This window comes from Ovis aries, chromosome 1 (genome assembly GCF_016772045.2).
Source record: "Ovis aries strain OAR_USU_Benz2616 breed Rambouillet chromosome 1, ARS-UI_Ramb_v3.0, whole genome shotgun sequence".
Lineage (NCBI taxonomy): Eukaryota > Metazoa > Chordata > Mammalia > Artiodactyla > Bovidae > Ovis > Ovis aries.
Genome location: NC_056054.1, coordinates 209,737,875 through 209,809,963, shown reverse-complemented (window position 1 = coordinate 209,809,963; position 72,089 = coordinate 209,737,875). Strand labels below are relative to the sequence as shown.

The window sequence follows — 72,089 nt, the reverse complement described above, 5'->3', positions numbered from 1 at the left end:
ATAAACAAAAGACATAAAAAAGCAAGTATAGATCTTAAAAAATTCTATTCACTGAAGTAGAACTGGTTGATTTATATTCTATCCTTAACTCTATTTCCTAAAAATTGATGTCAGGAAAATATCCATGGGGAAGAAATAGATATCAGCTACCACAAACCACCAAAAAGTAGATCTCTTCAAAGTGAAAATTTTAAAATCCTTTTAGAAAAGAGTAAAATTCCCTTCATCATAGGTGACAGGAAGCCCAGAAGAGAAGTAGGAAATTTAGAGTCCAATACCTCTGGGTTCTAAACTCAGTACCATTACTTACTAGGCCTGTGACCTTGGCCAGGTTCTAGGTTAGGGAGCTTCAGCTTCTCTTAGTGGACCTGTATTAATTATTTTAAAAGATCATACATATTAAGTATTTGATATATTTCTTTAGCACAAAACCAATACTTAATTTTCAAACTGAGCTATTATTATTTTAAGTAAATATGGTAGGAGGAATAGATATTTATACCACCATGTGCTATGGGCCATTCTAAAGCAACTGTGCTGCTGACCATAAAACCTCCAGTTACAGTAGATTGTAGAACCATAAGCTTTCAGAGTCACTGTATTATACTATGTTAATCAAACAATCTAAAAAACTCAAGTCTTTTTTAGAGGCCACAGTTAGCTTCTGATGAATTTTCCTAAAACACCTCAAATTGCTTCTGCATCCTTGCCCATTAAAAAAATTCACTCCATGGAAACCTTTTGAAATATTCTTCTCCCCCAAAATGACAATAAAAGAGAAAATGGCCTTTAGTCATCTTAAACATAATTTTAAAATTTCTAGATATTTCTTTTCTGTTAAAAATTGAAAGGGAGGGAGGGAGGGAGGGAGGAGAGAGGGAAGGAATAAAGGAGAGTAGAAGCGAAGGGAAGAAGGAAAAAATTTATATTAGGATGATACTTGAGGGGAAATGTGCCTGCAGTAGAACTACTCTAAGATATACTTCCGCTGAGTGACTGAGAAGATCCTATCTGCCGTGGGGAATAATACTAATTAGTGCTCACCACTGCTGATTTCCTGAAGCCAATCCCCACCAGTACAGGCGGAGGGAGAAACAGCACCATACATCTCTGAGATTGTTCCATCCACTGCTACAGACGGACAACAACTAAGCAGAATATTTGCTCAAAATTGTTGTCAATTACTTGTAAGTAAGGATTTTAAAGAATAGCTTACTTAGTCCAAACTGTCATTAATGCTAAATTATGATATCATGCCACCAAAGTGAAAAAAATATTAATGTATCTGCTGACATATTACCATTATCCAAAATCTGTATCTATGAAGAATGCTATTGATGGTCCTCATTTCCTACAGGAAAACCATCTGTCAGAGTAATGTGACAGGATGTGGTTTTATTAGGCATAGTGCCGTTAATGCACTGATTAGAACTCGAAAAAGTGCCTTGCAGATAATATTTGAAGAGTAACTATTTATTGATGAATCAGATTCCAAGACATGTTACCAAGCCCAAGCTTGCTCTGGTTGCTGCGAAACATGCCAGGGAGACGAGTTGTTGGGGCAAGGAAGAACGACTGTAATCAGAAAGCCAGCAGAGAAGATGGCAGACTAGAGTCTCAAAAAAACCCTTCTTGTCCCAGACTGGGTTCAAGATCTTGTTATACAGAGGAGGGCAAGGGAAAGGGGCTCACTGCTATATGGACCAATAGCTTAGCAGGACCAATAACATCACCCCTTGACAGTTGCTTTCTTTGGAGTGGAGCTTGAGCAGGGACCCACTGCAGCATGTATAAATGGCTGCTGTAGGTGGCAACTGCCTCTGCCCCCCATTTTATTGTTGTTGTTTAGTCGCTAAGTCATGTCTGACTCTCTGTGACCTCACAGACTGTAGCCCGCCAGGCTCCTCTGTTCATGGGATTTTCCAGGCAAGAATGTGGAAATGGGTTGCCATTTCCTTTTCCAAGGTATCTTTCCAACCCAGGAATAGGACCTGAGCCTCCTGCATTGGGAGGCTGATCCTTTACCACTGAGCCACCAGAGAAACCTACATCATTACATACAGACACCCAAAAGAAACTGCAGTGGGGAGAATTTATTTTGGAGTTTCAGTAAAAATAATGAGAATAATTCATGCTTATTCATTATTTTACTTAGAGGTCTTTACTCTCCTGAATTGCAACAGAAATTCTTGCAGTTCTACCGAGTATTTTATTTTTGAAGTGATTACATTTCTTTCCACTTATAGTTTATTTAATCTTTGATTAAATAGAGCATCCCTGGCAGCACTCTACTTTTCTTTCTTTCTTTTCTTTTTTTTTTTTTTTTTGGTATAAGGATGCCTATAATGGAAATGTGAACTGAGTGTTGTTATAAAGAAGAAAATCTTTAAAGGGCTTCAGAGAAGAGGTGTAGTTTGAAGCAAGTCTTTAAGATGAATAATAGATTCTGAAGAGGCAAAATACAAGAAATCAGATCATGTACAGAGTCACGTTCAGAGAGTGGTGAGAAGTCCAATGGGATTTTAGTACAGAGGACAGACAGAAGTGGAGAGACATGGGAAAGTGGAGGAGAGGTGGAAAGATAGGCCTTAAAAGGTAAATTGGATATAGACTATGTTACTGAAACTAGCATGGCAATATCATTGACCAGTACCACCATTTACTTAGCACTTACTCTGCTAGGTGTGATAAACGTCATATATAATTTAATAATCTTAAGTGCTTCATAAGGACATTATTAAAATCTCCATTTGATGAGTGAAGAGGCTGAGCCATAGAAAAATTACTTCTCCAAGATCACACAGCTAGTAAGGGATGAAGCCATAATTCAGCCCAGTTCTGTGGGATTCCAAAGCCCATTTGCTTAACTGTTCAGTATATTGTTTCCCAGTATGCTGTGGCGATTCTTTTAGTCTATACCAAAATGTATGCACTTTATCCTTTAGGCATGAAAAAATCAATGGGAGGGCTTCAGGCAGGAAAGTGATGAGGTATAGAATACAGTGTGACAGTCAAAGAGACATGGGACTGTTTCCTAAGCTATCCGTATTGATATGTCTATATTCATAGGTATACATACATACATATATATATATCATATTCATATATATTCAGCTATAGCTCTATATCTATATTCACATCTAATGTTTGACAGTGAAGACCATAGAGTAGATCGAAATAAACCCTAAATTTCTATGTTTGGATACTGGTTGAATTATAGGCCATTAAACCAAGAAAATAATGTAAGCAAATCAAGATAAGAGATAACGAAATTCATTTTGTACATGTTGAATCGGAAATACTTATAAAGCACTAAGGGCAGTAAGCATTTGGATATCTTTCTTTAAGCACACTGTCTTTCAGGCTCACACTATGCAGAATAGAAAATGTTGTTAATTTCTTTTCCAGGATCTAAACTTGGGAGTCTGAAGTGAGATGAATGACGATGCCCTTAAACACTATGACTGTCCAACTCTGAAACACATTAACACCAGGGTTTATGACTGGTTACATAGGACATGACAAGGAATATGGCTCCCATCTCTTTCTGGCTCCAGGACTGGTATGAAAGAGAATAGAGTTCCCCAGCCATGTCCTTGTCACTCTGTTAGCCTACAGGTTCCTTGGGACATAGAAGGGGCATTTCAAAGACTTGCTTTAGAATCCACAGAGGAGCTTTTAAAACAATGACTCCTTGAACCTGAACTTAATGAGTCCTGAATATCAGAATCAGGAATATAAATTCTTAAAAAGCTCTACAAATAGTACGAGTAACTAGCATTTCTAATAACAAACATATATTGAGCATTTATGGCTGTCCTGTTCTAAGTGCTATAAATGAATTCATATAATTAATCCTCCCTACAACCCTGGGAGATTTTTCTGAGGATTTAGCCACTCATGAGCTGGTTTGATCTATCTCACTCATATCCACTTGCTTTTCTGCTATAGTATGCATGTTTAGTCACTTCAGTCATGTCTGAAATAATGGTAAAACAACCTTTGAATATTGTTTGCATGTTTTTCTCATATACTTAGATTACGATAACTGCTTAGTCACAATATAATTCTGATGGAAAGCAAGAACATACTGACACTAATCCATTGCAGATTTATGTTAATGCTGCTGCTCTATGTGAATCTTTACGAAAACATATTCTACAGAAACATTTGTTCATGCCTGGTATTAACTGAATAATGTGCTAAGTGAATACTAAGTGCTCAGGAACTAAACAAACAGATAATCTTCATTTCTCACCAGCTTTTATTCTCTTCCATAATTTTGTATCCCAAAGGGGTCTTTTTCTCCTGTGTCTCCCCTGTTCAGGCTTCCCTGGTGGCTCAGCTGGTAAAGAATCTGCCTGCAGTGTGGAAGAACTGGGTTCAATCCCTGGGTTGGGAAGACTCCCTAGAAAAGGGAATGGATACCCACTTCAGTTTTCTGGCCTGGAGAATAACATGGGCTGTGTAGTCCATGGGGTCACAAAGAGTTGGACACAACTCAATGACTTTCACTCCTATGTGACAATCCAGTCAGGAAAGGGTTTGAGGTACTTGAACATCTAAATTAATCTTTTAAAATATATATCATCTTCCCACCACTCACATCATTGCAATTATGGTTCCTTCTTGTCTCCTGTCACCAGTCTCAAACTCCAGGATACCCCAAAGGGAAATTAGAAATTAACAAGATATAATAAAATCAAATTGGAAAAGCCAGAACAAATAGAGTTCGAAAAGACAAATGCTGGTGTCAATCAAAGCCTTAAGCAGGCCAAATTAGCTAAATCAGTGTGAGCAATGTAAAAGCAGTAGGATTATATAAGGCAAAATTAAGAAAGTGAGACCTAGAGAGGCTCAGACTCACAGATACAGAACATAGGCAACTGTAATCACCTAATAGAGCCTGAGGATAGGGACTGATGGGCAGGGAAATGACAAGGTCCTGACTTTTTCTCTATTCATGGCTTAATGCAAATATTCAGCTTTCTTCAGATACAGACATTGGTAATAAAAGCCAAAATGCCAAATTATATGAAAAATATTTTGCAAAACTGGACATTCCAAATAAGACTGAAAAATGGCAACAATCCCAAGTTGCCTCTCAATGCAAGGCAATTTTTGGCTTTGTCCCTAGTTAATTCTCTGAAGGATCAAATTGTTTTTAACGTATCATGGTGATGAGTAACTAGATTTTCTCTTTATGTAAATGGGGATAGAATCCATAGAAGGGTGCCTTAGGAAAATAGATTTCATTTCCATATAATGATAATAATCCTAATAATATAGTTACATTTATTAATTTTAAATGTTTATTAAGTACTTATGATAGACCAGGTCCTGTTCTAGGTATTAGAGCTATACAACCAATTATGACAGACAAAATATCTTCTCTCATATAGTTCATATTACATTCTACACTATGCATTTAGGTGTTTTCCATGCTATGAATTCATAGAAACATTTATTTAATAAATAGGCACATGAATCCAAGGGGATATAGCAGTAAGCAAGACAGATATGGTCCATGAAGAGCCTACTGCAAGGGGTTCATTTTAGAATTCTTTCAAAACAGTAAATATGTAATTTAAAATGATGACTAATGCTCCCAAGAGAAATGCAAGATGTTATGAAAATGCATAAAACTTTAGTTTAGGTAGCAAAGTCAAGAAAGGAAAGGCTTTGCAATAAAAGTGACAATCAAGCTGAAACCTAAAGAAGATAAAGTAATTATTTGGGGAAAGAAGTGAGGGAAGATGGTTTCAGGCATATGCATGGAAAGAGCAAAGAGATTAAACTGTTCAGAAACTGAGGAAGGCTGGTGATGTGCAGAGGAGGGTAGAGTGGTAACAGATGAGGTGGGAACAGTAGGCAGAGGCCAGATTTTGCTGGGTCTGATTGGCCACAGTGTGGAGTTTGGAATTTCTCTTAAATACTCTGAGAAGTTCTGAGTATGTTTTCTACAGGAAGTGTTCTGATTTAATTTGGATTTTACACGATCATTTGTGATTTGTGGAAGGAGAGTTTCTTGCTCTTTAACATCCTCCTTTCCTTAGAACCATTTTTTTGAATCCTGGCTGACCCTGAAGCTAGAATAATAAATTCAAGATGAGGAAGAGACAGAGATAACTTTTAGGAACAGTAAGAGAAAGCCCAACTTGACAATGGAGACAATCTTCTCATTCATCTTCACTTGCCCACTCTACTCCCATCCCCCATGCCTATCAAGCAGGTTGGAACCCAGTGGAACCAAGTGAACATCACTTCAAATCAGGAAATGAGGAGAAAAAGATAGGAGACTAGGGGGTTGGAAGAAAAGAGGTTAAAGAGAAGAGAAGACACCCATAGAAGGCTTGTTTGGTAATGAATGGAAGGACGTGTCCCACTCTGCCCAGAACAGACATGAAAAATAGGCAACATAAGGACTGTAACTTCCTGAGGACCCATGGAAGAGGAAGAACTGAAAGAGGAGAGGGGCCATTCTGGTCTCCCCACCACTGTAGACCCTGCATGGATTGGAGATTGTAGAAAACTAAATTGAATTGGAAGCATCTCAAGGAAAGGACAACCACTATAAACAAACAAATAGGGCTTCCCAGGTGGTGCTAGTGGTAGAGTCTACTTGCTAATGCAGGAGAGGCAGAAGACACTGGTTCAATCCTTGGGTGAGAAAGATCCCTTGAAGTAGGAAGTGGCAACCCATTCCAGTATTCTTGCCTAGAAAATCCCATGGGCACAGGAGCCTGGCAGGCAACAGTCCATAGGGCCATAAAGAGTTGGACATGACTATGTGACTGAGCACATAATAAAAGCAGTACTTACTGATTGTTTCCATGCACCCAAAGTAATTTGCCAGTGTTAACACATTAGATCCTGCAACCACACTCAGAGGTAGGAACTATTACTATTCCCACTTTACAGAGGAATTAATGGAGGCACAGTGAGATTAGAGAACTTGCCCAAGTCATTAAATTAGAAAGTGGGATTTATGTAAAAGTCATATTTTCTATTCTCTGTACTGCATCCATTACTTGAACTATTTCAAATCCTAAAAGATGGTGCTGTTAAAGTGCTGCACTCATTATGCCAGCAAATTTGGAAAACTCAGCAGTGGCCACAAGACTGGAAAAGATCAGTTTTCATTCTAATCCCAAAGAAATGCAATGCCAAAAATGTTCAAACTACTGCACAATTGCACTAATCTCACACACTAGCAAAGGACTGCTCAAAATTCTCCAAGACAGGCTTCAACAGTATGTGAATTGTGAACTTCCAGATATTCAAGTTGGACTTACAAAAGGAAGAGGAACCAGAGATCAAATTGCCAATGATCCGTTGATGATCTGTTGGATCATTGAAAAAAGCAAGAGAGTTCCAGAAAAAACATCTATTCTGCTTTATTGACTATGCCAAAGTATTTGACTGTGAGGATCACACACAAAAAAATAAAAATGTGGAAAATTCTTAAAGAGGTGAGAATACCAGCCCACCTGACCTGCTTTCTGACAAATCTGTATGCATGTCAAGAAGCAACAGTTAGAACTGGACACGGAACAACAGACTGATTTCAAATCAGGAAAGGAGTACATCAAGGCTGTATATTGGCACCCTGCTTATTTAACTTATATAGAGTACATCATGTGAAATGCTGGGCTGGATGAAGCACAAGCTGGAATCAAGATTGCCAGGAGAAAAATCAATAACCTAACATATGCAGATGACACCACCCTTATGGCAGAAAGTGAAGAAGACCTCAAGAGCCTCTTAATGACAGTGAAAGAGGAGAGTGAAAAAGTTGGCTCAAAAGTCAACATTCAGAAAACTAAGATCATGGCATCTGGTCCCATCTCTTCATGGCAAATAAATGTGAAGACAATGGAATTGTCTTGGGCTCCAAAAATCACTGCAGATGATGACTGAAGCCATGAAATTAAAAGATGCTTGCTCCTTGGAAGAAAAGCTATGGTCAACCTAGACAGCATATTAAAAAGCAGAGACATCACTTTATCAACAAAGGTCTGTCTAGTCAAAGCTATGGTTTTTCCAGTAGACATGTATGGATGTGAGAGTTGGACCATAGATAAGGCTGAATGCGGAAGAATTGATGCTTTTGAACTGTGGTGTTGGAGGACACTCTTGAGAGTACCTTGGACTGCAAGGAGATCAAACCAGTCAATCCTAAATGAAATCAACCCTGAATATTCACTGGAAGGACTCATGCTGAAGCAGAAACTCTAATACTGTGGCCACCTGATACAAAGAACTGACTCACTGGAAAAGAACCTGATGCTGGGAATGATTGAAGGCAGGAGGAGAAGGGGATAACAGAGGATGAGATGGTTGAATGACATTACTGACTTGATGGACATGAGTTTGAGCAAGCTCCGGGAGTTGGTGATGGACAGGGAAACCTGGAGTGCTTCAGTCCATGGGGTCACCAAGAGTCAGACACGACTGAATGACTGAATTGAACTGAACCACATCCACTGCATTCCACCCACTGCCCCCCAACCTGACTTCATATTATTTTCAGGATTCATGTCCATTAGTGGGCTGGTTTTTCAAAGTGTCATGGCTTCATTCACAACAGAATCAGGATATAGCCAAACAATATAAAATTGCAGAAACTGTGTCCTTGACAGCCTTCTCTGATTTGCCTGTGCGCCACTTCAATCAGCTATGAGAACACTTGGGTAGGATTCCTCTGGGCTAACGATGAATAACTAATGTAACTGATCATTCCTTTCAGAGACCAGTGATAGTTCTAGTGCCAGGCACATGTTACAACTCTTATGGATGATTTAGTTTTGATTAATGTTTCATCATGTTGTCATAGTTTTCAGGAAATATATTTTAGTTCTTAGGTTTCCAAGGAACTGTATGCCTCAAGATGACATGATGAAACCATAGAAAACAGCTGCCATGAAGACAGTCATTATTGCTACTGGAAAATGTAGGGCATGGATCTGAAATGAAGATTAAGCTCTTTTCTCCCTCATTGAAGTAAGCTTTTCTGCATTAGTTGAATGCCTCCCTGTCACTACAAAATGTAGCCACTTAACCAGTGTTATGGAAATATTTGGAACATTAAAAAACAAAAGATGTTACAAGAGTCATCAGCGCTTGAAAAAAAGTACATATTTAATTTCTAGAATTGTAGTTTTTATTAATATAATTTCTTTGTAATGATTTCTAATATATTTATATGGATAACCAGCTAAATATTTTTTATTAGGAATCTGTATACTTTCATTATTGTTCAATCACTAAGTCTTACCCAACTCTTTATGACCCATAGACTGCAGCATGCCAGGCTCCCCTGTCCTTCACTAAGTCCTGAAGTTTGCTCCGATTCATGTCTACTGAGTCAGTGAGGCTATATAACCATATGTAACCATCTTTTCCTCTGTTGCCCCTTTCTCCTGCCCTCAATCTTTCCCAGCATCAGGGTCTTTTCCAACAAGTCAGTTGTTTGCATCAGGTGGTCAAAGTATTGGAGCTTCAGCTTCAGCAGTTCTTTCAATGAATATTCAGGACTGATTTCCTTTAGGATTGACAGTTTTTATCTCCTTGCTGTCCAAGCAACTCTCAAGAGTCTTCTCCCACACCACAGTTCAAAAGCATCAATTCTTTGGCATTCAGCCTTCTTTATGATCCAACTTTTATATTCATACACGACTACTGGAGAAACCATAGATTTAACTGCATACTTACTCATGCATTGTTTTGCTACTATGGATCTCTAATTGGTATAGTACTACAACCTAATGCAGTCTCTATTATATACAATATAAATTATGCTTGGCATGAGGTGAATAGAGACACAAATACCCCATCTTTAAACATGGGGTCAGGGAGCAGGTATACCAACAATTCAGTTAGAATTCAAAATAAATGAAGTAATCTTATAAAATAGGTTGAATGAAAGGTCTGAGGGGCTGCAAAGAAGGCAGAGTTAAGAGAGATGAAATTTCCTGAAGAAGGTGCTATTAAACAGACTCTTGAATAATGGTCTGGATCTCAAGTGTACAATAACTGCAAATATTAAGTCTTTAAGAAATATTGTCTGTATGAATGTGATTAAAAATCTAGTGGGTGGTACAGCCATTTTGAAAGACAGTTTGATCGTTTCTTATATTATAATACATATACTATATATTCTTGCCACACAAACAAGCAATTACACTGCTTGGCAATTGCCCAAAGAGTTGATAACTTATATGGACACAAGAATCTGCACATGAATGTTTATAGCAGATTTATTCGTAATTGCCAAAGTTTAGAATCGACCAAAATGTCTTAAAGTGGGAGGATAGATAAGTGAATGTTCATATATCAAAACATGCAATCTTATTCAACACTAAAAAGAAGTGAGCTATCATGTCAAAATGTATGGTACTAAGTGAAAGAAACAAATCTGAAAAGGCTACTTACTGCATGATTCCAATTATATGACAATGGGGAAAAGGTAAAACTATGGAGACAGGAGAAAGTTCAGTGGTTGCCAAGAGTGAGGGGAGGGATGAATAGGTGTAGCTCAGAGGGTTGTTAGGGCAGTGAAAATACTCTTTATGAGGCTATTACGTTGGATGCATTATATACTTGTCCAAACCCATAGACTCCATAACACCAAGAGTAAGTCATAGTGCACACTACAGACTTCTGGTGATTATGCTTTGTCAATACAATTTCATCAGTTGTAACATACATATCACTCTGGTAGGAAACACTGATAATGGGGGTAGTTTACATGTGTACCATTGGGAAATATATGGGAAATCTCTGTACCTGTCTCTCAATTTTATTGTGAACCTAAAACTGTTCTAAAAAAAAAAAAGTTTTGTTTTGTTTTGTTTTGTTTGTAAATAGGAAAAATCTAGTGGCAAAGAAAAGAAAGAGGAAGAGTTCAGGAAGGGACAAATGGGAACAGTATTCTAGACAGAGAGATCATTTCCCTGTATCCTTTTAGTAAGAATATAGACCTATAGTGAGACTAAAGAAGACATAACTGAATTACACACTGTGGCTGTCGGAAACTGGAGAAACGATTAGCTGTGGTTTGACACATATAAGAAGTGTGATATTAGGAAGGATGTGTGAACATAATTTCAAAGATGTGATTATTTTCTATCTTTCTGTGTCTCAGGCAATGGCTGTACCATCCATTCAGCTGAACAAGTCAGATTCCTAGAAATTGTCCTTGACATGCCGTGCGTTCTGTTGATATTATGTCCTGGTGCTGGGAAACAGTCCATTTCTCCATATCCCCACCACCTCTAGTCTTTGCACATTAGATTCTTAAAATTCCTTCTAAATGGTTTCTCTTCATCCACCCAGACTCTTCATTCTGTTCTCTACTTTGCAACTAAAGTGATCTTTTAAAAAAGCCTATCTTCTTTGGTAAAACTCTTACCTGGTTTGTCCTTAACATGGTACAAAAATTCTTCATGATGTGTTCCCTGCCTCCATATCCAGTCTTATTTCACACCATTCTCATATATCATTATAAACTGTCTTTCGATGGACTAACTTACAGTTAAATGTATGTGTGTGTGCTTAGCCAATCAGTCATGTCTGAGTCTTTGCAACCCCATGGACTGTAGCCTACCACAGTCCTCTGTCTGTAGAAATTTCCAGGTAAGAAAACTGAGATAGCTTGCTATTTCCTCCTCCAGTGGCTCTTCCTGACCCAGGGATCAAACCTGCATCTCCTGTGTCTCCTGCATTGGCAGATAGATTCTTTACCACAGAACCACGGGGAAACCCCTACATTTGTATGTTTGTGTAATTAATTTTTCTCTTTCTTACCAGGGGAATCCATACACTTATATGAACTCTGCCTCTAACTTTGCATCCCAGTTGTATGATTCTGAGAAGTTAAACTTTTAAACTTTATCATTCTGTTTCTTCATCTTAAAAGAAAATAGAATGAAAATATCTATTGAATGATTTTATAGATTAAATGGAACAATAGTCACAAGAGTTCTGAGAACAATGCCTGACATAGTACATGCTCAATAGGTCAGACCTGCTAGATACAGAATGTCAATGCATGTAACAAAATCTGGTTCTGCATTTCATTGATTTGCATGATGTCTGACCCAGTTGTATAATCCCTCAATGAATATTTTTAAATAAACAAATAGTAAATGATGTAATTTCAGGAGTGTACACTCAGTTACACAATGGAACACTGTTTCATACTTATGGAATTTAAAAGCTAATATACATATCTATGGGCTTCCCTGGTAGCTCAGCTGGTAAAGAATCTGCCTGCAATGCAGGAGACCCCAGTTTGATTCCTGGGTCAGAAAGATCTGCTGGAGAAGGGATAGGCTACCCATTCCAGTATTCTTGGGCTTCCCTGGTGGCTCAGCTGGTAAAGAATCCACCTGCAATTCAGGAAACCTGGGTTCGATCCCCGGGTTGGAAAGATCCCCTGGAAAAGAGAACAGTTACCCACTCCAGTATTCTGGCCTGGAGAATTCCATGGACTGTATAGTTCATGCAGTCACAAAGAGTCGGATGCAACTGAGTGACTTTCACTTTCATACATGTCTACAATATTGACAAGGAGTCCAACTGATTTCTGTATTTGAGTCTTAAAAGATGATAATTTGGGTGTAAATTCTTAGTCCACCTGCCAATACAGGAGACACAGGAGATGCAAGTTCAATCCCTGAGCAGGAAAGATCCCCTGGAAAAGGAAATGGCAACCCACTCCAGTATTCTTGCTTGAAAAATTCCATGGACAGAAGAGCCTGGTGGGCTATAGTCCATGGAGTCTCAATGAGTTGGACACTACTGAGCATGCACGCATATCTTAGGCCTGCAGGTCAAGAAAAACAAATTTTTGTGATATTTAAATTAAGTTCATTTGGGAATATTGGTTTTCCATAATTAGACTCACAAGACATGGCTATAAAAACAAGAGTCCTAATTTATTGGCTTAAAATGAGAGATTTAACTATACAATGTATATGACAGTTTCTATTTTTATTTGCACATCTTCCCTTTCTTAGGATAGTCTATCTGAAAAGCAAATTTTATAGAAAATGTATTTGTTAGTTATGAAGTCAGAGCAAAGGGCATAATTGGATAATGTTTGTAATTGGTGACAGTAGGCTAGTCATGGATATTATTATCCAGCCGTCTTCACATTATGAACAAAATGACAATAGACACATTACCTCCCCATTAATTGTCCTGACCCAGTCGTGATTTTGGTGATAGTGTATCTTTTGCTAGACGATACACAGGCAACTTATTTGTGTTTATTGTTTTCTTTTTTCAAATTTTTGCTTAGATTGACATTTCTATAACTATTAAGTCAGAAGAAAACAACTTGATCTTTCTTTATTAGACTGAGACATTTCCTAAATCTTCTCAGTCATAGTTCTACAGATTGATTTTAGGGTAGTGTTATTGTTGTTGTTGTTATTTGGCCTTTTAACTAAGTTAATTGCATTCTTTATGTTGAGGTTTTCTGTTCTCATTCTGGAGAAATTTGCTGATGTCTACAATATGCTGAATACTATCATAATATTAAATAGTTGACTTTTCCAGTATCTTTTCATTTCATGTTTGGGCTATTTTTTAATATATGGACAATTTCATTGTTATAGTTGTTGTTTTTTAATGCTTGCTTGTTGTGATAATCAGAAAGGAACCTTCCAAAATTCAACTGAGGAAGATTTGTAGAATAACAGAAAAGAAAAGAATGTGCAGATGTGATGGCAGTATTTTATTTTATTTTTAATTGAAGGATAATAGCTTTACAATATTGTGTTGTCTCTGTCACACATTAACATGAATCAGCCATAGGTATACAGTGTCCCCTCCCTCTTAAACCTCCTTCCCGCCTCCCACCCCATTCCACCCCTCTAGGTCATCACAGAGCACCAGGTTGAGCTCCCCGCATCATATGGCAACTTCCCACTGGTTATCTATTTTACACATGGTACTGTATATGTTTCCATGCTACTCTCCATTCATGCCGCACTCTCCTTACCCCACTGTGTCTACAACTCTGTTGTTTATGTCTGAGTCTCCATCGCTGGGTGGCAGCATTTTAGATGTACATGCCCTGGAGCTTTATTTGCACAGAAGCTAAGACTCAGACAAGGATGCTGATTTCTTAAGTTTACAGTTGTCATGGAATTGACTTTTATTTAAAAGGAAATAATTGTTCTCTCTTTATGAATAAATCCTCATGAATTATCTTGAAGCCTTTTAGTTTTCCTCATCATTGGATTACAGGAAGAAATGTCATTTTATAGTCTGAATGAGTATTTATGTGAAAGATGGCTTTAAAGTTACTAAAGATAGATATAGTACAATTTCCATATTTTTAGACTAATCAGGGAGAAGCTAAGCTAGTTTAAATGTAATGAAAGGTCTGAAATTATTTTTATTATTTTCAAGTGTAGCAGCAACTAAAACAGTCTAACTGCAGGCCTATTAGTGAGACATAGCAGACTGTTTGTAGTTAGCATACTGGTTGCTCTAAGATGCAATTAAATATCCAAATAATATTCTAAAGGACACTTGAAAGAACAAATGGGATTTTTACTACTGATTTTTCAAACCTGTTTTCCAAAATTGTACAAAATTGTATTTTGTCTAAAAATAAAAATTATATGTTACATAATGATATAAATCTATATCTTGTTTTAAAATTGTCACAAGCTTCAAATTTGTAAGGTATACCTAGGATGTAAACTATATTAAAACTTTGAGGGTGGAAAGTTGAAAGAGTTATTTTTTTTGAAATAGCAGCTTCATGTGTTTTATGGTCTTCTGTCTGCACAGCTCTAATTATGATTACAATTACTGGCTCAGTTAAAGTTGAATGCATGATTATGTGGGAGGATTTTAGGTAATAAGTTAGAAATTTTAACTCAGTAATTGCCAGTGATTAATTCTATTTTTTCAGACTGCTTTCTGTTTGAGTTTGAAAAGTTGGTTTATTATTTCCTTGAACTGTAATTGCCTCTAAATTATGTACAAGGCTCTAAGTTCTGAGTTAATTATATCCTAGTGAGCTTTTTTAAATCAAACCTAGAAGTTTCAAGGTGTACACATCTTAAGAACCCGTTAAATCCTTTAACATGTGTCTGGGTAAAGAACTGCCATACATGATTGATGACTGGTTTTTGAAGCTCTTTCAATTCTATGGTGCCAGTCATTAAAGGCATTGAAGTTTATCTCTATTGAAGAATTTATAGAGATTCAAAAAATTATAATTATGCTGTTGAATCTCTGGTCAACGCTTTTTATCCCAGCTTCTTTAGAAAACACAAGCTCCTGGTCTGAACTGTGGAAAAAAATGTAGGCATAGAAAGTGTCAGGTCGCAATCATTTTATTTAACCTGTACTCATTAAATTTCCAAAAATGGAAAACAAAGTAGCATAATGAAAACAATGAGAAATCCTGAAGGCTAAAGTTGACATATATCATGATGATATTACAATTAATTTGTGAAATAATGAAATGTCCTTTCATTTGCCTGCTCATTTATTCATACTAAAAGTGGTATGGAGTTCTGACTAAAGAGAGTACATGTATAATACTCATTCACTTTTCATTCTTCTGGCGATGTATAAAAATAAGAACTTAAAAAAATACATATAAACCTTAAACAATGACATGAATCACGAGATAGGGTTAATTAAGGAGTGGAAAAGGAGAGAGACAAATACATTTCTGGAAGACTAAAGACAGTTGAGGACACGATGACAAATAGAAAGATAAAAGAGAGCCAGAAGAGCCATTTTTCATAATATGCACAGGGAAATTTCAGTGGAGTCAGAAGCCTAGCTTCCTGAGTAAAGACAAGAAAGACTGAAAACTTGAAAATGTGGGACAAATTGATGTCCTTTTGAACAGCTGCCCCAGGTGGCCTTCACGCACATATCCTTAATTCACCTGTAATAACAAACAAAAATACTTGCTTGTTTCATACTGTCTGTCAGCAATGCTGGATGTTGATAACTTTTAAACAGAATTTTTGAGACTCAACTGAAGTATTGATCCAGGGTAAAAGCAAAAGTGATATTTTTAGACATGTAAGAATCTGTAAATTTTATTTTGTGTCCACCTTTTCTGAGGAAATTATTTGAGAATCTATATTAGAAAAATGGAATAAAACCAATAAATAAATAAATAAATAAAATAAACTAGCCTTGGGAGGAAACAATCATGATACTAAAACGAAAGCTTTAAAAGCAGATCTGAAGAAAAATAATTAGGGATCAAAAAATAAATATGATTAAAATAAATGACGAGGTGGAGAATTTGGGGCAGATATGCAGAAATAAAAAAAGAATCAAGTGGAAATTCTGAAATGGAAAATGACTGAATTTAATAATTAAATGAATCAGTTTAACACCAGAATAGAAACAGCAAATAGAAAATTAGTGACAGAATTAGTGGTCCTGATATATCAGAAGAAAATATCCAGACTAAAGAATAGGAAAATCAAAGGATGGAACATAAGGCACAACCAATATGATTTTTCATGTCTAACATATGTGTAAATGGAGACCAAGGAGAAGAGACAGAAAGAATGGGATTAAAAAATGTATTTGAAAAGATAATGGCTGAGAATTTTCCCCAAATTGTTCAAAGACATCAAATCACATATTCAAAAACTTTGTGACCCTAAACAAAGTTAAAAGACTAAACAAAATATTTTAGCTTATAAAAGCACAGTGCTGAAAAACAAATATTAAAAGAACCTTGAATCAGCCAGAAGAAAATGGTACATTGCATTTAAAGAACAGTAAAAACAGAAAATAACTTTGAACACAAAAGATAAAGTCAAAGTACAATGAAATGATATCTTCAAAGTACTGATGGGAGGGAATAAAGCCCTCTGGCCTAGAATCCTGTAATCATTGAAAATATTATTCAAAACTGAGAAAAAGTAAAGATTTAGATAATAGCAAAAGAAATATTGAGGTAATTTAGCAGCAGTAGAATTACATTAAAGAAAATACTGAAGGGCATTCTTCCTACAGAGAAGTCATTAAGATTCTGAAATAAAACAAGAGCAGTAGAAAATATGTGAGTGAATATAAATGTTAATTTTTAAAAACAAAAATAATTTTATGGGGATATATGGTGGCCCAGAGGTTAAAGCGTCTGCCTGTAATGCAGGAGACCTGGGTTCGATCCCTGGGTCGGGAAGTTCCCCTGGAGAAGGAAACGGAAATACACTCCAGTATTCGTGTCTGGAGAATCCCAAGGACGGAGGAGCCTGGTGGGCTACAGTTCACGGGGTCGCAAAGAGTCGGACACGACTAAGCGACTTCACTCCCTCACTCACTCATAGTCTATATAATATAATATATATAGTATATGCCTTTATATAATGTTGGATATACATATGTAATATCCAAGAATAAAATAAAAACGTTAGAAGAACGTAAAAGCAGTTGCCATATTCTAAAGTCTTTGAAAATCAACACTACTTAATTCTATATAGACTTAAATAATTTAAGAATATATGTGGGCATTTCCAGGAAAATAACAGGATACTAAAAACCCATAATTAACAAGCTAATATGTGCAGAGATATGAGCAAAAAGTTACTAGATATATTACAATGTGAGTTTAAAAAATAAACACTACAAAAGTAACAAGAACAGGAAAAAAATGAAAGCAAATATTACGATCAGAAAATTAATAACAAAATGGTACACATAATTCCAGCTGTTTCAAATATTATGTTACACATTAGTTTAACAAGCACTCTAATTAAAAGGCAAAGATTATCAGAGTCAGTAAAATGTGTGTGTGTGTGCTCAGTCGTGTCTGACTCTGCTACCCCATGGACTATAACCTGCCAGGCTCCTCTCTCCATGAAATTTTTCCATCAAGAATACTGAAGTGGGTTGCCATTTCCTACTCCAGGGGATCTTCCCGACCCAGGGATCAAGCCTTTCATGTCTCCTGCACTGACAAGCGGACTCTTTCTACTGCACCACCTGGGAAGCCCCAAAGATTTAATAGGTGTATTTAAGCTCGTTAATAGGTGTACTCCAACTGTGATGCTGGAGAAGACTCCTGAGAGTCCCTTGGAGAGCAAGGAGATCAAACCAGTCAATCTTAAAGGAAATTAACCCCAAATACTCTTTGGAAAGACTAATGCTGAGGCTGACGTTTCACTACTTTGGCCATATAATGGGAAGAGCTGACTCACTGGAAAATATCCTGATGCTGGGAAAGATTGAAGGCAGAAGGAGAAGAGGGTGACAGAGCATGTGATAGCTGAATGGCATCACTGATTCAGCAGACTTGAACTTGGGCAAACTCCGAGAGATGGTGAGACAGGGAAGCCTGGCATGCTACGGTCCATGAGGTTGTGAAAAGTCAGACACAACTTGGCGACTGAACAACAACAACAAAAATTTCAAATACCAAGTTCATCAAATTGCGTTTAATAGATGCAGGGTTTTTTTTTTTTTTTTTTTTTGCCCTAAATTATTCCCCAGTAAAAATGATTTTAAAAGCCCCACCAAAGTATACTCAGGGAATGTAGAAAGAAGATAAGAACAAATATCAGATAAAAAAATTAACCAAATAAAAGCCCAGTGTGTGACAGAAAAGCAATAAAGCTATCAGTTCAGTTCAGTTCAGTCGCTCAGTCGTGTCCGACTCTTTGCGACCCCATGAATCGCAGCATGCCACGCCTCCCTGTCCATCACCAACTCCCGGAGTTCACTCAGACTCATGTCCATCGAATCGGTGATGCCATCTAACCATCTCATCCTCTGTCGTCCCCTTCTCCTCCTGCCCCCAATCTCTCCCAGCATCAGGGTCTTTTCCAATGAGTCAACTCTTCGCATGAGGTGGCCAAAGTACTGGAGTTTCAGCTTCAGCGTCAGTCCTTCCAATGAACACCCAGGACTGATCTCCTTTAAAATGGACTGGTTGGATCGCCTTGCAGTCCAAGGGACTCTCAAGAGTCTTCTCAAACACCACAATTCTTCGGAGCTCAGCTTTCTTCACAGTCCAACTCACATCCATGCATGACCACTGGGAAAACCATAGCCTTGACTAGATGGAGCTTTGTTGGCAAAGTAATGTCTTTGCTTTTTAATATGCTATCTAGGTTGGTCACAACTTTCCTTCCAAGGAGTAAGCATCTTTTACTTTCATGGCTTCAATCACCATCTGCAGTGATTTTGGAGCCCCCCAAAACAAAGTCTGACACTGTTTCCACTATTTCCCCATCTATTTGCCATGAAGTGATGGGACCAGATGCTATGATATTACTTTCTGAATGTTGAACTTTAAGCCAACTTTTTCACTCTCCTCTTTCACTTTCATCAAGAGGCTTTGTAGTTCCTTTCCACTTTCTGCCATAAGGGTGGTGTCATCTGCACAGATGACCCTTTGTTAAAACAAATACAGTTGATAAACTTCTGGCAATAATGGTCAAGGAATGATGGGAAGGTACGAAAAACCAATATCAGGAATGAAAAAAGACATAATTTCCTATCATATAAATATTTAAGTCATTTTAAGAAATAATGGATATATTTGAAATTTTGGCTAACACAGACAATGTTTTTAGAAAAATACAGCTCATCAAAATGGACAGAATAAGAACCAAAACATCTGGATCATCTTATATTTACAAAAGAAATGAAATTTATAATAAAAAATGACCTATGAAGAAAATTCCAGTCACATATGGCTTGACCTGTTATATTTGCCAAACATCACAGATTAGGAAAAGAACATTTTCCAATTTCTTTTATGAGGCAAGTACAATCTTGATATTAAACCTGATAAGAACACCTCAATAAATGAAAATAATGAATTAATCTCCAAAGAACAGAAATGTTAAAAATCAAGTGAAATGTTAGCAGATCAAATCCAGAAAAATATAAGAGGATAAGGCAGTATGAGGAAGTTGGATTTATTTGATGAATTTAAGTTTGGTTTAACATTTGAGATTAGCCAACTTAATTAAATACATTAATAGAATAAAGAAAATACTTTAGCTAAACAGACTGAACAAATTTTATAAAATTCAATATAAGTTCAGTTCAGTTGCTCGGTCATGTCCAACTCTTTGTGACCCCATGGATTGCAGCTCGCTAGGCTTCTCTGTCCACCACCAACTTCTGGAACTTCCTCAAACTCATGTCCATCAAGTCAGTGAGCCATTCAACCATCTCATCCTCTGTCACCCCCTTCTCCTGCCTTCACTCTTTCCCAGCATCTGGGTCTTTTCCAATGAGTCAGTCCTTCTCATCAGGTGGCCAAAGTATTGGAGTTTCAGTTTCAGCATGTGTCCTTCCAATGAATATTCAGGACTGATTTCCTTTAGGATTGACTGGTTGGATCTTGTTGCAGTCCAAGGAACTCTCAAGAGTCTTCTCCAAGTTGAACCACAGTTCAAAGCATCAATTCTTCACCACTCAGTTTTCTTTTTAGTCCAACTCTCACATCCATACAAGACTATTGAAAAACCACAGCTTTGACTAGATGAACCTTTGTTGGCAAAGTAATATCTCTGCTTTTTAGTATGCTGTCTAGATTGGTCACAGCTTTTCTTCCAAGGAGCACGTGTCTTTTAATTTCATGGCTTCAGTCACTGTCTGCAGTGATTTGGGAGCCCCCCAAAATAGTCTGCCACTGTTTCCCTTGTTTCCACATCTATTTGCCATGAAGTGATGGGGCCAGATGCTATGATCTTAGTTTTCTGAATGTTGAGTTTTAAGCCAGATTTTTCTCTCTCTTCTTTCACTTTCTCAAGAGGCTCATTAGATCTTCTTTGCCTTCTGCCATAAAGATGGTGTCATCTGCATATCTGAAGTCATTGATATTTCTCCCAGCAATCATGATTCCAGCTTGTGCTTCATCCAGCCTAGCATTTCACATGATGTACTCTGCATATAAGTTAAATAAGCAGAGTGACAATATACAGCCTTGACATACTCCTTTTCCAATTTGGAACCAGTCTGTTGTTCCATGTCCAGTTCTAACTGTTGCTTCTTGTCCTGCATATAGGTTTCTCAAGAGGCAGGTCAGGTGGTCTGGTATTCCCATCTCTTGAAGAATTTTCCACAGTTTGTTGTGATCCATGCAGTCAAAGGTTTTGGCATAGTCAATAAAGCAGAAGTAGATGTTTTTGTGGAATTCTCTTGCTTTTTCCATGATCCAACAGATGTTTGTAGATATCAGTTCAGTTCAGTCACTCAGTCGTGTCCGACTCTTTGTGACCCCATGAGTCGCAGCACGCCAGGCCTCCCTGTCCATCACCAACTCCCGGAGTTCAGACTCACGTCCATTGAGTCAGTGATGCCATCCAGCCATCTCATCCTTTGTCATCCCCTTCTCCTCCTGCCCCCAATCCCTCCCAGCATCAGAGTCTTTTCCAATGAGTCAACTCTTCTCAAGAGGTGGCCAAAGTACTGGAGTTTCAGCTTTAGCACCATTCCTTCCAAAGAAATCCCAGGGCTGATCTCCTTCAGAATGGACTCGTTGGATCTCCTTGCAGTCCGAGGGACTCTCAAGAGTCTTCTCCAGCACCACAGTTCAAAAGCATCAATTCTTCGGCACTCAGCCTTCTTCACAGTCCAACTCTCACATCCATACATGACCACAGGAAAAACCATAGCCTTGACTAGATGGACCTTAGTGGGCAAAGTAACGTCTCTGCTTTTGAATATGCTATCTAGGTTGGTCATAACTTTTCTTCCAAGGAGTAAGCGTCTTTTCATTTCATGGCTGCAGTTTGTAGATGTAAACCATGACAAAACTCAAAATAGAAGTTCAGTTCCATAGTATGATACAGAAAATCTACCAAAACCAAACAAATGATAACTACATACTAAACTGTAGACTATTTAAAGTTTTCTTCCAGATGTTGTGGAGAAGATAAAAATTCCTGTTATCACTGCTTTATGCAGCATCACACAGGAAATCCTCAGCAATACTTAGTTTGGTCAAAAATACTTTCTAAAAGTAGACAAAGTAAAAAGTAAAGTTTGGGGCATTCTTTGTCCCATAGAGATGTCAGAAAATAATATAACTATAAAAAATTGTAGGTGTAGAGTGAGGTAAATCACTGTATTTCAAATTAGAGAGTCAATGATAATGTATTTAAATAAGTAAGACTATGGAGACTAATTGAGACTACCAGTCTTCCCTTGTAGTTCAGTCGATAAAGAATCTGCCTGCAATGCAGGAGACAGGGTTTGATATCCAGGTTGGAAAGAACCCCTGGAGAAGGAAATGGCAAACCACTCCAGTATCCTTGTCTGGAAAATCCCTTGGACAGAGGAGCCTGGTGGGTTATAGTCCATGGACTCACATAGAGTCGGGCACAACTGAGCCATTAACACTTTCACTTTTTCATTGAGACTAAGGGAATTTATATCATTAGTCTTAGAAGTAAAAACAGGAAATTCCCTAGTGGTCCAGTGGTTGACTCTGCACTTTTATTGGCCAAGAAAAAAAAGTAAAACCAGAAAGAATTAAGAGTTGACTTTAGGGTAGAAGACCAGAGTCAGGGGAAGGTGGAATGTAATACTGTAGTTTTCCTTAGAAGCTTTTTTTACTTTGTTCATTTTATAACATACTGAAGTTTTTATTGAAATTATTTTAAAATCACATATCATGGTACTGTTGAAAGTGTGCATGCCTTTGAAAGAGTTGGCTTTGGATCCAAATCCTGATTTACCACTTATTAATTGGTGACATTTACTATGTTACTTAAACTTCTACACAGAATGTTGTTTTTATAAAGATTATTTGCAATAAATATTCAGAAACTGTACATATACCTCTTATATATTTTATAATTTTTTCATTTAATAATATTTTATAAATTATTTCTTTGTCAATAAACATACTTTTACAACATTGTTTTTAAATGTCAAAGAAATAACCCATTATATACAAATTGGAATTTGTTAATTCAACACCTTAAGTTTAGCAGCATATTTAGTTTTCATATTATTTTGCAATGATAAAAAGTGCTGTAATAAACATTCTGGAAAATAATTTTAACTTATATCTTAGGAATGTTGCTTCAGGATTAAGCATTAGAAGTGGAACTCCTAAACCATATAATATGTGCCTTATTAAGGTGTTTATTTCAAATTGCCCTCAAGAAATATTGTAAAAATGTTCCCTTCACTGCTGTTGCATGAAATATAAGTACCTGCATTCCTGTTACATTAACACACTATTATATTTTAGTATATTTTGCCAATATCATGTGTTTAAAAATTTTTGTCTTTTGAAAATTATAAAGTACTGTAGAATTTAAAGAATCTTTCATTCAATAAAAAAAGTAAAACTTTAAAAATTTTATAAGCAAAATAAATTAAAAACATATTTCCTCCCATATTAATCTATGTTTGCATAGTTGTATATATCTGCATGTATACTTTAAAATTTTTATTTTACATTATGTTTTAATATATTGTTCTCATTTATCAATCTTATTTTTCAGTATATTCTTAGCTGTTCTCAATGACACACACAAAAATAGTATTAAATGTGCCAGGATTTCATTAATTCATTCATTTATTCCATCAGCCATGTGCTTTGACAAGATGTAGTGGCAATGTGAATGGTTGTAGTATTTCCCAAAAACAGATTAAATTTCTCTAATTACTGCAAGTATGCTTAGGAAAAGTTGAGCAGTTTAAATAGTAGAAATCTATAACAAAAAACATATTGGGGCATATTTTTCTAGATCTTGTATATTACAAAGTGTACTTCTATTACTTTTTTACTTGACAAATTTCTTGTTTATTATGAAATTTTGAGATTCCAAACATTTTCACCCAAACCTCGGTGGCACTGGTCCCTTATCTTCTAGCATTCAGTAAAAGGTTAGTTTATATACTCTGGAAAACAAATGATGACACAGAATGAAGGGAGGAAAAGGTTTATTGGTAGGTAAGCTTCTGAAGATAGAGGGAAGGAAGCAGAATTGGGCAGGGAAAGCATTCAGATCATGATATGGATCTGAAATTTGTAAAAGGAAACATTAGTGAGTAGGACGAGCCTCAGACTGAGATACAGCTGACATAGTCTTGGCCAGAGCTATGCGAAGCTGCAGAGCAAACAAGTTCCACTAAAAAGTCTTAAGTTGGGCAGAAATTCTTCTCATTCTCTTAACAAGGTCTTTTGCAGAGCAATAGGTTAATTTTGATAATGTCTCTTCCTTCCTTCCTTCTTTCCTTTCTCTGTGTTTCCTTTTTCTTTCTATTTTTTATCCTTTGTGCCATGCTTTTTGTGTCATATCTAAGAACTCTTTGCTTAACCCAAAGGCTGCAGATTTTCTACTATGTTTTCCAATAAAAATTTAATTTTTTTCTTTTACATTTAGATCTATGATTCATTTTAACTTAACTTTTATATAAGGTGTGAATTATGGGTCCAGGTTCTTTTTGTTGTTGCTGTTCCTTTTTAGCATATGGATGTTCTGTTGTTCCAGAAATTACCCAACTTTTCTCCAGTGAAATTTTCCTGTTGTATACCAAGTTACCATATGTAGGTCTGTTTCTAGACACTTAATTTCATCATGTCAATTAAACACTCTTTCAATTATCATAGCTTTATAATGTTTTGATATTGTAGGCAAACCCCCACCTCATATATTTTCCTTCAAAACTTTTTGATTCTTCGAGAGTCTTTATTATTCTCTGAGTTTTAAAACTACTTTGTCACATGCCATAAAAATATAGGAATTTTTGTCAGTCTTGACCTAAAAAGGTCACAATTTCTAGATATTTGTCATTATATAGTGTGCTGGTGTTGACTGAAAACTTTTCCTGAAATGGGACAGAACTGTATGGTTTTCTGCATGTAAATTAGCCACAGTATTATAAATAAATAGTTGGGGAAAATTAAATTTTAATTCAATTAACAGACAAATTAGTAGTGTGTGGGAATTAATATCACCATAATAATATTTTTCTATCCTTGAATTTTATATATTTTCCATTTATTCAGGTCTGTTTTATAACCCTTAAAAGTTTAATAATCTTCCCAATTGTCTTACACCTTTTGATAGGTTTATTTCTAGATATCTATAGTGTTTTTTTAATGTTAGTCAAATACTTTTTAAGTTTTGATTTTCTAAATGATTATTGCCAGTGTACAAGTTAACTTTTATATTCATCTTGTATTCAGCAATACTGGAAAATGTTCTAACTAGTTCTAATAATTCATTCTAGATTCCTATCGACTTTCTAAGTTGATAATCTTGTTTTCATGAATACTCACCTGTACCTCTCCTTTTATGTCTTATTTTTTTGTCTTTTTCTTGTTCTTCTTTTTCCTTCTGTCAAATATTCTAGTGAGATGTTGCTTAATAGTGACAGTATGAGTTACAGTTTGTCCTTGACATTAGTTGGAAAGTTTCTAAAATTTCAATAAAAATAAGGCACACTTTACTATATATTTGATTGACATCCTTTAATACATTAGGAAAATTCTCATCTATTATTTGTTAGGAGTTTGTTGGTTTATGATGAAAAAAATATTGCACGTGTGTGCTTAGTTGTGCCCAACTCTTTGCAACGCCATGGACCGTACCTGCCAGGCTTCTCTGTCCATGGAATTTCCCAGCCAAGAATACCGGAATGGGTTGCCATTTTGTCCTCCAGGGGATGTTCCTGACCCAGGAATTGAACCATCTCCTTTATTGGCAGGCAGATTCTTTCTTTATCACTGAGCCACCAGGGAAGCTGGAAAAAATATTACATAACATCAAATACTAAATCAACGTAGTAAAACAAACAATTATATTTTTCCTGATTACTGATAGACATTTCTATACTGTATTTTTTAAACTTTTCTTTTTACAGGATTTTTTTTTCCTCTGTAAATGATACATTCTAGAGCTCATTTTGGACTTACTGAATTGATAGCTGGTTAAAGGATAAGGCATGGAGAAGAAATCTGTGTTAAGAAAGAGAACATTTGCAGGTCAATTTGATGATAAGAGAGGTTCTAAAACAACATCTGCAGAACAGTGGCTTAGCTCCTTGCTCCTTAAAAAGAGAACAATCCATTCATGATGACTTTTGCTTATTTCTCCAAGCCTCATTGCTTGCCCCTCTATCCCATGTTTTGTGTTCATGCAAGGCTCGGACAGGACTGAGTGACTTTACTTACTTACTTAAGGCTGAATTGCTTTGGCATATGCTGTACTCTCAGTCTAAATGCTTTTCTTTTATCAGTGCTCCCAGATATGGCTGATATTTACAGATCTTCCTGCATTTATGATAGAATTATATTCTGAAAAACCCATCATACTATCTTAAGTTGAAAATGCATTTAAAACACCGAACCTATCTAAAATCATGGCTTAGCGTAGCCCACCTTAAATGCACTCAAAACATTTACATTAACCCACCATTGGCTAAAATCATCTAACACATAACCTTTTTAGAAATAAAGTATTGAATATCATTCAATTAATTAAATACTGTCCTGAAAGTGAAAAGCAGGTGGTTGCCTAGGTACAGAATCATTGTAAATGTGTCGAATCTTTCCCTTCCTGCCTGGGAACTACCACTCTCTGCCCTGCCCAGCATCACAAGAGAATGTCTACTGCATATTGCTTGCCAAGGAAAAGAACAAAATTCAAAACTGGAATTGCAGTTTCTACTGAATGTGCAGCACTTTCACACCACAGTGAAGTCAGAATATCATTAAGTTGAATCATCGTAAATCAGAGAGAGTCTTTACTCTTCATTTAATGGGCAACTTAGTTGAGTCAGCTTGGGTTAGGCTGAGGATGAATCTGTAGATTGTCTCTCCATCACACCACAGGACATCAGAAATCCCTGCTCAGGGACTCTGTCATTTCTTTGAGGGAGGGACTTACGCCTATTCTCCAATAAAATCCCAGCGCCTAGAGTAGTGTGGACACACGGTCACTGTGCGGTGAAAGCTTCTGAAATGGAACCAATTCCTTTAATACAGAATGCTCAGAATGGAACTCCCTTTTTCAGGGCCCTCATCTGTATTATTTGGGCATGCTCCAAACTCTGACTGTGACATTAGGTCTTCTCCATTGCTTTTCAGTAACGCCAAATGCTTGTTTGATGTACTAGCACTATTTTTCCTCAGAGGGAGTTTGAAACATATCTGTGAAGACAGTTGACTGTTTCACTGCAATAATATCTTTGAGTGGGAACACATTCATAGCCAACGCATAACCTTTCTGTGGAGGGTGTATGTGGAAGGACATGGGAGAATATATCTCTGTGTTTTTATAGATAGAAGCACTGAAATGCTGTGGATTTTAACTTTTCCCCATTATATCCCGTAACATCCATTGACAAGCATTTTGAAAAACAGTCACATATAAAAGAAGAGTGTGGGGAAAAGTTGTAATGTTTAAAAAAATTATCAATATTTGGTTACAGATGCCCAGTTTCTATTAGGAAGCAAAGTACATCTGTGCCCTTGTTATTTCCCAGTTCTCAGTTTGAGTTAGTGAACCTGGCTGGTTGCGCTTCCTGCTCCATTCCCACTATAGTGTGAAGTTCTGACAAGCAAGACATGCAGTTCACTTTGTCCTCATGAATAAGCTTTACTTAGATAGTCACCCACAACAGCATATGAATATGATAGTGATCAGTCATATTTAGTCATTGTGGTTCATTAAGTCCTAGCATGTCATTAAAATAGGAAAGCTGCTCTTTAAAAGCATTGATGTTATTTTGCTAAGCAATTTTTTAAAAAATACACAGAACTGAAGCTGTTAACTAACTGTTCTGACCGATGAAAAAGTGTTCCAAATCAGGACCAAGAAGGATTTCCAAATACTCACTGTCAGCCCTGCTATCTGGAGCAGCTTTGAGCTTTGCCTGCTCTTCAGTTCAGTTCAGTTCAGTTCAGTCGCTCAGTCGTGTCTGACTCCTTGCGACCCCATGAATCGCAGCACGCCAGGCCTCCCTGTCCATCACCAACTCCCAGAGTTCACTCAGACTCACGTCCATCGAGTCCGTGATGCCATCCAGCCATCTCATCCTCTGTCGTCTCCTTCTCCTCCTGCCCCCAATCCCTCCCAGCATCAGAGTCTCTTCCAATGAGTCAACTCTTCACATGAGATGGCCAAAGTACTGGAGTTTAAGCTTTAGCATCATTTCTTCCAAAGAAATCCCAGGGTTGATCTCCTTCAGAATGGACTGGTTGGATCTCCTTGCAGTCCAAGGGACTCTCAAGAGTCTTCTCCAACACCACAATTCAAAAGCATCAATTCTTCGGCGCTCAGCCTTCTTCACAGTCCAACTCTCACATCCATACATGACCACTGGAAAAACCATAGCCTTGATTAGACGGACTTTAGTGGGCAAAGTAATGTCTCTCCTTTTCAATATGCTCTCTAGGTTGGTCATAACTTTTCTTCCAAGGAGTAAGCATCTTTTAATTTCATGGCTACAGTCACCCTCTGCAGTGATTTTGGAGCCCAAAAAGATAAAGTCTGACACTGTTTCCATTGTTTCCCCATCTATTTCCCATGAAGTGATGGGACCGGATGCCATGATCTTCTTTTTCTGAATGTTGAGCTTTAAGCTAACTTTTTCACTCTCCTCTTTCACTTTCATTAAGAGGCTTTTTAGCTCCTCTTCACTTTCTGCCATAAGGGTGGTATCATCTGCATATCTGAGGTTATTGATATTTCTCCCAGCAATCTTGACTCCAGCTTGTGTTTCTTCCAGTCCAGCGTTTCTCATGATGTACTCTGCATAAAAAGTTAAATAAGCAGGGTGACAATATACAGCCTTGAAGCACTCCTTTTCCTATTTGGAACCAGTCTGTGCTCAAACTACCGAACAATTGCACTCATCTCACATGCTAGTAAAGTAACGCTCAAAATTCTCCAAGCCAGGCTTCAACAATATGTGAACCGTGAACTTCCTGATGTTCAAGCTGGTTTTAGAAAAGGCAGAGGAACCAGAGGTCAAATCGCCAACATCTGTTGGATCATTGAAAAACCAAGAGAATTCCAGAAAACATCTATTTCTGCTTTATTGACTATGCCAAAGCCTTTGACTGTGTGGATCACAATAAACTGTGGAAAATTCTGAGAGAGATGGGAATACCAGACCACCTAACCTGCCTCTTGAGAAGTCTGTATGCAGGTCAGGAAGCAACAGTTAGAACTGGACATGGATCAACAGATTACCCAACAATAAACATTCCTTAAAGTTTTATAGATCTCTGAAATTTACAGATTTCACTTATAACATGCATTTTCTTGTGTAATTCACTCAACACACTATTGATGAAGGACATTTTTGTTATTTCCATTTATGCAAATATATAGCTTGGCCAACTTGACTCAAAAGTATTAATGCTAAGGTACAAACTTGGGTCAGGTGAGCCCTGCACTGGGGTCCATTCATTGCATCACCACCAAACTCATTCAACTCATGCTGTGGTAGTGATAGTACATGCTAGGGTTTTAATTTTAGATACTGTGGTATGATACAGTCTAAACTACTGGTGAAAGGGTGGAAGCATGACTCTCCCAACTTTTTCTTGACCTGTAATTTATCTTGGAATTTTCACAGACTGTCATTGGTATAACAGTTGAAAACAAACAGCATGTTTCTATCAAAATCTATTCACAGGGAAAATGGTATGATACTTCCCCTAACAGAGTCTCAGAGACTAGGATGAGGATCTTATATGTACTCTGCACCATAACAAGGAAAATAGAGTCACTGTGAGTTTCTGATCTCACCTAAAAAAATAAATTATATAACATTCTCTCTGTGCACTAGTTCTATCTCACATTTATTTTATTGGCAATGCATGCAACTTCTGATGGGAACATTTGTTTCTGGAATTAGTTTGACCAAATTATAAATGCCTCCAATGGAACAGCTTGTGCTAATAAATAGATTTCCCTCTCACTTCAAAACCTACTGCTACAAGGTTTTTAAAGAGCATTTATCAGAAACCCCTAGACAATCCTCCAACTTCAATTGAACCAATTAATTTTATGCAATGAAAAATCTGAGGGAAGTCTCTTGACTGCCTTTCTGACACTTTATATTCTGTGATATTTTATTTTTAGCAATAAGTGATTGAGAGTAATAGACATGACTTTTTTAAAATGGTGTGTGGGACTCCAACCTACATTTTTTTTTGTTGTTAGCAGTATTCTCCTGCCTAACACCCACTTGCATTTTGAAGTCTTACCTCATTGTGTCATAACCATGGTATGTCACTCTTCATTTAAAAAATCTGAAAAAGAAATCAGGTTATGGAGAAAGATATTAAAAATACCTGTTACATAGTAGAGTTTTGGTATATTTTTATCACACCTTAGCCACAAGTATCTGATTCAACTGGGAAGAGAGACTTTAAAACTTAAGATAAAATGTATATCTTTTTTTACATTATGATGTTCATGCTCAAAGTATGTAAAACCATTTATTTTTCAATGTTTTTTAAAATTACAGAAATGTATTTGTCAGATAAATATTATATGTTTGGTTCTGATGGGTATCAGATGATATAAAGGGTCTCATCTCCTTAGATCTTTACCTTCTGAGAATAGAATTGCCTATCATTATTTTTTTTTATATTATTATGCAGTTGTTACCCAGTTGCTCCATTTTGTTTTCAGCTTTTCAGGACTTACTTTATAAAAGCTATAGAACATTTAAAATCAAAACTTTAAGGAGGCAGCAGGGTGCTATCTAAATATTCAGCCCTATAAAGTACACAGGCACAGTCATCTGTGTGCATATCCATGCTCACTGCCTTTGTTTCCCCAGAAGAGCTGTCCTTCCATCACTGACTAATTCTTCCACTATGGGTCTGAACCACATGTCTTCCAGCTAAAACTAGCCCCAGCACATTTTATCTCCCATCTTTAATTATTTTCTCTCACTAATATTTTCAACAACTGTCTTCAACATATTCAAATTTCTCCTCAACTAAGGCCGAAAAAAGACAATTGATTCCTTTCTCATTCTGATCCATCTACCTTTCTCCTTTCCTTTACAGCCAAGATTTTTGAAAGAGTACATTTTATACTTTCCCTAGTACCTTATATGTCATTTACTGTTTTTTAAAGCATACCACTCTATATGTAATTTTTTTCCAGATTTATTGAGATATGTTTGATATAAAACACTGTATAAGTTTAAGGTGTACATTGTGATGGTTTGATATGCTTTCTTATTGAGAAATGATTACCAGAGTAGAGTTAGTTAACACTTCTATTACCTCACATGATTACTTTTTTATAGCGAGAACATTTAAGGTCTACTCTTAGCAACTTTCAAGTATATAGTAAAATAGTATTAACTGCAATCTTCATGATCCATTCATCCATTGATGGACATTCAAGCTGTTTTGGTATCTTGGCTACTGTAAATAATATTTCATTGAACATGGAAGTGCAGATAGCTCTTTGAGATCCTGACTTTATTTCCACTGGATATTTACCCAGAAGTGGACTGCTGGATCATATCAAAGGTTCTATTTTTAATTTTTTGAAGAACCTTCATACTGTTTTCCACGTGGCTCTACCAGTTTGCATTCCCACAACAGTGCACAAGGGTTCCCTTTTCTCTGCATCCTCAGCAACACAAATCTTTTTTGTTTCTGATAAATGCTGTTCTAAAAAGTATGAGATAATATCTCATTAATTCACATTTCACTCTTAATTCACATTTCCCTGATAATTAGTGATTTTGGACATTTCTTCACATACTTGTTAATTTGTATATATTCTTTGGAAAAACATTTAGTTCCTCTGCCTGTTTAGTAACTGGATTATTGTTGTTTTGTTTGTTTGTTTACTATTTAGTTGTCTGAGTTTCCTGTATACTTTGGATATTAACCCTTTATCAGGTAGATGGTTTGTAGATATTATCTTTCATTTCTTAGTTTGTCTTTTTGTTTTTAATTGTTGATTGTTTCTTTTCTGTGCAGAAGCTTTTTAGTTTGATGTAGTCCCACATATTTATTTTTGCTTTTGTGGCTTGTGCTTTTTTGTAATATCAGAAAAATTTTTGCCCAAGATGTACTTTGAGAAGCATTTTTCCCTGTGTTTCCTTCTGGGAGTTTTAAGATTTCAGGTCTTATGTTTAAGTCTTTAACCTATTTCAAGTTAGTTTTTGTGAATGGTTTATGAAAGGGGTCCAATATCTGCATATGAATTACAGTAATAATTTCAAATTATTGTGCATGTGAATATAGTTTTCTCAGCACCATTTGTTTAAGATACTATCTTTTTCCCATTGAGTATTCTTGGCTACCTTGTCAGTTATCTCCAACTATCTTCTAAAGTGAGTAAGATAAAAAATGTTTTATATTTATACTCATTTTTACCATTTTTAGTATTCCATTTTACTTTGTGGGCTCCCCTTGTGGCTCAACTGGTAAAGAATCCGCCTGCAATGTAGGACACCTGGGTTTGATCGCTGGGTAGGGAAGATCCCCTGGAGAAGGGAATGGCTACCCATTCCAATATTCTGGCCTGGAGAATTCCATGAAATGTATAGTCCACGGGGTCACAAAGAGTCAGACACGACTGAGCAACTTTCACTTTCACTTTATTTTGTATAAATCTAGTTTTTACAGTACTAAAACTTCTGCCTAAAGAACTTCCTTTAATGCTTCTAGCACAGGTCTTCTGGTAAAGAATTCCCTCTGCAGTTGTTGGTATGAAAAGAAAAAACAAACTTGTTTTTACTTCAGAAAGATAACTTTATTTGGTATACAGTTTTGGGTTGACAATTTCTATATCTTTAAAGGCTTTTAAGATGTTACTCCATTGCCTTCTTCTTTGCTGTATTCTTATCTTTGTTTCTTTACATGTAATGTTTCTCTTTTCTCTGCCTTCAAGGTATTTTCTTTTCTTTATGGGGAGGTTTAAGCACTTAAACTATAATATATATGTGTGTGTGTGTGTATATATATATATATATATATATATATATATATGCTGCTAAGTCACTTCAGTTGTGTCCAACTCTGTGCGACCCCATAGGTGGCAGTCCACCAGGCTCCGCTGTCCCTGGGATCCTCCAGGCAAGAGTGTATATACACACACATACAGACACACACGCACACACGTGACACCTCTGAATCTTAGATCTGTGGTTTGTTTACTTCCTTTAGTTCTGAAAAGTTCCCAACCATTACCTCTTTAAACATGTATTCTACCACGCTCTCTCTGTCGTCTTTTGGGAGATGATCTGTGATACAGACATATTAGGTCAATTGATAATGTTGATATTGATCGTGGTTCTTGGTTGCCCTGTTCTCCCTTTTTCTTCTTTCTTTCCCTTCTTCCCTCCTCCTTTCACTTCTTTGTGCACTTTTTCTTTCTTTCTTTTTCCTCTCTCTCTTTCATATCTATTTACTTTTCATTTTGGATTTTTTTAAACCGTCTTCTCACTCACTGACTATTTTTCAGTAGTATCAGGTTTTCTGATATGTACAGAGAAGGAAATCTTTACCTTTGATTGTTTTTTCTTTTTCACTAGCATGCTCTCAACCTTTTAAACATAATTTCTTTCTCTCCATAAATTTTATCTGTTCCTGTATGTGATTTATTTCTTCTGCTAGATACTTTAACATATTAATCATGACTGTTATCTACCTGATTGTTCAGATATCCAAGTAATTCCTCTGATTTTCTTAATTGCTTTAACTATTGAAAATGGAATTTTCTTGAATCATTGTGTGTCTTACAGTTTTTGACTGAATGATTCAGTTCAGTTCAGTTCAGTTCAGTTGCTCAGTCATGTCTGACCCTTTGCAACTCCATGGACCATAGCACGCCAGGCTTCCCTGTCCATCATCAACTCCTAAAGCTTACTCAAACTCATATCCATTGAGTAAGTGATGCCATCCAACCATCTCATCCTGTCGTCCCCTTCTCCTCCTATCTTCAATCTTTTGCAGCAATAGAGTCTTTTCCAATGAGTCAGTTCTTCATATCAGGTGGCCAAAATATTGGAGTTTCAGCCTCAGTATCAGTCCTTCCAGTGAAAATCAGGGTTGATTTCCTTTAAGATGGACTAGTTGGATCTCTTTCCAGTCCAAGAGATTCTCAACAGTCTTCTCCAACACAACAGTTCAAAAGCATCAATACTTTGGTGTTCAGTTTTCTTTATAGTCCAACTCTCATATGCATACATGACTACTGGAAAAACTATAGCTTTGACTAGACAGACCTTTGTTGGCAAAATTATGTCTCTACTTTTTAATTTGCTATCTAGGTTGACCATAGCTTTTCTTCCAAAGAGCAAGTGTCTTTTAATTTCAAGGCTGCAGTCACCACCTGCAGTGATTTTGGAGCCCCTCAAAATAAAGTCTCTCACTACTTCCATTGTCTCCCCATTTATTTGCCATGAAGTGATGGGACTGGATGCCATGATCTTCATTTTCTGAATGTTGAATTTTAAGCCAGCTTTTTCACTCTTCTCTTTCACTTTCATCAAGAGGCTCTTGGGTTCTTCTTTGCTTTTTGCTATAAGAGTGGTGTCATTTGCGTATCTGAGGTTATTGATATTTCTCCCGGCAATCTTGATTCCAGCTTGTGCTTCATCCAGCCTGGCATTTCCCATGATGTACTCTGCATATAAGTTAAATAAACAGGGTGACAATGTACAGCCTTGTGCACTCCTTTCCCAATTTGGAACCAGTCTGTTGTTACAGGTCCAGTTCTAACTGTTGCTTCTTGACCTGCATACAGATTGCTCAGGAGGCAGGTCAGGTGGTCTGGTATTTCCATCTCTCTAAGAATTTTCCACAGTTTGTTGTGATCCACACAGTCGAGGGTTTTGACATAGTCAATAATGCAGAAATAGATGTTTTTCTGGAATTCTCTTGCTTTTTCAATGATCCAACGGATGTTGGCAATTTGATCTCTGGTTCCTCTGCCTTTTCTAAATCCAGCTTGAACATCTGGAAATTCAGGGTTCACATACTGTTGAAGACTGGCTTAGAAAATTTTGAGTATTACTTTGTAAGTGTGTGAGATGAGTGGAATTGTACAGTAGTTTGAACATTCTTTGGCATTGCCTTTCTTTGGGATTGCAATGAAAACTGATATTTCCCAGTCCTGTGGCCTCTGCTGAGTTTTCCAAATCGGCTGGCATGTTGAGTGCAGCACATTAACAGCATCATCTTTTAGGATTTGAAATAGCTTAACTGGAATTCCATCGTCTCCTCTAGCTTTGTTTGTAGTGATGCTTCCTAAGGCCCACTTGACTTCACATTCCAGGGTGTCTGGCTCTAGGTGAGTGATCACACCATCGTGATTATCTGGGTCATGAAGGTATTTTTGCATAGTTCTTCTGTGTGTTCTTGCCAGCTCTTCTTAATATCTTCTGCTTCTGTTAGGTCCATACCATTTCTGTCCTTTAGTGTGCCCATCTTTACATCAAATGTTCCCTTGGTATCTCTAATTTTCTTGAAAAGATCTCTAATCTTTTCCATTCTGTTGTTTTCCTCTATTTCTTTGCATTGATCACTGAGGAAGGCTTTCTTATCTCTCCTTGTTATTCTTTGGAACTCTGTATTCAGATGGGTATATCTTTCCTTTTCTCCTTTACCTTTCATTTCTCTTCTAATCTCAGCTATTTGTAAGGCTTCCTCAGACAACCATTTTGTCTTTTTGCTTTTCTTTTTCTTGGAGATGGTCTTGATCATTGCCTCTGGTACAATGTCATGAACCTCTGTCCATAGTTCATCAGGTACTCTATCAGATCTAATCCCTTGAATCTATTTGTCACTTCCATGTATAATCATAAGGGATTTGATTTACATCATACCTGGGTGGTCTAGTGGTTTTCCCTACTTTCTTCAATTTAAGTCTGAATTTGGCAATAAGGAGTTCGTGATCTGAGCCACAGTCAGCTCCCTGTCTTGTTTTTGCTGACTATATAGAGATTCTCCATTTTTGGCTGCAAAGAATATAATTAATCTGATCAGTGTTGACTATCTGGTGATGTCCATGTGTAGAGTCTTCTCTTGTGTTGTTGGAAGAGGGTGTTTCCTATGACCAGTGTGTTCTCTTGGCAAAACTCTGTTAGCCTTTGCCCTGCTTCATTTTTGTACTCCAAGGCCAAACTTTCCTGTTACTCCAGGTATCTCTTGACTTCCTACTTTTTCATTCCAGTCCCCTATAATGAAAAGGACATCTTTTTTTGAGGACATCATTTTTTTTTTGCTAGTTTTAGAAGGTTTTCATAGAACTGTTCAACTTCAGCTTCTTCAACATTACTGATCAGGGCATAGACTTGAATTACTGTGATACTGAATGGTTTGCCTTGGAAATGAACAGAGATCATTCTGACATTTTTGAGATGGCACCCAATTACTGCATTTTGAACTCTTGTTGAGTATGAGGGCTACTCCATTTCTTCTAAGGGATTCTTACCCACAGTAATAGGTATAATGGTCATCTAAATTAAACTCACCCATTCTAGTTCATTTTAGTTCACTGATTCCTAAAATGATGTCCACTCTTGCCATCTCTTGTTTGACCACTTTCAACTTGATTCATGGGCCTAACCTTCCAGGTTTTAATGCAGTATTGCTCTTTGCAGCATCAGACTTTATTACCGTCACCAGTCACATTGACAACTGGGTGTTGTTTTTGCTTTGGCTCTGTCTCTTCATTCTTTCTGGAGGTATTTATCCACTCTTCTCCAGTAGCATATTGGCACCTATTGACCTGTGGAGTTCATCTTTCAGTGTCCTATCTTTTTGACTTTTCGTGGAGAAGGAAATGGCAACCCATTCCAGCATTCTTACCTAGAGAATCCCAGGGACGGTGGAGCCTGGTGGGCTGCTGTCTATGGGGTCGCAGAGTCGGACTGAAGCGACTTAGCAACAGCAGCAGCAGCTGTTCATGAGGTCCTGAAGCAAGAATACTGAAGTGGTTTGCCATTCCCTTCTCGAGTGGGCCACGTTTGGTCAGAACTCTCCACCATGACCCATTCGTCTTGGGTGGCCCTACACGGCATAGCTCATAGTTTCACTGAGTTAGACAAGTTAGAATGATTAACATTGTAAAAAAGAGCTACAGAATCTGAGATAAATAGCATTTATGAAGTAAATGGTAAAGCCCCCCCTGCCCTCCTTTGCTTCTTTCTCCTTCAATAAAGTTTTTGGTGTGGGAAGTGGATTCCGTAGCTGAGCTGAGCTTGGTGGAGCTGCTTCTGGTATGTCATAGGCTTCTGGTCTTCCAGTGTTTGACTTCCATTGGCCAGTACTGAGTTTGGTGCCTGGGAAGCTGACAGATCTTTCTCAGAGTTCATAATCTATTCTCAGGTTTTGGTGCTCCCTACAGAGCTGTGCCACAGAGGGCATTTTTTCTCCAAGCTCCAGTCCAGGGGTACTTTGTGCTTATTATTCACAGCTAGATTTCTCATGGAGGTGGGGCACTTTTACTTTCCTTGTCAGTTTTAGGCAGGTTTATGTACCTGAGCCTCTAAAGTTGGGCTTTTTTTTTTCCATCCCTGCTCCTTTTTTGAGAGTTCTTCAGCAGAGGTGTTTCACCTTTCCTGCAGTAATAGCAGATCTGTTTTTTGAAGAATGTAGGATGCTAGGGTCAAGGAGGAGGAGATTTGCTTCTACCTCTGTCTCAGCATGATGGGTCTCTGGCTGTGTCCTCAGGAGGATAGGCTCCCCTGTCCCTTTCCCAGAGGCAGACAGGTTTTACTTCTGCCTCAGAAGCAATGTGGCTTCCCTGGTGGTTCTGAATAGTGGTAAAGAATCCTCCTGCCAATGCAGGAGATACAGGTCTGATCCCTGGGTCCAGACTACCAGACTACTGGAGAAGGAAATTGCAACCCACTCCAGTATTCTTGCCTGAGAAATCACATGAACAGAGACACCTGGCTGGCTACAGTCCATGAGGTTGCAAAGAGTCAAACATGACTAAGCGACTAAACAACAGAAGCATTGCATCTCTGCTCTTCCCTAGGAGGAGGGAGTTTATATCCCTTCCCTGGCAAATGAAGGCTTTTGTTTTGTAACAAAGAACACTTCAGGGAAGTATGCATAGCTTTAGCCTGGTCATTAGCAGCTGTTGTTCACTTCCCTCATACCTGTGCAAGGCTCCACCTCGTTTGCCCTGCCTCCTTTTTTTCTGTATCTGATGGAGGCCTGTTGAAAAGAGAGTGTGAGTGAGTGTGAACTTCCTTTGTGTCTACCAGCTATCTTAACTGAAGCATGGGGTCACACATGGGGTGCTAAGCATTTCTTTAGCTGATTTCTTTTTACGCACTTGTTTGTTATATGTCCCATACTCTTCCTAAGGTAAATAAGTTTATGTGGCCTAGCTCTTTGGGGATGAAGCTTGTCCTTATTTAGAATTCAGTTTACTTGATTGTTTTATGACCTCAGCTCTCTAAGGAGCTCAAGGAAAATGATTATTTTGTTTATTGTATGGTTTTTCTCAGGGTTAGAGGAGTACTGTTCTGCATCTTTCAACATCTTCCAGGAAAAGTAAGCTTTCAGCCAGTGCCAGTACAGTGGGAGGTGCATAACAAAATTTACAAGTTTGCTTGCACTATTTCCCTAGCCTGTTCCTTGAGCTTGTACTTTCCTTTTATTTTACTGTCTTACTAGTGGGAAAAGAAAGGCAAGCGTTAGTCACTCAGTCTTGTCCGACTCTTTGCAACCCCAAGGACTGCAGCCCACCAGGCTCCTCTGTCCATGGGTTTTTCCAGGCAAGAATACTAGAGTGGGTTGCCATTTCATTCTCCAGGGGCTCTTCCCAACCCAAGGAATGAACCAGGATCTCCTGCATTGCAGACAGATTCTTTACTATCTGAGGCACCTGGAAACTATGCAGCAACTGGCCAGTGGTAAATGTAGAGGAAGCCTTTCATAGTCTGTGGGTTAGGAAGGACACTAAGTTTATAATTATTTAAGTCTACTTTATTAGAAATTTAAAGATATAATGTTCTCGTTTGAACAATACGGTAGATAGCCAGGGTATCAATCAAATGATAAATTAGGCAAGTGTGAAAAGAGAACAGATGGAAAAAAGCAGGAAAGATAGATGCTGATTCAGACTAATTTAGATGAGGTAGAATAATTTGGGAAATGAAATTTTATCAGGTTAGACAACTCTCTCTCTCTGTCATCACCTTGGCAAGTATTAGAAAAAGGGGTGGTTTGGAAGAATATGTCTCCAACCACAAAATATAACAGCTTTGAAGATTAAGATATCTGATATCCAGCTTTACAAATGTGGTGATAAATATAAGTGACATTTAGCCCTCTTAATAACATAAATAACTCTCACAAACGTGGAGCCAGATTTTCTGCTGAAAAATGTAAGTTTGGGGTTTTACATGGATTTGTTAACTCTTTGCAACCAGACGTAGAAGGCAATTGATTTTATAGGCAAAATGTTAGGAATGTGAATCCTGTGTCTTTCGAACCTGTTTGAATTAGGTGCCTGGTTGTAGATCTTTCTGCTAGGTCATTTGACATCTCCCCCACAGTTTTTAAATATTGTAATGAGAGACCCAGGTAAACTTTAAGCTAACCCAAAAGCAGAGATTTTGGATTGCAACAGGAAGGCTGAGAAGACTATGGAGAGGAAAAATGATGGCAATCCTGCTCCTTCTCTAAGAAGATTATTTGCATTAGAAGTTTAGGTTACTTTTCATACTGGCTGAGACAGCCTTCAGCTTCTTTTCTGAAAGCCAGATTCTATCACTGCCTCTTTAGTGGATTCCCTGATTACAACAGCTTCCATACAAAATGCTGGGACTAAGTTACCACCAGAATTTCTATATTCACACTTAAGGTCTACTTCTGTTATAGCAAAAACAGCTTTTCTAAAGGAACCATTAACCAAAGAATATAAGTGTGAGCAAACTCTTCTTGGTGAGGTCATTTCTAGTCTTCAAAATGTTCCAGATAAATAATTTCTTTTCTAAGAATGTCCTGAATGTAGGCTCATACGAAGAGTTCTGTGTTTTCAGAGTTGAAGAGATATTATTGATTATTTAGTCTATTCAGTGTCTGAATATCCTTAGGAATGCACACTCAAGCTTTATTTAGATGTATCTTATTTATAACGGATGTATCTTGTTATAAACAATCTGGATATACAATTATTTAGGGTTCTTTGGATTGAAATCAATCACCAATAGTTTTAAGAAGAAGGTTAGATACTGTTTTGGTGGCATCTTTTTAAGCAAAGAAAGCAAATTTTCTCAATAATTGAAAATAAAATTCTGCTGTAAACATGGTCAATTGGTAGCCAGCATACATAAACCATCCTAAAAACTCTACCACATCTTGGCTTTATGGTTTTTCTTTAGAGTGTTAAGACTATGTGTGAGCCTTAGTTGCTCTGTCGTGTCTGACTCTTTTTGACCCCAAGAATCCTCTGCCCTTGGACAGAGGAGCCTAGCCTGCCAGGCTCCTCTGTCCATGGAATTCTCCAGGCAAGAATGCTGGAGTGTGTTGCCATTCCCCTCTCCAGGGGATTTTGTGACCCAGGGATCAAACCCCACGTCCATGCACGTCCTACAGCATCTGACCATCTGAGCCCTCAGGAGGACTATATCTAGAATGAAAGATTCAGTCAAGACAAATACACTATGACATCAGTAGAATTCAGCTGCCTACGTGTGTGCAGGCTAAGTTGCTTCAGTCATGTCCAAATCTTTGTGACCCCCATGGACTGTAGCCCACTAGACTCTGTCCATGGTACTATCCAAGCAGGAACACTGAAGTGGGTTGCCATGCCCTCCTCCAGAGGATCTTCCCCATCAAAGGATCCACCCCCATCTTTGGCATCTCCTGCATTGACAGGCAGTTTCTTTCCACTAGCACCGTCTGGCCGGCAAGGAAGAGGAGACTACCTTATCAGAATTGGGTCACAAAGAGACTTCCAATCTAGTGCTTAGACAGAGTGCTCTATAATAATCCAATGTAGGGGACATTTCTTAACAGAAAATGTTTGGTTAGACTTTTAAACTATAGTGTTGTGACAGACTAAATGTTTCTAAAATATTTTAGTATCCATTTGAGAATCACTGAACAATGAAATCTATTTCTATACATGTTTTGCTAATCTATAGGTCTCTGGTGTCAAACAGCCAATAAGGACATCAAAAGCAATTGTAGTAGCCATTTCCAGTGTGTATCTCTTTGATTATGTCATCACTCCTTCCCATGTCATATTATTCATCCCTCTAGTTTAATAGATGTATGTTAACGAAAATAGTAAAAGCAATGGATGGTGAATAGAGGGAAGGTTGATGTCTGTCACTCTGGGCAAAGGGAGATTGAGGTCAGCTGTTCAAACTGGGACTTCTCTGGTCTCTGAGAAAACAGCACCTTTCTATTTTTCCTAATAAATAAGGAATCTTACAGATTTGTATTATTTTGAAAAATCAATAGACGTTTTAAATACATCTTTTCCTCGATATAAGAGAATATATAAGTAGAAAAAATGGCACTAGTTCTCCAGCCTAAAATTCCATTTGGAGAGGAACTTAAAGTATGATTCAATGTATAATTGTCTTATACAGACTAACTTCTTTGAAAGTGAAAGTGAAAGTCACTCAGTCGTGTCCGACTCTTTGTGACCCCACGGACTATGCAGTCCAAGGAATTCTCTAGGCCAGGATACTGGAGTGGGTAGCCTTTCCCTTCTCCAGGGGATCTTCCCAACCCAGGGATTGAACCCAGGTCTCCCATATTGCAGGCAGATTCTTTACCAGCTGAGCCACAAGGGAAAAACAAAACAAAAACACTCTCCCCCTAGCTAGCCCTGCACCTCCCCCCCCAAATAAACAGTAAATACAAAGAAATAAATTAGACCTGGAACTGTTTTGTTGCTTTATTTTAAAGAAAGAGACCATACGAGGTGGTATTAAAGATTGGTCAAAAGAGCCATTTTTCATTTTTTCCTGACCTCAATAAAAATTCAAATCAATATCCGGTATGATCTACATCTACAAGGATATACAGAAGTTTAAAAAAACATTCAAAAAAAAAAGATTTAACTGTGTTCATTACACTAAACATAAACCAGGATTTGGCTCAATCTGTTTCGAAACCATCTTCAACATTAAAGGTTAAAACAAAAAGAAGCCTCTAGTTAACCTTCAATTAACTACAGCTGCCTGGCACTTTCTTATTAATCAAGATTTTACTCTTGCATTATTTTTATGACATTCAATTTTATTTGGTTTCTTCAATATATTTCTCAGAGGTAAAATAGCTCTATTTTATGGGTGAAAATCAAATCAAAATGTAGAAGGCTTCCTGTGTGACCTTCATAAAGTCATCTCCCTGAGGTTCTTTTCTTATTTTTAAAATGATAATAATGAGGTCTCGTCCACTGTGCCATGGAAAAAATGGAATAAATTTGTGCAGAGAAGGAGGATAGTGTTGAAAAAATTAAAGTTGTGGGGGGCCATAAAGACAGATTCCACCAAGTATGGGCTTTCTGACATTGGACAAAGTATTAATCTCTTTGAGCCTCTGTTTCCTCATCAATAAAATAAACATATAAATCTTAACTGGAACACTGGAATGTTATATGAACTCATGTATGTACAGGACTGGTATATAAAACACACACAAAAAAGATAGCTGCTATGTTTTGATTGTGTCTTCCCAAAATTCATATGTCAGATTGTAATGACCAATTCTAGTACTATTTAGAGGTGAGGTCTTTGGAAGGTTATCAGGTCATGAGGGTAAAGCCCTCAAGAATGGGATTAGTACCCTTACTTTATTTAGTTGCTAAGTCATGTCTGACTCTTGCAATCCCATGGACTGTAGCCTGCCAGACTTCTCTGTCCATGGCATTCTCCAGGCACAAATACTGGAGTGGGTTTCCATTTCCTTCTCCAGGGTATCTTTCCAACCCAAGGATGGATTGGGTCTCCTGCATAGCAGGCAAATTCCTTACCGACTGAGCTATGAGGGAAGTCCCGTATTAAAACAAAGTAAAACCTAGAATGATCCCTCACCCCTACAGCCATATGAGATTTGCAAAAAAGATTTAGTCTGGGAAGCAGGCTCTCACCAGACATAAAATCTGCTGGCACCATGATATCAGACTTTGTAGCCTCCAGAACTGTGAAAACTAACTATTGTTTTATAAGGCACCTCATCTCTGGTATTACAGCAACCCACATGGAATAAGGCAGTAGCTGAAGAGGAGACCCTTACTATGTCTACGAGGAAGAGAACCAGCACTCAACTTCGTGTGTTTTTAGTTAAGTTCAGTCGCTCAGTTGAGTCCAACTCTTTGTGACCCCATGGACTGCAGCACATCAGGCTTCCCTGTATATCACCAAATCCTGGAGCTTGCTCACACTCATGTCCATCCAGTTGGTGATGCCATCCAACCATCTCATCCTCTGTTGTCCTCTTCTCCTCCTGCCTAATATCTTTTCCAGCATTAGGGCCTTTTTCAATGAATCAGCTCTTTGCATCAGGTGGCCAAAGTATTGGAGCTTCAGCTTCAACATCAGTCCTTCCAATAAACATTGACTGATTTTCTTTAGGATTGACTGGTTTGATCTCCTTGCAGTCCAAGGAACTCTCAAGAGTCTTCTCCAACACTACAGTTCAAAAGCATAAATTGTTTGGCTCTCAGTTTTTTTTATATTCCAACTCTCATATCCAAACATGACTACTGGAAAAACCATAGCTTTGACTAGATGAACTTTGTTGGCAAAGTAACGTCTCTGCTTTATAACATGCTGTCTGGGTTGGTCATAGCTTTTCTTTCACAGAGCAAGCATCTTTGAATTTCATGGCTGCAGTCACAATCTGCAGAGATTTTGCAGCCTCTCAAAATAAAGTCTGTCATTTTTTTATTGTTTCTGCATCTATCTGCCATGAAGTGATGGGACCGGATGCCACAATCTAAGTTTTTTAAATGTTGAGTTTTAAGGCAATATTTTCACCCTTCTTTTTCACTTTCATCAAGAGGCTATTCAGTTCCTCTTTGCTTTCTGCCATGAGAGTGTTATAATTTGCACACCTGAAGTTATTGATATTTTTCTCTGCAACCTTGATTCCACTTGTGCCTCATTCAGCCAGGCATTTTGTACGATGTACTCTGCAAATAACTAAAATAAACAGAATGACAATATACAACCTTGACATACTATTTCCCAATTTGGAACCAGTCCATTGTGTGTTTTAGTTTAATATTAGTTTTTGTCTCCTCCAGAAAAGGTTCTTTCTCCATACTCAGTGTCCATATCTGTAATCAGTTCAGTTCATTTCAGTTGCTCAGTTGGTCCGACTCTTTGTGACCCCATGGACTGCAGCATGCCAGGCCTCCCTGTCCATCAACAACTCCTGGAGTTTACTCAAACTAATGTTCATTGAGTCGGTGATGCCATCCAACCATCTCATCCTCTGTCGTCCCCTCCCCTTCTCCTCCCACCTTAAATCTTTCCCAGCATTAGAGTCTTGTCAAATGAGTCACTTCTTCACATCAGGTGGCCAAAGGATTGGAGTTTCAGCTTCAACATCAGTCCTACTAATGAATAATCAGGGCTGATTTCCTGTAGGATAGATTGGTTGGATCTCCTTGCAGTCCAAGGGACTCTCAAGAGTCTTCTCCAACACCACAGTTCAAAAGCATCAATTCTTTGACACTTAGCTTTCTTTATAGTCCAACTCTCACATCCATATACATGTGGATATACATGACCACTGGAAAAACCACAGCCTTGACTAGACAGACCTTTGTTGGCAAAGTTAATGTCTCTGCTTTTTAATATGCTGTCCAGGTTATTCAAAACTTTTCTTCCAAAGAGTAAGCATCTTTTAATTACATGTCTTCAGTCACCATCTGCAGTGATTTTGCAGCCCCCCAAAATAAATTCTGTCACTGTTTTCACTGTTTCCCCATCTATTTGCCATGAAGTGATGGGACCATAGGCCATGATCTTCGTTTTCTGAATGTCGACCTTTTTCACTCTCCTCTTTCACTTTCATCAAGAGGCTCTTTAGCTCTTCTTTGTTTTCTGCCATAAGGGTGGTGTCATCTGCATATCTGAGGCTATTGAGATTTCTCCTGGCAAACATGATTCCAGCTTGTGCTTCATCTAGCCTAGCATTTCTTTTGATGTACTCTGCATGTAAGTTAAATAAGCAGGGTGACAATATACAGCCTTGATGTATTCCTTTCCAATTTGGAACCAGTCTGTTGTTCCATGTCCAGTTCTAACTGTTGCTTCCTGACCTGCATACAGATTTCTCAAGAGGCAGATCAGGTGGTCTGGTATTCCCATCTCTTTAAGAATTTTCCATAGCTGGCTGCAGTCTACACAGCCAAAGTCTTTGGCATAGTCAATAAAGCAGAAATAGATGATTTTCTGGAACTCTCTTGCTTTTTCAATAATCCAGTGTATGTTGGCAATTTGATCTCTGGTTCTTCTGCCTTTTTTAAATCCAGCTTGAACATCTGGAAGTTCACATTTCATGTACTGTTTAAGCCTGGCTTGGATAATTTTGAGCATTACTTTAGTAGTATGTGAGATGAGTGCAATTGTGTGGTAGTTAAAGCATTCTTTGGCTTTGCCTTTCTTTGGGATTGGAATGAAAACTGACCTTTTCCAGTCCTACAGCCACTGTTGAGTTTTCCAAATTTGCTGGCATATTGAGTGCAGCACTTTCACAGCATCATCTTTTAGGATTTGAAATAGCTCAACTGGAATTTCATCATCTCCACTAGCTTTGTTCGTAGTGGTGCTTCCTAAGGCCCGCTTGACTTCACATTCCAGGATGTCTGGCTCTAGGTGAGTAATCACACCATCATGATGATCTGGGTCATGAAGATCTTTTTTTGTATAGTTCTGTGTATTCTTGCCACCTCTTCTTAATATCCTCTGCTTCTGTTAGGTCCATACCATTTCTGTCCTTTATTGAGCCCATCTTTGCATTAAATGATCCCTTTGGTATCTCTAGTATTCTTGAAGAGATCTCTAGTCATTCCCCTTCTATTGTTTTCCTCAATTTCTTTTCACTGATTACTGAGGAAGGCTTTCTTATCTCTCTTCGCTATTCTTTGGGAGTCTAGATTCAGATGGGTATATCTTTCTTTTTTGCCTTTGCTTTTCATTTCTCTTCTTTTCTCAGCTATTTGTAAGGCCTCCCCAGACAGCCATTTTGCTTTTTTTGCATTTCTTTTTCTTGGGGATGGTTTTGACCCCTGTCTCCTGTACAGTGTCATGAACCTCCATCCATAGTTCATCAGACACTATGTCTAGCAGATCTAATCCCTTGAATCTATTTCTCACTTTCACTGTATAATTATAAAGGATTTGATTTAGATCATACCTGAACAGCCTTAGGAAGCATCACTAGGAACTAAGCTAATGGAGGTGATGGAATTCCACTTGAGCTATTTCATATCCTGAAAGATGATGCTGTGAAAGTGCTGCACTTAATATACCAACAAATATGGAAAACTCATCAGTGGCCACAGGACTGGAAAAGGTCAGTTTTCATTCCAATCCCAAAGAAAGGTAATGCCAAAGAATGCTCAGACTACCGCACAATTGCACTCATCTCCGTTTCAGTTTTAGTTCCATCACTCAGTCGTGTCTGACTCTTTGCGACCCCATCAAGGCTATATGTTGTCACCCTGCTTATTTAACTTACATGCAGAGTAAATAATGTGAAAAGCTGGGCTGGATGAAGCACAAGCTGGAATCAAGATTGCCAGGAGAAACATCAATAACTTCAGATATGCAAATGACACCACCCTTATGGCAGAAAGCAAAGAGCTAAAGAGCCTCTTGATGAAAGTGAAAGATGAGAGTGAAAAAGTTGGCTTAAAGGTCAACATTCAGAAAACTAAGATCATGGCCTATGGTCCGTCCCATCACTTCATGGCAAATAGATGGAGAAACAGTAGAAATAATGACAGACTTTATTTTGGGGGGCCCCCAAATCACTGCAGATGGTGACTGAAGCCATAAAATTAAAAGATGCTTACTCCTTGGAAGCAAAGCTATGACAATCCTGAACAGCATATTAAAAAGCAGAGACATTACTTTGCTAACAAAGGTCTGTCTAGTCAAGGCTATGGTTTTTCCAGTAGTCATGTTTGGATGTGAGAGTTGGACTATAAGGAAATGTGAGTGTCTAAGAATTGATGCTTTTGAACTATGGTGTTGGATAAGACTCTTGAGAGTCCCTTGGACTGCAAGAAGATCCAACCAGTCCATCCTGAAGGAAATCAGTCCCGAATATTCATTGGAAGGACTGATGCTGAAGCTGAAACTCCAATACTTTGGCCACCTGATGCAAAGAACTGTCTCATTAGAAAAGACTCTGATACTGGAAAGATTGAAGGCAGGAGTAGAAGGGGATGACAGAGGATGAGATGGTTGGATGGCATCACCGACTCTATGGACATGAGTTCAAGTAAACTCTGGGAGTTGGTGATGGACAGGGAGGCCTGGCATGCTGTAGTTCATGGGTTCATGCAGTTCTGACTGCAACGAGTCAGACATGACTGAGCCACTGAACTGAAATTAACTGATACCTGAGTGGTCTAGTGGTTTTTCCTACTTTTTCCATTTAAGTCTGAATTTGGCAATAAGGAGGTCATTATCTGAGCCACCGTCAGCCCCCAGTCTTGCTTTTGCTGACTGTATAGAACTTCTCCATCTTTAGCTGCAAAGAATATAATCAATCTGATTTCGGTATTGACCATCCGGTGATGTCCATGTGTAGCGTCTTCTCTTGTGTTGTTGCAAGCGGGTGTTTGCTATGATCAGTGTGTTCTCTTGGCAAAACTCTATTAGCCTTTGACCTACTTCATTCTGTACTCCATGGCCAAACTTGCCTGTTACTCCAGGTGTTTCTTGACTTCCTACTTTTGCATTCCAGTCCCCTATAATGAAAAGGGAACTGTAATCACATTTTCTAAATCATATCTGTAATTGCACACTCTAAAACTAGTTTCCCTCCTGAAAAGATTTTAATCCTTTTAAAAAGTATACTGATCCAGAGTGAGTTAGGATCTGCAAGACCTCACCACATACGTTTTGTTTCTTTCAGAGAAATGGCAAAAGAATGTAGGTGTTTGGAGGGAGAGTCATAATTATACCCTAAAGCAGTGATTTCCATCAAATTTACCCCAGATAGCTTTTAAAAATTCCCAGATACAGGGTCCCACTTCTGAGTCAAAAAATCTGAAGTATATCAGTAAAGTTTGTTTTTTCTAGTGACTTTTTTGTAACTGTGGTAAAATACACATAAAACTTACCATTTTAATTATTTTTAAATGTAAAATTTAGTGGTATTAAGCACATTCATATTTTGATGCAAACATTTTACCATCCATATTTAGAACTCTTCTCATTTTGCAGAACTGAAAGTCTATACCTTCATTTGCCCTTCTCCCAGCCCCTGGGCAGCTATTATTCTATTTCCGGCCACTATGAATTTGGTTACTGTAGTTATTTTATACAGGTAGAATTATACAGTATTTGTTCTTTTGTGACTGGCTTATTCTATTTAGCATAATGTTTCCCACAGTCCTTCATGTTGTAGTATGAGCCAGCATTTTCTTCCTGTTAAAGATTGAATAATACTCTATTGTTTGTGTGTATAACATTTTGCTTGTCCATCCATCCATGACTGGACACTTCCCAAAATGACTTTTTAAAAAAGATGGAATTCTTTATAAATTTGTTTGTCATCCTTGCCCAGAGACCATGCTAATCTCTGATTGTTGCAGTTTTAGTATACTGTTGCCAGACTCAGAACTCCAACTAGTTTTGAGAAGCACCAATAAGGCAGTTGTTTCTAGCTGCAGGTTGGTGGAACATTAAGTCAATTTAGTTGAGTGACCAGTATTTTACAAAGATACAGAATAGGAGAAAATAGAACAACTAAAAATTGTAATAATAAGTCAATGTATTATTTCAAATATTTGTTTCTATATCTATGCATGTTTGTTGCAAAGGAGGGTGACATGTGTACTATGTGAGGATATAAACTAGTTGCTTTTAGTTGCATTTCTTATAGCTGCTCTCAATCAAAAAAAAAAATGTGAAAGCCACCTGAGGATCAGAATGAGGAATATGATTATATGAAAAGTAAATTAATACCATGTTCTCATCTTGAAACATGCTATAAAATTACAATAGCCATGATTTTACTTTGAATATATTGAAAATAAGAGAATCTGAAAAGAGAAAAGATTGAGAAATGTCTTCTATGAATTGATTTGGACTCCACATTTCAGAGAGGTCTGCATGTTGCTTATTAATGAATCATTTTAATAATGCAATATCAGGAGTTATATATGAATTTGATATATCTCTGATACACTAAGCTTTTATAGACTCCAGAAGTAGATCAGAATTGCTAACGGCAGTAATGAAGAGGTGTGAATGCCACCAGCAATTCAGGATTCGGTTCCAGCTCAGGAAACACACCACCAAAATCAAAATTAATTTCCCCTTTGGCATTTTTCTCAACCATATGTGGTTTTTAAATTATTGTGGTGACTTTTCTCACTGTATTGAAAATATACAGGATATATTTATCTAAGATAAATATGATTTTGCCTGGAATGTTTTCTGAAATAATAGCACACAATATGCATCAGAAAATAAGGCAATTATATACTAATATAACTGTTTGTGAATTGTATTTGGTTCTGCCAGAATTTATGAAAGATATATGTTTAACAGATGTAAATGTTTTTATTAGATCATATGGAACATAATCATTCATCTGCCTTTTAAAGAAGTGTGGAACTCCTTTCCATCACAAGGAGTATTATTTCTGTATTGCCTTAGATGTTCAGTATATGACTCTATTGCAAATCCTCTGTGAGTTGCCTGATGCTGACACTGGCATTGATACAGGCAAACATAGTATTCCTAAGTAACCAAACATTATCCTTTGTTTTACTTCACAAGGAAGATGGTGGGATAGATGAATGAATGGAAAGAGATAGATATATGATAGATAGTATTAATATATAAAAGGGTACAGCTAAATATACAATTAAAATTTAAGAAAATATGATAGTACAGACTTTCAATGCATAGTAAGAATTATGTTCATAATTATGATACCTACTTGTGTTTAAGAAAACTTTATATCATGTATCTTCATTGATCCTCAGTGCTATGTAAAAAAGACCAAACTGTACACATTCTAAAAAAGAGAAACCAGATACAGACATTAACAACCTTACCAACTCACAAGCCAGGGATATATCAGAAGCAGGAATCAGTTCCTAAGGACTGACTTTCAGTCCAGGTATTATTTCACTAAACTGCTGCATGAAACATCATCATTACTGTTTACTTTGTTCTTGTTATTGTTGTTCAGTCACTCAGTCTGACTCTTTGTGACTTCATGGACTGCAGCAGGCCAGGCTTCCCTGTCCTTCACCATCTTCCGGAGATTGCTTAAAATCTTGCTTAAAACTTTGTTCTTAAAATTTCTCAATTTCAGGACAAGGCACTTTGGCCAATTAGTTAAGCTCTGATTTAAAAATTATTGATAATTATCACAAACTACTAGACAAGAACTACAGAGGCAAAAATAATTTTATTCTTTATTTTGCAAACATGTGCTCGGTGGAGCTTCCCAAATGGGAGTGTCTCAGAATCAGCTAAAGGGTCCTGAACAGCACACAGACTTGTGTGTTGCTCAGTAATCTCTCTTTTCCTAAAGGTCTACAACTGATTGGGGTGCCTAGGTAGGTTTGAGAACTGCTGCTTTAGAAAAATACTTTGGAGTAACTTTGGTGAAATATCTATCAGGAAAATCAAATAAAAGACAATAACATGTTTTATTTACCTCCCATAGGCCACAAGTCTGAAGAAAATGCTGATTTTGTATAGCCAAAAGTTTATAGAAATCAGGAATTTCTTTAAATTTCTTTAAGAAAAAGAAAACATAATTATGAAGACAAAATTAGTTATAAAAAGGAGTATTTACTAACAAATTATAACAAATACCTTTTTTAAAAGCTTTAAACCACAAATATCTGCCTGACATAGTGCTGTGCTTAACAATATCCTGAAATCACTCTCCATTAATTCATAAATATCTTCATCATTCCTTTTAAATAAAAGAATGTCCATTGTGTGGATGTATTATACCATAACTTATTCAACAACTTATGAGTGGGCATTTAGGATGTTTCCAGTATTTTCAATCACAGTTAAAACAAGCTTCTGTATTACATATTTTCATATTATTGGAAATGTGTCTTCAGGAAAAATTTCTGGAAGTTGAGTCACTGGGTCAAAATGTAAACACAAATGTAATTACTTTAGATGTTGTAAAATAACATCCCAGAAGAATTGTACCAATTTTCTTTCCATCAGCAATATGTGAAAGTGCCTATGTCCCCACAACCCTGCAAAAGAGGATGCTATTTTTTTAAATTCTTTTACCAGTGTGACAGGTGAGAGATGGCATCTTAATGTAGTTTTAATTTGCATTTCTCATGAGTGAAGTGAACATTTATTCATATGTTTAAAGGTTATTTTTATAAATTTCTTGTGAATTGATAAGACAGTTTTTAAAATAGAGGATTTAAATAGTCAGATTTTTTACCTAGGTGTGATAAATATACTATCAAATTCTATATGCTGATTTTTAATGCCATAAAATACATTTCAAAATTACCATAAATAGTGCAATTATAAGATTGAACTACTGATAACTACTGATAAGATATATATCTTAACTTTATAATTCACAAAGCCAGGCTAGAAAAGAAAAAGAATGAACCAATTCCATCAATATGCAATGATAAAATTAAGAATATTTGCTAAGGAGTCAATCTTGCCCCTTCATGGATCTCAGCCTTGTTGTGGCAAAGGGGCTTGAGTACCTCAATAAAACTATGAGCCATGCTGTGCAGGGCCACCCACGACAGACAGGTCATGGTCAAGCGTTCTGACAAAATGTGGTCCGTGGCTGGTGGAAATTACAACCCACCCCAGTATTCTTGGCTGGAAAACCTCATGAACAGTATGAAAAGGCAAAAAGATATGAGGCTGGAAGATGAGCTCCCCAGGTTGTAAGATGTCTGGTATGCTACTGGGGAAAAGCAGAGGGAATTACCAATAGCTCCAGAATGAATGAACTGGCTGGGCTAAAGCAGAAACAACCCTCAGTTGTAGATGTGTCTGGTGGTGAAAGTAAAGTTCAATGCTGTAAAGAACAATATTGCATAGGAGCCTGGAATATTAGGTCCATGAATCAAGGTACACTGGATATGATCAAACAGGAGATAACAAGATTGAACATCAACATCTTAGGAATCAGTGAACTAAAATGGATGGGAATGGGTGAATTTAATCAGATGACCATTTTACCTACTACTGTGGACAAGAATCCCTTAGAAGAAGTGGAATAGCCCTCAGAGTCAACAAAAGAGTCTGAAATGCACTTCTTGGGTGAAATCTCAAGAGAAAGCGTGATCTCAGTTTGTTTCCAAGGCAAACCATTCAACATCACAGAAATCTAGGTCTATGCTGTATATTATCACTCTGCTTATTAAACTTCTATGCAGAGTACATCATGCGAAATGCCAGGCTGGGTGAAGCTTAAGCTGGAATCAAGATTGCCAGGAGAAATATCAATAACTCCATATGCACAGATGACACTACCCTAATGGCAGAAAGCAAAGAGGGACTAAAGAACCCATTGATGAAGGTGAAAGAAAAAAGTAAAAAGGCTGGCGTGAAACTCAACAGCATTATAAAAAACTAAGATCATTGCATTTGGTCCCATCACTTCATGCAAATCGAAAGAAAAATTAGAAGCAGTGACAAATTTTCCTTTTTGGGGATCTAATATCATTGTGAATGGTGACCACAGCCATGTCATTAAAAACATTTGCTCCCTGGATGAAAAGCTATGACAAACCTAGGCAGCATATTAAAAAGCAGAGACATCACTTTGCTGACAAAGTCCATATAGACAAAGCTATGGTTTTTCTAGTAATCATGTATGAATGTGAGAGTTGGACCATAAAGAAGCTTGAGCACTGAAGAATTGATGTTTTCAAATTGTGGTACTGGAGAAGACTCTTGAGAGTCACTTGGACTGGGAAGAGAACAAACAAGTCAGTCTTCAAGGAAATCAACCCTGAATATTCATTGGAAGGACTGGATGCTGAAGCTGAAACTCCAATATTTTGGCTACCTGATGCGAAGAGCAGACTCATTGAAAAAGACCCTTATGCTGGGAAAGATTGAAAGCAAATGGAGAAGTGGGTGGCAGAGGATGAGATGGTTAAATAGCATCATCAACTCAATGGACATGAATTTGAGCAACTCTGACAGATAGTGAAGGAGAGATGAACCTGGAGTGCTGTAGTCCATGGGGTCACAAAGAGTCACACGACTTATTGACTAAAAAACAGCAAAGTCAATCATAGGTAGTGACATTTATTACAGCATTTTAAAGCCTTTTTTTAAAAAAATGTATTTAGCCATTCTAATATATGGCTGTTTGAAATGACTTCTAAAATCTAGAAATGTTTCACTATTTTTTGTAATATTTTGCTAATAGGGTCACAAAATAAATGTTCCATAAAACACCTTTCCAGTGTTCTGAATTAGCATTGCTTATTTTTATTTAAAACTATTTACTGTTTGGTATTTATTCAAATAGTTTCCCTTCTAATAGCAGCACATTTACTTTCGTGGGTACAAATGATGCTTTGTATTTTTTGTCGTGTGTCTGTGTATTATCAAGAACCTAAATGCCTTCAGTCACATATATTACCTTAGTCAAAACTGATCTTGAAAGATTGGTTGTGAAACACGCAAGAGTAATAGTAAAATACTTTGTTGTTTGCCCTTAAAATAGAAAGAGTAGGTTTTATAATCTCTTTGCACGTTTGAAAATGATTGTGGTGTCAAGCAAAGTTTTTGGTTATGCTCATCAAATGAAAGGTATTAAATGGATGGTTTGAAGCAAATTATCTTTTGCTAGAAAGTATTCCACTGTCAAAAGGGCATGATGGTAATTTTCTAGGGTCATTTTCTAATAGATATAGTTAAGTTCCCCATGGACTGTAGCCTGCCAGCCTCCTCTGTCTGTGGGATTCTCCAATTAGGAATACCGGAATGGGTTGCCATTTCCTTCTACAGGGGATCTTCCCCACATGGATCAAACATGAGTCTCCTGCATTGCAGGCAGATTCTTTACCATCTAAGCCATCAGGGAAGCTCAAAGCTCCCCAGTTTTTTATTTTTACCAACTTTTTAAGTTTTATAAGTGTAATTTGTTTTATTGGGCAGGCCAGAATTCCATTTGTTGCTTCTGAGTTGGACATATGATGGAAGCAATTGTTTTTTATTCCCATTATTCTGATCAACAATTGAAATATTTACTTATTGAAGAAATCATTTGATCTATTCACACTCTTTTTTTGATGAGAATAAGTTTTTGTTCATTTTGACCTCTAATATTTAAATAAAAATAAAGACCCTGCTCAAAGTGGTTTATTTATATGAAGTCTTAATTTTCACTGTATTCAGCTTTTCTAAAATTCAACAAATTATTATTTTGCAGTTTTAAATTTTTCTTTATAACAGTTTTTCTTTTATTAGCCCAGTATATTTTATATTTCAACTATGATTTGATGTATTAGTTTGCATTGATCTGAAAGACTAGAAAATAGCATAGTTTCATTCAGTGTATAGACTATGAATATATTTTCTTTAAAATGTAAATTAAATCAAATGCAAGAAAGTGAAAACTTCAAAGAATTTTTACATTTTCAAAACAGTTCTTTAAAAAATATTTAAAATGTCTAAACTCAAAGTATAAATCATATTAATATATATTATCATTTTAAGTCAAAACAATTTTAATATTTGAATTTTAGAATTTAATAGCAAAATTTAGGGCTTCCCTGTGGCTCAGCTGGTAAAGAATCCACCTGCAATGAGGGAGATCTGGGTTCGATCCCTGAGTTGGGAAGATCCCGCAGAGATCTTAATCATAAAAATCTTAACACTTTACAGGGGTTTAATCTTGTAAAAAACTTTTATAAAAATGAAACTACTGTCAATTCTATTTTCCAAGATAAAAAATCAGTATCTCCACATGCATATGCAAAATTAAAACAGCGTACCTTGTCTAATACTGTAAAATGTTTTTCACCCACTATGTGCATCTGTTGCAAATGTCGTGGTGACTTGTCAGTAATTTCAGAAACATGATTTGGAGCAATGAGAGAGGCTGAAAAATGGACACTTGTTACTAGTTGGAAGCTGATTCTTCATTGTCTAGTGCATTCAAGCTCTCTGAGAGGAAGGATGAATTTATCTTTCCTTTTACCTGAGTGCCTCCACCACTCGATTCTTCCTGGTACTCCAAAGCAGTGTCTGTTCCCTGAGTCTGCAGCACAGAACTCACTCATGGAATTCAGGTTCAAAAGCTTTTTCTTTTGAGGACATGGGGAAGCGATGTAGAGGAGCGCTTCCCTGGGGTCTGAGCAGAGTTGGTTACAAGAGTAGCATTGTATGTTGGGCATTTCTGTTGCTATCCATTGCAGTCTTAGGTTTCCCTGAAGTGTGGGGCTCAAAACAGAGCCTCTTGTCTGGATCCCAGTGCAGTAATAGAGAATAAAGGGAAGAGAATATTCACAAAATTGTTTTGACTCCATATGCTTGTCACAGGTAGCGTGGAAGAATTGCTCTGTCCTTTTCAATGGAAACTGCCTTTAATGGAACAGCAGGACTGTTCCCACCTGTCCATCTTCTCTCACTGGATTGTATTTTTTTTTTTTTGAAAATACATTTGCTTTGTATATATGGAGGAAGAAATCACATTCAATAATCAGTGTTTTGTTTTTTCAGATAATTAACACTGTAGTTTGGAAAAAATATTTTATAGTACATTTCATTAGCCCAACAGAACTACTTTCATGTCTGTGATTAAAAATGTTTATTAATAAGGCAATTTGTTTTACTTAGGGGTAAAAACAAAGAATTTAATGATGTTTATCTCTTTCAAAAGGTTCACTGGCCTTTAAGTAAAAGTTGAACAACTTTATTATTTTGAAGAACTCTAAAAGGAGAAAGCTAAAAAATGAAAAAACAAAAACAAAAAACCAGTAACTATGTAAGATGTATTCAGATATCAGCAACCCAAAAAGAAAGATTAAAGCCAGTTAATTATTCTCCCAGGTGCTTTACACAGTGAATTTGTTGGTTAGGTTCAAAAACCTGGCTGGAGCTCATTTCTTTCAAGTCTTTCTCTCCTGTCTAGAACTTCAGACTCCTAATTAAACAGTTTCTACTTTGGGTAATATTTACAAATGAGTCAGTGCGTAAGAGAATTCACTGATCCTAATTGGGATTCAGATCTCCAAGAGATCTGTCATTTCCATATTCTTAAAAACTGCCAAATCACTGGGGCTCAATCACCAATACATATAATTATTTTAAATTTCTAATAATGTTCCTAATTTGAAAAAATTAAGAATTACTCAGAATCCAAATGTGTTCAGAACATCAGTCTCACATTACCAGGCTCCTGCTGACACACTGAGAACAAGAATTCACTGTCCCAGCGATGGGACATGAATTAATATTTTTGTCTCGCTGCTAGACAGAGACCAGGCTGAGTCAGTCCTCCTAGTCAGAGCAGAGGCAGGGTAGAACCATTTGTTCTGCTGCTCCAGAGGCTGGCAGACTGGTCCTAATCTGGGCCAAATCTTCATGGGATTCCTTGTGGTCCCCAACATTCAAGGCAAGACTATTAAGAGATTGGAGGAATTATTTCATGGTATTGTGCCCACCATTGACTTGAGCTGTCACAAAACTAGAAGTCTGTGACCTATTACTGCTATAAGCAATAGTCTGCAATAAGCCCACTGGATTTCCTCCAAATGTCTATTTGCAAGCTAAGGAGGAACTAAAGAGGCAACCAGTATACCTGAGGTACATTTTAGAAGTAGTGTGAAAGTGAAGGGTAGCAGAATATGTCATCCCAGGACATACTTCGTTGACATAAGGATTATACCGAGCTGAAAGTAACTGAGAAGAAGCAGATCCAAGAAAAGCTCTCTGACCTCCCTCTATTTGCCTAAAAGCACTGCATGCATTTGTAAAGGCTTCTCCACTCCCCTCTCTACCAGAAGGGACAGAAGTTAATCACTGAAGACAACCCGGACTCTTAACAGCCCAGAGACAGAGCAGAGCAATCTACCTAACAGACTTTGCTAAAAGTACTTCTCACCTACCATTGGTTTCCCAGTTTATTTCTTTCCGCAGTTTGCCACCTCATGATCCTTTGTCTTTTGACTTTTCTTAAAATCTCTTCTTTTGTTAAGGTACTATATAAGCCCAGGCTCTAACAACCCTTTGAGTCACTCATCACTAAATGCTCCCATGTGTCTGCAAGATGCACATGTTAATAAGAGAAACATGTTTCTCTTATTTATCTGTGTTTTGTCAGTCTAACCTGACATTTACCTGGAGAACCTAAGGTGGTAGAGGAAAATTTTTCCCCTCTTACAAAAAGATCAATAGGGAAGACCTGGTTCAAGTTCTTGACTTGGCCACTTAGCCGTCACATCTCTGTCAGTCACTCAGCCACTATGAGCCTCAGATTACTCATCTGTAAGATGGGAACAAGAGTTATTGACCTCCCTGGCAGGATTATTGTGAAAGATGAGATCATACACATAAGAATACTTTATAAACTTTGAGTGGTAAGGACACAACATCTAAGTTGTGTCCAAAAAAGGCTAAGCTTTTTGTTTCCTCTCTGCAAGTTCCTTAAAGGTAGGAGTCATAGCTTATTCAATGTAAAGTAGACTTTTTTGTTATAAGTAAATTTATCTTTGGCAATTTGAGTGTTTTGTTTCTCTCTTTCTTTTTGTTTTCTCTCTTTCTGGGAACTCTTTAGACTTACCTTTGTGCTGGCTCTTCCCATCTCTCAAAATATGCCTTGGAGAAATATACAACTGCAACCTCTGGCATCTTTATCATAACACAGGCAGACTCAGGCTTGAGACGTGCTGGAAGTTCAGTGCACAGTTCACAGGGGAAGAAAGGCTGGCCTGAATGAAACTTTTCTAAGCAAAGTAACATAGCTATAGATGCTGGACCAGGACTGGAATGAATATCCCGTGATTAAAAAAGAGGAGCAAATTAGCCTTCCTTCAAATTAATATGCATTGAAGAAGGTTACAGGTAATAGAATATCAAAGCCTGGTGTGGCAGTGACAACACCTTCAGACAATCCATCAGCCTGAAGTGGAGGTTTGCTTTAGGAACCAAGTCATAAGGAATCCTAAAATTTTCATAGGCCAGAGTTTAATTTCCAGTGTACAAAGTTAATTGAAACTTATTTTACTTTATTTTTAACTTAATGTTTTATACAATTGTTTCTTGTTAACATGTTCTTGAGTTTCTAAATTAAAAAACTTGCTAGTATTTTGGTGGTATTTTATATGTCTTTAAATATTCATGGTTGCCTTGATTAGTATATTTCATAAATTAATATCCCTTCTCCATTTTCTGTTTTCTTGAAAAATATCTTATCGTTTCTTCTTTCTTTCTCACATTAATTCTTATGCATTGCTTTATAAGAGGCATATGGTTTGATTTTGCTTTTACCCACTGTGAAAAATTCTGTCTTTTATGGGGGTGGCTCAGCCTACTTGCAATTATTATTATATCTGATATTTTGGTCTTAATTGTCTCATCTTTTCAAATGCTATATACTTATATCTTTCTTTACTGTTTTCTTTTTATAAACAGGTTGTGTTTCATTTGTTTTACTTTCCTCTGTAACTTCAACTGAAACCGCTGTTTTATAATTCTGAAAGAAGGAAGACCTTTGTGTATTACAAATTTTCATATTTCTATAATAATCAAACTCAAAGATTAAATGATACATTTTAAACTATTCCATAATGAAAATGAGGAATTGATTTCATTTTAGTTCCTGCTTACTCTCTCTCATTGCTCTACAATGATTGCCTTACCTCACTTTTTAGTATATGTTTCTATAAATAGAACTCAGATAATAGGTAGGATGTTATTCTTATATTACCTTTTATTTTAAGAAATCCCTTTATATTTACTTCTGTTGTTAGTCGCTAAGTTGTGTCCAGCTCTTTGCAACCCCATGGACTATAGCCCACCACACTCCTCTGTCCCTGGAATCTCCCAGGCAAGAATACTGGAGTGGATTGCCATTTCCTTCTCCAGGGTATCTTCCCAACCCAGGGATCAAACCTGTGTCTCCTGCCTCGGCAGGAGGATTCTTTACACCTGAGCCCCCAGAGGCTTCCCAATATATTTACTTTATCACTGTGTATTAAGCTATAGTTAGTTTTGCCTCTATGTTAGACATGTTTGAGTGCTCATCACTGTCTTTTTTAAACAGACCCATTATCTTGAACTCTTACATTGATTATTTTTCAGTAAGCTGGGATACACTTTCAAGGTTTTCTTTCAAGAAGTGCTGATAAGGGATCTATCTCCTGAGTCTTTCTATAGCTGAAAGTATCTTTACTGTCTTTTGCTATCAGTTCAGTTCAGTCACTCAGTCGTGTCCGACTCTTTGCGACTCCATGAATCACAGCACGCCAGGCCTCCCTATCCATCACCAACTCCCAGAGTTCACTCAAACTCATGTCCATCAAGTCAGTGATGCCATCCAACCATCTCATCCTCTGTCGTCCCCTTTTCCTCCTGCCCTCAATCCCTCCCAGCATCAGAGTCTTTTCCAATGAGTCAACTCTTCGCATGAGGTGGCCAAAGTATTGGAGTATCAGCTTTAGCATCATTCCTTCCAAAGAACACCCAGGACTGATCTCCTTTAGGATGGACTGGTTGGATCTCCTTGCAGTCCAAGGGACTCTCAAGAGTCTTCTCCAACACCACAGTTCAAAAGCATCAATTCTTCAGTGCTCAGCTTTCTTCACAGCCCAACTCTCATATCTGTACGTGACTATAGATGGACCTTTGTTGGCAAAGTGATGTCTCTGCTTTTCAACATGCTATCTAGGTTGGTCATAACTTTTCTTCCAAGGAGTAAGTGTCTTTTAATTTCATGGCTGCAGTCACCATCTGCAGTGATTTTGGAGCCCCCAAAAATAAAGTCTGACACTGTTTCCACTGTTTCCCCATCTATTTGCCATGAAGTGATGGGACCGGATGCCATGATCTTCATTTTCTGAATGTTGAGCTTTAAGCCAACTTTTGCACTCTCCTCTTTCACTTTCATCAAGAGGCTTTTAGTTCCTCTTCACTTTCTGCCATAAGAGTGGTGTCATCTGCATATCTGAGGTTATTGATATTTCTCCCGGCAATCTTGATTCCAGCTTGTGCTTTTTCCAGCCCAGCATTTCTCATGATGTACTCTTTTGCTATGAAGGGAAACTTAACTGCATGTGAAATTCCTTGCCAAAAAAATGTTCTTTTCTTCCTCAAATGTGAGTACATATAATTTTATTTTCTTCTACATTTATTTTACTGAGGAGAAATTTGCAGTTTTCTTTCCTTTTTATGATAAGCAGTTTTTTAAGTGCGTTTTTCTTTTTTCTGTTCATTTATTCTACAGATATTTATTGAGCAACTCATGCATGCGAGGTTCTTTTCTTGTCCCTGGAAACATGCTGCATAATAAAGTCGACAAGCATTCCTATTCTTGTGGGGCTACATGTTTTTTTTCCTCTTAAATGCTTGCCTGATTTAATATTTTAATAATGTATTTAATTTTCATCCTTGAATGTGTTCTGTTTGACCTATCTTTTCAATTATCTTTGGACTAAAGCTAAGGTAGCTTTCTAAAAACAACAAAAACAAATGTATTTTCAAATTCTGGATTGTTCTTTCTACTATGCCTCAATTATTCAGATTTCCTCTCTGGGAGAACCTAGAATTTTTGGTTGAATCTTTATTCTCCATTATTAATATCATCTTTCCTCTAAAATATTTTATAAACTCATGTGCTTTTGGTATTCTAAGAATACTACAAATTAACTACTTCACATGACTTATTAGATCTGAATGTCAACTTTACCATTCAAGTTTCTTTTTCAGGCTTAATTTGTGCTGCCTGTAGGTTTAGTTTTACTAAAATTTTCATACTGAGCCATCTTTTTATCTCTTCATATTTCCTTTTTTCTTCTACTGATTCATCAGTGATTTTTGTCCTTTTAAATGTTTTTGAACTGAAATATGTATACAGAAATGTATGTGGATCAAAGTATGTCCCAGTGAATTTTTACATCCTTATGCACACCTGTGAAACCAGCTCCAAGTGCAAGATTCAGAACACCACCAACCTTTAGATCAACATCAGTACCCTTCATGCTCTTTCCTAGTCACTATTCCCCTCAAAAGTCACCCTATAACCTTTTAATTTGATTTTTTGCTTCCTTATAATTTATTCTTCTTTTTAGTAGATGTTATATTTTCCTGTATCACAGGGAGGATGAAAAAATATTACTGTAAAATTTTCTCCAATTTGCAATCTCAAAATTAATGTAGACTGATGAGGTTCCTGAAATAATAGTACTCTGGGACCTGCACTTTCACAAAATGACTAGAATTCCCATACATACTAAGGTTTGATTAACAGTGCCCTAGAAACTTTTGAGAAACATTGTTGCCTGCCCTTATCCTCTTAAGTTTTTTTAGAGTGAAACCATATATTAGTGTTTTTTATTACTACCATAACAAATTACCACACACATCATGGCTTACAGAAACAGTGATTTGTTATTTCATCGTTCTGTATGTCAGAAGTCCAATGGGCTCAGCTGGTTCCCCTGCTCCATGTCTGCAAAGCCTTGTGAAGCTGTGGGCAGGGCTGCGTTCTTTGTGGAGGCCCTGGAGAGATCTCTTCTGGACTGATTCACGTTGTTGGCAGAACTCATTTCCATGCAGCTGTGGAACTGAGAACCCTGTTTCTCTGCTGGCTGTGGCTGGGTATCCTGGTCAGTTTCTAGGGACCTCCTGCATACCTTTGTTCTTGGCCTCTATCCCCACAGTCAGCAATGATGGGTTGAGTCCTCTGGTGCTTAAGTTCTTTCTGATCTCCCTTTCCACCTCATCTGCCCTGACTTCTTCTCTGCAGTATACCTCTGATTCTTCTGCCTTCCTTAGCTGCTTTTCAGAGCCCATGTAATGACACGGGAATACCTGGATTCTCCAGGATAATCTATTTTTAAAATTAGTTGATCAGTAACTAGCCTTAATTTCATCTAAAAAAATTGTTTTGCAACCATGCTGATATTAGTGTTTAATCAGATAACTAGTTTATGGGAATGGGGTGTGTGTGTGTGTGTGTATGTGTGTGTGTGTATGTACATGCATGCACATGTGTTTGGGGTGCATCTTTAGAATTCTACCTACCTCAAGACATCTTCAGGGGCTTGTAATGTGTAAACAGGGTTGAGTATCACTAGTGCAGACCTTGATCTATGAAGATAGTAGTAGATCTTTTCCCACTTTTCTTCCAGGAATGTTGGAGTGCTTTGTTTTATAAAGTTAAAAAAGGAAGAATATACACACAGACAGACTCACACACACATATATACACACATTAATCTTTTTCTCAATTGACATTGGTTTTATTTTAAAAGGACTGTCTTCAGGGGTTGTTTGTAGATGTTTGCACTTGGACATCATCGCAGGCTACCTATGTATGGGTGTAAGCCTAGTGGGAATTGGGGAGAGGCAATTATCAGGCTAATGTAATACCAAATTAAGCCAGAAATCTCCACTCCTTATTGAAGCTGAGATTTTGCTACTTTAATTTTGATTTTCCATTTTTCAACCAAGAAAATCAAGACTTGCAGAGATTAAAGGCTTTTGCAAAGGCACATATATATCATGAAAGGAGTCATCTGACCTGCTAAAAAAATGAACCTTTAACATTTACCTTCTGGGGAAATGAGCTATATTTTGTGCAATCTACTTTTATTTCCTTTGAATCTCTAATACATCATTTTAACTTGAGAGGGGAAAATAAGCAATTCAGTCTAAAATATGCATTTTTGACAGAGCTTGTTAAATTTCTGTCTGAACAGAGATGTTTGAAGGTGGTGAAGCCCTGTGTGCACTTTGCAGAGTCGCTTTTAGCAAAAGAGGAAGAGGTTAGGTTTGTATCCAGCACAAAAGTTCAGGCTATTGAGATGTGAGATTTCATAACTGAGGTTCAGGACTAAATCATTCTATTAATAACTCTCTGGATCTTAGAGATAATATTTTAAGAAAATTGTGAGTATTTTGCTTTTAAAGATCTTTTTAGAAAAATAAAGCCATTTTTTTATGGTCCCCTTCTCCATTGGTAAGCCTTGTTTAAGTCATTGTTTTCTCCATTTTTGCTGAACCATGAATTGGCATATTTAAACAGTGCTAATTCTTAATCATCAGTGGTAACAGGGAAAGGGAAAAATTTAGACCTTTCAAATCCCTTGATAATAATTTTAGCTACACACAGAAAAAAATTATACTGTGCCTATCATTCCTGGCCCTTTAGTTAGTTAGTTAGTTCAGTCACTCAGTTGTGTCTGACTCTTTGTGACCCCATGAATTGCAGCACGCCAGGCCTCCCTGTCCATCACCAACTCCCAGAGTTCACTCAGACTCACATCCATTGAGTCGGTGATGCCATCCAACCATCTCATCCTCTGTCATCCCCTTCACCTCCTGCCCCCAATCCCTCCCAGCATCAGCGTCTTTCCCAATGAGTCAACTCTTCCCATGAGATGGCCAAAGTACTGGAGTTTCAGCTTTAGAATCATTCTTTCCAATGAACACCCAGGGCTGATCTCCTTTAGAATGGACTGGTTGGATCTCCTTGCAGTCCAAGGTACTCTCAAGAGTCTTCTCCAACACCACAGTTCAATAGCATCAATTCTTCGGCACTCAGCTTTCTTCACAGTCCAACGCTCACATCCATACATGACCACAGGAAAAACCATAGCCTTGACTAGATGGGCCTTTGTTGGCAAAGTAATGTCTCTGCTTTTCAACATGCTATCTAGGTTGGTCATAACTTTTCTTCCAAGGAGTAAGTGTCTTTTAATTTCATGGTTGCAGTCACCATCTGCAGTGATTTTGGAGCCCCCCAAATAAAGTCTGACACTGTTTCCCCTGTTTCCCCATCTATTTGCCATGAAGTGATGGGACTGGATGTCATGATCTTCGTTTTCTAAATGTTGAGCTTCAAGCCAACTTTTTCACTCTCCTCTTTCACTTTCATCAAGAGGCTTTTTAGTTCCTCTTCACTTTCTGCCATAAGGGTGGTGTCATCTGCATATCTGAGGTTATTGATATTTCTCCCGGCAATCTTGATTCCAGCTTGTGCTTCTTCCAGCCCAGCATTTCTCATGATGTACTCTGCATAGAAGTTAAGCAGGGTGACAATACACAGCCTTGATATACTCCTTTTCCTATTTGGAACCAGTCTGTTGTTCCATGTCCAGTTTTAACTGTTGCTTCCTGACCTGCATACAGGTTTCTCAAGTAGTAGGTCAAGTGGTCTGGTATTCCCATCTCTTTCAGAAGTCTCCACAGTTTATTGTGATCCACACAGTCATTCACATGCCCAGCTTGCTTAGCACTCACAAGTACTAGCTCATGACTTTGGAATAACTCACATAGTATTTCTGATTCTTTTATTTCTGGTTTATTTCCTTCACTCTTTTCTCTACGACCCTGAATTTTTATTTCCCAATTTACTATTGTATTTAAACCTTTGATCTCCTAAAGTTAAACAATCTTCCTGATCTTCTCTCTTGTCACCTTGGACCTTGGCACTATAGCAGTTTTTACTTACTAATTTCTAATACATTTGTATCTATCTCTTATTTTCTTGGTGAGAAGTTCAGACTCCACTTCTGATTGCAATAGGTAATCTCAGATCAGTGATCTGGCCAGTTTTAGTCAGTGTTTGAAAAGTAAAAGTGAAGAGCTATTTGGTCATTCCTGACCAATCACAAGAACTGATAAAAGGGATCTGAAGTTGATCACTTTATTCTTATTTACACCTTAATTATCCACTTGGTTTAGAAAGCAATGGTATGGATAATAGCTATGTGCCCTGCTATATTTAATCTTATAATTATATAGATATATCCTAGGCCAGCATTAGTACTGAATGCTAAAGTCACAGTTTTTGAACTAAAAAGAGAAGACTTTAGTGATTCAGTGACCTGGTCTAGTATTTTGTTCATGGGATGCCCAACCCCCTAAGGAGCTACCACAGGAGGTTAGGGGAGGAGAAAGACAGATGGTAAATGAGAGGTAACCTAGGAAGGATGAGGAACCCTCACCCCATTGCAGTAGGAGCATCTCAGCTACCTCGTTTGCGCTTGTAAATTCCAAGAAAGGTTTTGTTTGAACAAAGACTATCATTAAGTAAAAATAGTGACAGCTACGGACCTAGTTCAATCTATCATTCTCCGCTTGAGGAAACAGGGGCCAAAGAAGTGAAGTAGCTAAGATCATAAGAAAGCCAAAGTCTCTCAGCTCTCAACCAGGGTGCTTCCCACTGGTCCACAAACAATTTTATCAAATGGTTTCCACAAGGCATTAAATAATGGCAGTCAAAAAATCCTCATGCTTCTCTGGGTAAAGTGATAAATAATAATATATGGAGTTCGTGTTTACAAATTGTGGACAAATCTTCTAATTTTATGTTTATATAAGAAGCCCAGAGTATTTTTGTTAATTCTCAGAAATTAATGAATATTTCACTGTTTCTCATTCCATAAAAAATTTAGGTGCAAGATGAAGAGAATACCTAGATAAATGAGATGTGTTTCCAGACTCTAAGTAGTTCTTTGTTTAATGATAGAATCTGTTTGGGGTGAAAAAAAAAAAATCACAGAGCCCAAGAATCATAGACAAGATTGTAGGCAGTTTAATATAATTTGTTTGAATACAGTTTAATCAATTTTAAATAATTTGAAGAATAAATATTGTAGCATGAACAAATGAATAATGTTAATATGTAATATCTCCAATTAGTTGATGACAATTTTTATAATCATCTACAGTAGCTTAGACATGAAATTATAGAATGAAATTATAAATATATTAGGTGGTAAATGCCAGGATTATATACATTTCCATTACTAGAAACTATGTCATATTTTCTTTTTTTCAATTTTTTCTGAATTTCCTTAAAATATTTGTGAAAAATAGTATTTGATTGCTGCTAAATTGCATCCCATACTTCCTAATATATGAAGCTAAATCTTGAGTCAGTTGCTATCAATAGTTAATTTATATAATTAATTCCTAAGTACAGTGGATTCACTTGGTGAAAATTCTGTATATATTCATGCATAAGTATTGTATTATACTAATTCATTTACTAATTTGATAAATAATTTACTCAGATTTTTCTGCTTCCTGTGTTAGGAGCTAAGTTCTTTCCTCTTGAGGAGCTCACAGCCTGGTTGCAGGTTCTTCTAGCTTGCATTTTATTCTTCAAATGAAAGTAATGAATTATGCACGGGGAAAAAGATGATGTCAAGAAATTATAAATATATAAATACATAATGAAAGGAAACGCTCTCATTATAAAGCAAACATCATTCCAGAATAAAATACACCACGGATGTTCTTGAATTAGAAGAGAAAATATGCTCTTTTGCTGTGCAAACAGATGGGGATAAAGAGCCATTTGATATATTCAAAGAGCCATTAAAAAAGTAACTATTATATAAAATGAAATCTTGTGTTGGATAGATTTATCAGCCACCAAGCTAAGGTAGGAGCAACAGAATCTGTAACTCGAAATGAAATCAACATATTTGCTGCTCAGTGAAGGTGGCAAAGGGAGCCTCACTGACTCATTTGCAAACTTATACATAGTAATGTCTGTTTTCATATTTGCTCTTTCTTACCTCCCTAATGTAGCATCATCTGGATTGCCTCCAGGTAATCATGCACAGGAGACCACTTTGGGGGAAGTTATCAGCCTTCCAGTGAAGGGAATCAAACTGATCAAGGGAAAGGAAGTGATGCATTGAATTGTTTCATAATGACATTCATTTCTCAGTGACCTTCCACCATGCAATCTGATTTTTTTTTAAAGTCAGCACAGTGTGCAACTCTCTCAGTGAGTGTGGGGAGAAAAAATAAATGAGCTGTTAGCAAGGAAGCTTTCAACATGTCGCCTGGCCAGAGATTTAGGTCATGAGAGTTGAAATAATTTTGAGCCTTGGTGCTCTGCACTGCTATTAAACACCAGTTAGTCTGTAGATGTGTCCTCAGCTGGCAGATGAAAAGGTCTAGAGTTCAGATTGTTTCAAGAAGTCATAATGAAGCCACAAGATCCATGTTCTTTATGAGAGAAATGTCAGCTCTGGAAAGTCTCTTAAACTGTAAAGGACACTTCATTACATAGAAGAACTGACTTAATATACTTTGCAAATGACTTCATAACATTCAATTTTGAGAATCATTTCCATTCTTTTATTCACAGTACATAGGGGAATTAGCTGAAATATTTATCTTTGCTTCTCTCTAAGTTTTATAGCACTAGTCAAAAACTAATTAGACTCTGGCAATTAAATCCTGCATGCATGCTTCTCTTTTTTCTCAAGGAATTTTACTTGTTATGCAACTTCCTATATTGCAGAGAGTGGCCTATTTAACTTGAAGGATTTTAGTTGAGTCATTCTTTTTTTTTTTAATGTCAAGCTTATTCACTTTTTTTTTTTTCTTAAGTATCTGGCAGGTACTTAGGAAAAGAGGAAATGGAAGAGGCCAATCATCAAAACAAGTAAGCATCTAATAAAACATGATCCACAGAAATGCAAGGAAGATTTCTCATCATGTCAGGTCACCAAGTAGGTAGGAGCTCTCTCCAAAACCAGCGGCACACCTTCCTTCTAGCTGACAAGGCAAGAACTGCTGTGGGGCAAGATCATGTATAATATTAACCCGTAAATTCAGATCAAGTAGGGTCCCTTTTCACCTGACAAAGAATTTCAAAGTGTGTCTGCATGACTTGCTTCCATTGCATTTCTTTCGTTTGGGATTGCACCATCTCGTTGTTGGCTGTTCTTTTGTGTGGTAGAGGGGTCTTGGGCTATTCCCAAAGGAGGGAACCTTCCTGTATTAGAAAGTCTCAGCAGTGTGTGAGTTAGATTTACTCTGCTCTTAGTCTAGGAGAAAATTCTTCCTTTCCTTTGATGTTTCTTTTTATATTTTCCCCTCTAGGGATAGGGCAGGAATTCCCTATAGCTATCTGTGTGGCAAGATCATCAGGGTGAAGATTAAGATGTGAACAAAATCATCTATACCATTTTTCTAGAATCAACATATATGCAATAATATATATATTTTTTTCTTTCTTTCTTTCTGACTTCACTCTGTATGACCTTCTCTGGGTCCATCCTAGATGATCCTATTTTCAAAGCAGAAATAGAGACACAGACATAGAGAACAAATGTGTGGATACCAAGGGGAAAAGATAGGGAGTGGGAGGTATTCAGAGATTGATATTGACACATATACACTATTGTTATTATGTGTAAGATAGATAGCTAATGAGAACATATTGTATAGTATAGGGAACTCTACTTAATGCACTATGATGACCTGAATGAGAGGGAAGTCTAAAAGGGAGGAGATACATGTATATGTATAGCTGATTAAACTTTCTGTACAGTAGAAACAAAAATATTGTAAAACAACTATACTCAATAAAACTTAATTTAAAAATAAATAAAAAGAGACAGGAACAAAAGAGATTAATATGTGAGTCTACCATAAATTTCCAAAGAGCCTTTTTATTTATTTATTTAGTCTGGGTTTTTGACTAAAGGCCAAATATTTTCCCTATGGCTTTCTTGTGATTTGGTTCACCTCACCAGAGCTGGGGGTTCCACAGCATGGTTTGTGGTGATAGTCACAGGAAGGTATTTTGAAGTAGTGGATCTTCTGTTCAAATTTCCCTTTGGAATCTGAGAGTAGGGAGATACTTGCTAAATCTTGGAGACCTGGAATCCCAAACAGCTCTAACTTCTTCAGAAATTTCAACAATATTAACTTTCCTGAAAATAGATGGAAACAATGGGAAAAAAAAAAAAAACAACAAACATTATCATATGCCACACTAGGTACATGCCAGATTACTCTTAGAGTCAGTCTGTATCAGTGAGCTAAGACTGTGGGTGCATTCATACTCAGTCACTTTCGTTATGTCTGATGCTTTGTGCCTCTATGGACTGTAGCCTTCAAGGCACCTCTGTCCATGGGATTCTCCAGAAAAGAATACTGGAGTGGGTTGCCATGTGTTTCTCCAAGGGATCTTCATGACCCAAGAATCAAATTAGCGTGTCCTGCCTTGCAGGCCGATTCTTTACCCACTGAGCCACCTGGAAAGTTAGACTACTAGGTTGTAAATACAGAGGTATGAAGAAATTACATCTAAGGTTTGTAATGAAATATGTTAAGAAAGAGAAGACATTGACCCGGTTCTCCTTATTGTTTTTATTTTTTTTATATAATTTAAAGACTACTTTCCATTTACAATTATTACAAAATATTGCCTATACTTCACATAGTGTGGTGGCTTCCCAGGTGGTGCTAGTGGTAAAGAACCCACCCACCAGTGCAGAAGGCATAAGAGACGTGCGTTTGATCCCTAGTTTGGGAAGATACTCTGACGGAGGACATGGCAACCCACTTCAGTATTCTTGCCTAGAGAATCCCTTGGACAGAGGAGCCTAGTGGGCTATGTTCCATAGGGTCACACAAAGTCAGATGAAACCGAAAAGACTTAGCACGCACGCACCCCATGTATACAATATTTCCTTGAGTCTATCTTGTGGTCCTGTTATCTATACACTTCCATCCTAGTCATAGATATAATTTGAATATAAGAAAAGAGCTTCAGAAGTCAGAGCTAGAACCATACTCATGTATGCTGCTGCTGCTGCTAAGTCGCTTCAGTTGTGTCCGACTCTGTGCAACCCCATAGACGGCAGCCCACCAGGCTTCCCCGTCCCTGGGATTCTCCAGGCAAGAACACTGGAGTAGGTTGCCATTTCCTTCTCCAATGCATGAAAGTGAAAAGTAAAAGTGAAGTCACTCAGTCCTGTCCGACTCTTAGCTGCCCCATGGACTGCAGCCTACCTGGCTCCTCCATCCATGGGATTTTCCAGGCAAGAGTACTGGAGTGGGTTGCCATTGCCTTCTCTGATACTCATGTATAGACAGCACAAATTTTTATTTTTTCATTTAATCATTGATCAAATATGTTGGTGTCCTCTCTTTCAAGTCACTAAGCTTGATCCTGTGAATAATGTAAAGATAAATCAGATATGGTTCACAGAGTTGCTTGTCTATAAATGGAATAAAATACTTACCTGAATAATAAGACTACCATAAGGGAAATACAGATCAAGGACTGTGGAAGGAAGGAATTTGAACAAAGCCTTGAAAGCTAGGTCAAAGAGAAAAGGGGCATTTCATTAAAGACAATGTGTGTAGAGCCTATTTGTAAATGAGTTGCATTAGAAAATGTCAGCTATTTTTGAAATTTAGGAAGATCTAGTTCTTGGTAGGGAGATTCCAAGATGGCCACCAAGATTCCTGCTCCCTGGGTCCATGCTATATATAATCCCCTTTCTAGAATATGAAAGAAGCCTGCTAATGTAGTACTTGTCATTCTGTGATTAGGTTACTAACATGGGAAATGATGAAGGGATTTCTGTAGATGTAATTAAGGTCCCTAATTACTTTACTTTGAGTTAATGTGTTGATTTTCATTTTTCACTTCCTTTTTCTTCTATTTTGACCCATTCTTAGTCTCATTCTCACCCATTCTTAGTCTTACTGTGATAAACTACCCAGAAGTGAAAATACTCTGAGGTACCAAACAAAAAACAAAACAAATGCCTGGAATACGGGGGTCTGCCAGTAATTCTGTCACGGTCAGTAGTGGTAGGGTTCCCCATCTTTTCCCGTCTTATTCATATTTGGGTTAAGACAAAGGTTGGCATTAGAAACAGAATTTTGACCTGAGTCAAGGTCACAGGATTTCATAAACTGGCTGGTAGAATTAATGATGCTTCATTTTGTTCAGTAAACTAGCTTCTTCTGTCTCCTAAATTTTGTCCAATACTTTATGAGAATTGGTCCTAATGGTAAGAAGTACTGAAGGTTGTGGTATCTCTTTTTCATCCAGCCAGTAAATTTATGCCAGTGCTCTTCCTTTACCTTAGAATTAGAGTAATTAAGATTTGTAAAAAATATGCTGGTAAATACCAGTCTCTTCAGAGTGCCTTATCTGCACTTTTGCCATTTTCAAACTTGAGAGCTTAGTAAGCATTTTCATGGGTCTGTGTTTCTTTCTGCATTTCTGGGATGCATTCTACGTGATTTCAAATAAAAAGAGAAAATAAAGCTTTACTTCCAACAGATTATTAAATATTTGAGAAAAAGGAACTCCTGTGGGAGGCAAATTGGTATTTTGTACCTCATTGAAAAGTTAAAAAGTTGTCCAGACTCATAGAAGAGTATTACCATCTACTTCAGCCAAAAATTTTTGATTATTGAATACTTTAATATTTAATGTTTAATCTTTTGTGGTCACAGGGAAAACTATATATCTAATAGACAGGTAGTTGTTGCAGCTAGATATAATGAGATGTCAATAAAAGACTTTCAAGCATAAAGCTGCATTAGGATAAAATTCTGAGGGAGAAAAATGGAGATGTGAGTTTAAGGATAAAAGTGAGTGATGTGAAAATTCTAACTGTTAAAGAAGATCATGTTCAAGTGCATTTTAAATGGATTATTGTGGTTATAAAATTATTTTTATTTCATTGAATATGTATAAAGTAATATAATTATATAATAAACATTATTATGTTTATTAAAGGCACAAATATTTAGAATTACATTGTTATAATAATTTGAACTTATAATAAAATTTTTTCAAGACCAACTTAAAAATAAATGAGAGGATATGTGGTTTTGTAATGCTCTTCTAGAGGATCTGTGGACAGAAAGTTTCAAGTCTCCAGGTGAGAGAGACAGCATTGGAAAGGTATTTTAGTGCATTTTAGCCTGCTGGGGAAAAGCACAGAAAT

General features: G+C 37.3%; 1 non-coding gene across 1 annotated transcript; it reads right to left on the bottom strand.

Annotated features, from left to right (window-relative positions):
* Positions 1-48,667: 48,667 nt before the first annotated feature.
* LOC114111221 (U6 spliceosomal RNA) lies at positions 48,668-48,770 on the bottom strand. The gene has a single exon (XR_003587300.1). It is a non-coding gene; the product is annotated as a U6 spliceosomal RNA (small nuclear RNA).
* Positions 48,771-72,089: the final 23,319 nt, after the last annotated feature.